We start from the raw sequence: 60,948 nt of genomic DNA, 5'->3' as shown, positions 1-60,948 counted from the left end.
AAGTTATGAAGTAATTTGTAGTTTGGTGTGGTTTGGATTTGGTTTTGGTTATGGATTTCAAAGATTTGAGAAATTAGTGAACTTTGGTAAAAATAGATTTTTGGTGAACTTTGACGGATCATAACTTGAGCCTCAAAGCTTACAATTGAATGAAACTTATTTTAAATTAAAGATGGCTTTGAGAGCTTTAAATTGATATAAAGTTTGTAGAGAATGGATTTTTGTAGAGGAAGTTATGACCGTTTAAAGTTTGGTGTCAAAATCTGAATTCTGTGATATAACAGAATTTTATGATTTCTGGTTTGTGTGCGTACACACACTGCTGTGCGCGTGCTCTCATCAGTGGCTAATTTTGACTTGTGCGTCGCACAGCCTGGTGCGCACGTACACTCTGTGTATTTCTGAAAACGTGCGTATGCACACTCTTGTGCGCACACACACACAAGGAGGTGCCTACTGTTGGGAGCGCTAGCACACTCTGGTGCGCACACACACCCTGCAAAATTTTCAAGCTGTGTGTACGCACAGCCTCGTGTACACGCACATGCTGGAAGTTACATTCTGTTGAGGGCGTTCGCACGTATCTATACGTGTACGCAGAATGGAAATTTTTACTCCCTGTGCATACGCACACTTCTTGAAAATCTTTTTAGGCATGTATACGCACAATCCTATGCGTATACACACTGCCCTATTTTTCAATAAACATTGTTTTTAACTATTTTTCCTTCCCGGAAAGCTTGCAAACTTCTGTAACACTTATTTATGTCTCTTTAGCTTGCTTTTAGGTGTCAAAACATGGGAGATGCTTTTGGTAAGTTTAATTGGATACTTTTCTTGCAAAAAGGTTTAGAGAACGGAGGTTTAGGTTTCTGGTATACTGAGGATGGTTTTGGTTGAGTGAGAAGGCGAGGTATTGTATTGATGATTACTGACAGAAAATTGTGGAAGTGGTGAATTACTGAGCATTGAATGAAATGATTTTGAAAACCACTGATGTAATATTTTTAAACTGAGATTATTGAGATGATATGCACCTGGCAGGGTCGGCGGTTAATCCCGCCTGTCGAGATCACGGTGGCATCATAAGGGCGGTGGTTAGTCCCGCATACATTGAGATGTGAGGTCCGTGGCAAGAGTATCCCGCTCGCATCCATTCGAAATCACTATAGTGTGCAGGCACTGACATCCTGGACCGTGATCCGGGCACGATATCTCGGGGGTTCCCATTATGAGACCGAAGGGCGACATCTCCATGGAGGTGTGTCGGATTGGCAGTTGAATCAACAATGTGATATCACAGCCAATAAGACAGACATTCATCTTGTGCATCTTCTATCTGTTTGTTTGCTTTGCCGACTTGAAATTGATTACCTAATTGTATAACATGATTAATTGCTACTTGAATTTCTTGATATACATGCTATACTTGTGCTTTACTTGCATTGTTATTTGTTTGTGTATTCTACTAGGATTGAGGAGGTTCGGAAGGCGGTGGCGATGGGATTGCATGGCGGTTAGGCTGGCAAAGGCTGTGGGACAGCGGAAAATTGTTAGATTAGAAATCCACTAAGTTAGATTACCCTCTTTTCTTTATGGTTTTAAAATATGAATTTAAGTTTACTTATGGATTAAGCTTGAATCTTGTGATGGATATGAAGTTCTAAGATTGCTTCTGGCATCCTGGGGTCTTATATCTTACATCACTGGGCACTGTTATCATACTGAGAACCTCCAGTTCTCATTCCATACTCTGTTGTTATTTTTCAGATGCAGGTCGTAACCCATCTCGATGAGTTACTTTGATGGTGACAGAGCAGAGGATCTTCACTATGTTTTGAAGTCTTTTGATTATTTTGTTTAACTTCTCTCACCTTTGTATTTATATATGCCTTAGAGGCTTACTTTGAGAGAAAGTTTGTATAAGCTGTTTTATTTTTTAAACTCTGTATGTCTGTATATAACTAGCCGGCTTAACCTTCGCGAGCCGCGGCTAGACTCTTATGACTATTATACTTTGATATATCTATATATATGTCTTGATATCTGTAGGTATATCTTGTGCCTTACGTTGTAGCTTCGTGTGAACGTTTTGCGATTTTCAAACTCTGTTTTTGAGCTTAATCCTTAATTGGGCTTCTAGAATATATTATTTCCTTCTATATAACTATGTATAAGCTTTAAAGTTATCGTAACTTTTTATTAACCTTTACTTTACGACGCGAGGTAAGGCTTAGGATAATTAGGATGTTACAGCGTCTCCCGAAACTGTGCGCGACGGCAGCTGTTGTGGGTGGCGACACGGCAGCGTTGAGAGAAGATGAGACTAGGCAATAAGCAATTCCGTTCAAATGGGGGAGAGGGTCACAGTTTTGCGTTGTTCACTATTTCGAATCCTTATTTGGGTTGTATTTCAAATTAGAAATAAATAATAATAATTAATTTAATTATCATTTGATTTTAATTACAAAAATATCCCTATTGTATACATTGTACACTAATTAGATTGGCTCTCCATACTTTTTCTTATTAAATATATGAGAGTCGTCGTAATACTGTTGCTATCAGAATGACGCACCCAGAAGCGTGACATTCTGATAATAAGAGTGTTACATTTTTCTCTTTATTATCTACTTAATACATACTTATTATATGTAACACTGATAACGGTCCATCTCATATCTCTCTTAAATCACATTAAAATTCTTGAAATGAATTAATCTAATTTATTAACTAAATGTATAAAGGGTAATCAGTTAACCTGCACTTAAGTTGTTAATGATGGGTGCTAGTTATAACAAATTAGAAAGAATTTGTTAGTTCGTAATTTTAAAATGTCTGAACTTTAAAATTGAAACTCATAAACGAACAAAAAATAAACGGGCTAATAACCTGTATAACCTATAGACTTAAGCGGGCTGAATTGATTCACAGTTCTAGTTCTATCATACAGCTTAATACAATACAATTCAATTCTTCTGTCTATTCTGAGAAAGAAAATGAAAATGCAAATAATTTATTCTTAAGATGCAATACAAGGTGAAAAATATGGAGATGGTAAAAAATGCTCAACACTTTTTAGGTAGCATCATAAAATATAAAGGACTATACAACTTGAGTTGAGGTTAAGTGATATAAAACTGTCAAGAATTACTATTATGTATCCTAAAGGTATAAGTTAAACATATCTAAAAAAAATATTTTCCTCTAAAGATATTTTCATAGTTAGAAAATTCGAAAGGCACTTCTATCAGCAATTTGAAAATATTTTTGTTGATTTTATCTTTAATATACAAGGCACAATCTTAGTTTTCTTAACAAAATGTTATAATTGCTACTATATCATATACCATGCATATGGAGTTAATATTGTATTTACATCTGTATAACGAAGGTGACAATTCATGGTGACGATGATAGCAACCAAGAAAAAGAAAAGGAAGCATTTGCTCTCACAGCAGCATCAGAGCTGTTGATCAAAGGCACTGAAAACCCTTCTATATCTCCGGTGGTAGAGATGTTTCTCGATGATCCAACTCTTTCAAGTTCCATCCATCATCTAAACAAGTGGTTTTATGACGAAAATCGCCCTCTATACGAAATCACCTTGGGAAAACCTTTGTGGGAGTTTCTTGACAAGAACCCTACGAACTTGAGCTTGTTCAATGATGCTATGGCCAGTGATTCTCAGATGATAAAGTTGGCACTAAAGGATCATCACATGGCCTTTGAGGGGTTGGAAACAATTGTGGATGTTGGTGGTGGAACTGGAACCACGGCACAAATTTTCAGTGAGAAATTTCCAGAACTCAAATACATAGTATTTGATCTTCCACAGGTTGTGAAAATTTTGAAGGGATGCAACAATTTGAGCTTTGTTGGTGGAGACATGTTTGATTCCATTCCTAAGGATGATGCAATTCTACTTAAGGTAAGCATTTAATTAGTAGTGGATTAGTAGTGTGTTTGCCCTAATTAATTTAAATATTTTTTAGCTAATTTTATGGCTTAAAATTAGATCGAACCCTGGATTTAAAAATTAGATCGAACTAGTTGAATTAACTAAATTTATCGAGAATTCAGGTAAAAAATCAATCAGCAATAAACTGGTTATTGAAAAATTGAAAAATCAGTTAATTGAATTAAGCAGTACAATTTTTTAACAATTAATCGGTTTAAAATAATAAAAGACAAAAAATATTTTTCTAAAAAAAATATATATTTTTTTTCAAAGATAATAGGTTATATTTCGTTAATTATTAAAAAATGAAATACAAAGATGTCCAAAAGCAGAACAGCATAATAAAAGGTGGAGAATTCCCAAAAACACTACACTGAAGGTATTCATCCAACGGTGCGTGGTCGAAAAACGAAGAAAAATCTTAAAGAAGAAATAATGATAAATCAAATTGAATGCAACTAAGAGCTTGTCTCATGGAGATGACGACCTAAACTGGGAGTTCTTTGGATTTCACGGAGCAACTTGACAGAGCTTGCTAGAATGGCAGACGGCATAGAAGTAGAACCTTCAAAAATCAACTGGTTGCGAGCTTTCCAGCAGTTCCAGCAAATGATGGCAAGCAATTGAGGATTACGGTCAGCATTCTTCAACGGGTTAAGTATCTCTGTTGATGCAATCCACCATGTCCAAAAGTTGTTAGAACTCTGAGGGGGAAGACAGTCACGAAGATAATTCTGAGACCACACGTCTTTAATTCTAGAGCAATCGATCAAACAATGAGTGACTGTTTCCGTTGCTTCATGACAGCAAAGGCATATTGGTGATATAGATGGGATGCGGTGATGAATCTGAGCAAGCACCGGAAGTCGGCCATGGAGAGCTTTCCAGATAAATAGCTTAATTTTGTGAGGCAAGTTCAACTTCGATAGATCAATCCACAGCTTTTTCTGCTGCATATAAATAGGGCAAAGCTCCAGAGGCGGATGGTAAAATAAGTAGCCAATTCTGTAACCTGAAGCTGTATCATATTGCTTGGATTTGTTCAAATCCCATTGTAATTTGTCCCTACTCTGCTGAATTTTAACTGACAAAATCCTGTTTGCAATGTCTTGGGGAAATAATTCTTGAATGAGATTCTGATTCCAATTTCTATCTTCAGTAATTAGATCTTTAACTCTTGGAACCAACTCAGAAATAGCCTGTCTATTTGACATGTCAGAAATCATCAAAGGATACGGAGGAGGCAACCAAGGATCCTCAAAGGTTTAGATATTCTCACCAGTACCCACAGCCCAATTAAGACCTTTTTCAACAATCTTTCGACCTTCCAGTATGCTCCTCCATCCCCAAGAAGGTAAGACTCCAATTTCTGCCGTTATAGCATTACCATTGCTAAAGTATTTACCTCTTAAGATTTTGGATAATAAGGAAGTAGGCTGTGTTACAAGTCGCCAAAACTGTTTGCCTAAAAGCGCCAGATTTTGGATTCTGAGATCTTTAAATCCAAGGCCTCCTTCTTTTCGTGGGCGAGTCATAGTGTCCCAACTAATCCAAGCCATCCGCCTTTCAGAAGTTGCGGATTCGAATCTCATATCTTTGGTATATATATATATATATATATATATATATATATATATATATATATATATATATATATTTTATACATAAATATATTATTTTATTATATTCGATTCAGTGCTACTTGAATCACCGATTTAATTTTTAGAACTTTAATTATAAGTCACTTATCATGTTAACTAATTCTAATTTTATATATTACTTTTATATATATACATTTAATAAATAAAGAATGAAATAATATATATATATATATAATTTTATATTTCTTTTCTTCCTTTGCAGCTAGTCTTACATGATTGAAGTGATAACAATTGCATAAAAATATTGAGAAACTGCAAAAATGCTGTCAATGCTTTAAGTAAGGATAAAAATAAAGGTAAAATAATAATTTTAGAGACTGTGATAAATAAAGAATAAGATAAACCTGAAATTACTCGACTCAAATTTCTTATGAATATAAGCATGCATATTATTCTCCATGAAAAAGAGAGAACCAAAGAAGAATGGAAAAGTATCTTTTATAAAGCTGACCTCTATATATAATTACAAGATATCTCTATTTACTGGATATTTATTATTTATAGAGGTCTATCTTTAAAGATGACTTTATAACGGTTTTTACAACTCTATGAATAAAAATCACTTCAACAAAATCGCCATTTAGCGGCGGTTCCTGGAGCCGTTTAGCGGCGATTTTGAACCGCCGCAAAACATTTCGCGGCAGTTTAATGAAATGCCGGAAGATGTGGTGCGGCTAAACGGATAGCGGCGGTTTTATTCAACCGCTGGAATAACCGTCGCTAAACGTCTATCAATTTTGCGGCGAGTTGCAAACTGCCGCTAAATAGCTTCAGTATTTCCGTTCATAGTTATTAGAGTCAAACCGACTGGTGGTCCAATGGTCCAACCGACTCAATCATTAAATCCGCGCCCACCAATAGATCCACAACGTGTAGATCACTGTAGAATATCAACTCTATGTAAACCTTCCACAACTGAAGAAGGCAGGGCTCGAACTTGGAACCTGGAAGAAGGAAAAGCTTTAACAATGTCATGTTACCACCAAGCCAAATGACTCTTCGATGTATATAGCGCTAATAATTATATAGATGATTGATTAGTTTTCATATAAAAATATTTTTATTCTATTTAGTATTTAATTTTGATAAAACATTAATTAATTTTGAATTTAGTTATTATGAATTCTTATATCTAAGAATACAAGTTAAGATTGTTATTAAATAAATTTTAATTTTTTTATTTTAATAAATGCTCAACAAATCATTAAAATAAAAAATTTAAAATTTAAAATTATAATTTTGGTAAAATTATAAAGTTTTGAATTTTTAATGACTTGTGGAAAATATTTTTAATTATTAATTTTTTGCCAGGTCAATACGATGTTGGAGAGAAATTTTGATTTTTTATTATAAGTTACGTTGATTCACTTAATTTAATTATTTGTGTCGCAGGTTTACATGTTTATCTACTCTTAGAGTTTCCTGATTTATGTTTAGTACGGCATAACTTCAAAGAAGAGTAACTTTAATATATGCTCGTTACAACTTTATTTTAACTTTATAAAATCAGCCTATGACTATATTTTCTTATTTTACATTTATGTTTGAATGCAAATTTAAATGACAATAAGGTAAACGAGAAAATCTTATTGGTAAATTTGTTCACATGAGTTAACATATATAGCTTATTTAATTTGTGAAATTTTTTACGTAAAACGGATCTAAAAAAAGTGTTATGAAATTAAGTAACAATGATTAAACCATATGTAGGCTAAAATAGTAGTCTTAAATTAACTAGATTATATCCAGATGGTTGTTATTAAAGGAAGGGAGCCACTTAGATAAAGACGCTTAAAACGTCTTTTTTTAAAGATGTTTTTAAGTAATTAAAATTCAATACATATAATTGATTAAACTATGTTATTTTTATCAAAATTAGATCAGATAAATTGATTTGGCCAAAAAATCAATAAATTATACTTTAAACCGGTCTAAATTAATATTTTTTATAAAAAATAATTACAATATTCTATTATAAAAATTGACTAAAATATTCTTTTATATATAAATATATTTTAAGAATCCTAAATTCTAATAATTTTTTTTGTATCGTTATAGGGTTAGAATTTAAGATTTTTAAAATTAAAAAAATATATATAATAAAATTATTTTACTTATTTTTTATAATAAGATTATTATAGTCATTTTCTATAAAAAATATTAATTTAAATCAGTTCAAGGTTTGGTTTATCAATTTTTTGACCAAATCAATTTGTCTGATCTTTGACAAAAATAATATAGTTTAATTAATTATATGTATTAAATGTTAGTTAATAACAAACATCTTTAAAAAAAGACGTTTTAAGCATATTTATCGGAGTGTCTCCCTTAAAGGAAACCAATGAAATATGTCGTTATACGCATTTTGCGGCGGTTGGAATAAAAACCGCCGCAAAATGTAACATGATGAGTCACTTGACGTTACAGATAGCGGCGGTTTGCTGAAAAATCGCAGCTAAATACAATCCTGATTGAAGCATCGCCGCTAACCGCCGCGATATGCGCCGCAATATGTCATTTGGCGGCGGTTCAAGAAAAACCGCCGCTAAATACAATCCTGATTACAGCCTCGTCTCTAACCGCCGCGATATGCGCCGCAAACTTTTCGCCGCTATCTGCCGGATTTGTTGTAGTGATAAATATGATGTAAACAACTAAAAAAAATGTCTACTTTGAATGTAGCATTTAGAATGCACTTTTTTCTTATTTTAATGTAGAATTATGTCTGGGAGACAATAAAAAATCAATTTAAATTTATTTTATTTAATATTTATTAATTATCGATAAAATAATTGTGTAATTTTAGATGTAATAAATATATATTTACAAATATTATTATATGTATAAAATTATAGATAATATGTTATATAAGATAATTTTAAATAGTATTTCTTTAGTATTATTGTTTTATACAGTTGTGTATTATTGTTGTTTACATTGTATTTTTTATGAATAAAATTTTGTAACATGGTATTAATAGTGTGAATTTAAGGTTGATGTATGTTAAGAATTAAATATTTCGCTTTTAAAATTAAGGTGTTAATACTTAATAAAAAATATAAGAAACAACATTTTTTTTAAACAACGTAAACATTAGATAATTAAAAAAAAAATTAATAGTATTATTGTATAAATTTGTTGAACGTGAGATTCCTAGACAATCAATATCCCTCTACATAAGCATTTATCATGGAATTTACATGCACATTGAATTAGAATTCCAACATGTCCACCTAAACCTTATAGCCATTGAATTAGAATTCGATATTTTTTAAAAGAAAAATAATAGAAGACCAACACTTTTATTAATATTAACAAACCTCTTTATAAAGAGTAATCAAGATATTATTTAGTTAGTAGATACGAGTGTAATCAAGATTCTATCCAAGACTGGTTTGGTGATTATAAAGCTCTATTAGTTGTTAATAGTCCCTGGACTTTACTATATATCAGTGCCTTGTAACCAAAGATACACAGTTCAATACAAACTATCATTGATTCCTTCTCTGCTTTTCACTCTCTCAGTCTTTCTGTTCCTACTTGTGACTACTACTATACACACTACAGCATCTTGGGTATATGATCACGATTTTTTTTGTCAGGGTAAAAAATTTTATAGGAATTGAAGGAAAGAATTATTATCCTTCCATGGCCAAAAGCACTCATATCACTACTGAAGGAAAGAATGATAGTTTGTATTGGTTACAAGCCACTGATATAGGGACTTTTAACAACTAACAGAACCTTATAACAACCAAAATTTTGTTACTCTTACACTCTTATTTTTATATTATTAGAATTTAAAATTTAAAATTAAAGATTTAAAATTTAGTATTTATTATTTAGAATATTGACTAAGTATTAACTAAAAATAATAAATTTTAGAGTAAATTAATAGTTAGGTTTTTATATAACGATTTTGACTTTAAACTAATTAGTCTCTGAAAATACAAAAATATCAATTAGGTCTTTCATAATAATAAACCGTAAACATATTATGTTCTTTCACTAATTCATCAAATAAAATTTAATAATGATACTCATATATACCTTTAACTATAATGATATATTTGTTTACGGAAGATTATCACTTCGGAGGTAGCAATTTTTGGAACGAAATTTTATTTGTCTCGTTAGGATTCGTGGTACATAAAGAATAGTTAATGAGAGTTATATAAAAACTATTATAAATGATATTGTTCACATATTCAATTTATGTGGAGTAATAAAACATATCACTGTAAATAATAGTATACATAAGCACCACCATTAAATTTTACATAAAAAATTGATTAAGAATATAATATTTTCATTGTTTATTATTATAGATTAATTACCTGATTAGTATTTTTTAAAAAAGCTAATTATATTAGTTCGAAGTTAAAATCCTTAAAAATTTAATTATTATTTTATTTTAAATTTTGTTGGTCGTATAATATTGCTCTTTTTAAAATATAAATCATATTCCACATATTAAAATAATCGATTCGATCAGCACTACTAAAAAATTAGTCATTAGCCACAAAATTTTAGCTATGATCTTATTGAAGTTTTATGAAGACAAACCCAAATAGCAGTAGCACTCTACAAAATTTGACAGGAATTGCATTGTATTAGATATAGGAAAATACTCACATTCAATTCAAGTCTAAGATCAGAATATTTTATTCTTTTACTCTCTTCTTCTGCCTTATCATCTCTTCTATATTTTCACATAATTTTTTTAGCAAGTGAGAGAGAGAAAAAGAATAAAAATAGAATAAAATAATTAGATTATACGTATTTGTAAAATAATTAAACATTTATTTTTTTGTTTGAGTTTTTTTTTTCAAAAACAAAATAATTTAAATTTGTCACAAAAAATTACAGAAGAATTCATAAAAAATTCACATTAAGATTGCGTTTGTTTATAGGGATAGGACATTGAGACAGGAACACGAAGATAAAAAATTGTATTTGATATATGAGTAAGGTTACGAGAACCGGACCGGTCAATGAATAGGTAGAGTGACTAGTTCACTGGTTCAATGGTTCGACCGGAGTTCAACCGGTTTAATTAAATATTAAATAAAATTTTTAAAATTTAAATATATAATTTCAAATATTTAAAAAATATCATCAATCATCAATAAAATTATTTTAGAAAATTTAACATAACACCAACAACTATCATCAAAATTTATCAAAATTTAAGAGAGCAGTAAAACACCATAACAAAATTATGCCAGATTTTCTGAAATCAACCATCAACAATTATTCCAATTTTATAAAAATTATAAAAACTAAAAACTTAACACACTTAACAGTTAACACAGAGGCAGCAACAAGCCAACAACACTATTCTCCCCTAAGTTCTCGCAAGTAATCAGCAATCCTCATCAATCAGCAACAAAAGTATAAAACAAGAAAATATTTCAAAATAATTTTTTATAATTCAAAAATAGAAAAATCAGAGACAAAAATTACACCATTAGTCCAAACTCGGCCATCATACCACCATCAACACTAACTCAGAAGTAAAAGAAACAGCAACCAAGAATCAGATTTCAGTACCTCAATAAAACTAATAAAATAAGCAACCATAAATTGAAGCAAACATAAATTTGAATCATTAAAATAAAGAAACTAAAATTTATGGAAATTAACAAAAGAAAAAAATGAAGCAGAGTTACAGACGATAAAGGAATCAATCTGACATCGAAGGAAGAGCGAAACAGGCGGCGAGGAAAGAACAAAACTCAACTACCGGCAAGGGAGGAACGACGAGACAGAGACGAGGATCGAGCAAGTCCACAATGAAGATGACGAAGACGATGGAGGAATCCAACTGACCGCACTTCGATCTACAAGTCCACGACGAAGAAGACGAAGACGATTTAGTGAAGACGGCCATGAGGTTCGATCTGCAAGTGTAAAGGCCACGACGTGAAGGAGAAGAGAATGGACGGCCAAGAGCTTTGAGCTAACCCTCTGTTTGTCACTGCTGGCAGCGAGGCACCCTCTTGCTGACAAGAAGAGTTCGGCGACGGCAGAGGCAGTGGCTGCTGGCTGAGAGAGAAGAGGAGCTGCTGGCTGTGTGAGAGAGAGAGAGGGGGGAGAGGGTAGTGCCGCAATGGGTTAGGCCGTTAGGGTTTTTTCTGATGGAGGGGAACTGGGAAATTGGGTTTTTATATGATCCATTTTCTTTTTTTTTTTAATTATAATTTTGAAAACTGTTAAAAAACAACCAGTTTTATCGGTTCACCGGTTAACCGCCGGTTCGATCGGATTTTTCACCGGTTTATTGCCAGATGGTTTTTCACATCAACCGAACCGGCTAGAGAACCGGTTCTCGGTTAATCTAGTCGAACCGGCCGATTCGGTTTGATTTTCAGAACACTGTATATGAGACATGAACAGAGATATTATGTCCAAGAAAACTGAATTAGTGTATTTTATGCAAGATTCTGAAAATCGGACCGGACTGGCCGGTCCGACCAGTTGAACCGCGAACCGGGACTCATTACGGTTTGGTTTAACTTTTAAAACTGCTAATTTAAAAACTGCCTAAAAACCGTTGAACCAGCCGAGAACCGACCGATCAGACCGAACTGGGATCCGGCCGGTTTGGCTGAAACGGTGCCGCTTTGGGTTTCGGATAAAAACAACAAGGGAAAGCATTCGACGTTCAGTCTCCTCCTCCACTCAAACTCAATCTCAAACAAAAAACAAAACCCTAGCAGTAGCTGGAGTGTGTCTAATCCCTCACTGGCAATTGAGTGCCAGAGTTAGAAGCTGGAGTGACGTTAGACGCCAGCTCCTCATCTGTTCCTGGCGTTTGAACGCCAGAACTAAGCTTCTTTTGGGCGTTCAACGCCAGATCCTTGTTTGTTTCTGGCGTTGAACGCCAGTCCTGAGCATGGCCTGGGCGTTCAGCGCCAGCCTTCCACCCAACTTCTGGCGTTTTAGCGCCAGAATTATTTTTTCCTGGACTCTTACTGTCCTCAGATGGATTTTGGGTGGTTTGCTCATTTCTTGGTTTCCTGCTGCCTTGAAGTGGGGTATTTAGTGCTTTCCCACTTCTTAATTGAACTGCTTGGCATTCTTCTGTTATTTGTTTTGACAACTGCTGCTTTGTTTGCTTTAATTGTACTTCCATGTTTATATTAGCCATCCTTGTCTCTTGTAGTTTATCCTTGAATTCAGCTAACTGCTTTGTTAGAAAATCCAATTGCTGATTGAATTCAGCAGCTCGCTCTACAGAACTGAGTTCAGCAGTTACTGTTTTAGCCTCTTCTCTCATGGAAGGGTCACTGCTTAGGTACAAATGCTGATTTCTAGCAACTGTATCAATGAGCTCTTGAGCTTCTTCAATTGTCTTTCTCATGTGGATAGATCCACCACCTGAGTAATCTAGAGAGATCTGAGCTCTTTCTGTAAGTCCATAATAGAAGATGTCTAACTGAACCCACTCTGAAAATATTTCAGAGGGGCATTTTCGTAGCATCTCTCTGTATCTCTCCCAGGCATCATAAAGAGATTCATTATCTCCTTGTTTAAAGCCTTGGATGTCCAGCCTTAGCTGTGTCATCCGTTTTGGAGGAAAGTATTGATTCAGGAATTTTTCTGTCAGCTGTTTCCATGTCCTTATGCTAGCCTTAGGTTGGTTATTTAACCACCTATTCGCTTGGTCTTTTACAGCAAATGAAAACAGTAATAATCTGTAGACATCCTGATCTACTTCCTTATCATGTATTGTGTCAGCAATTTGTAAAAACTGTGCCAGAAACTCTGTAGGTTCTTCCTGTGGAAGACTGGAATAATGGCAGCTTTGCTGCACTATGATAATGAGCTGAGGATTCAACTCAAAGCTACTGACTCCAATGGAGGGTATGCAGATACTACTCCCATATGAAGCAGTAGAGGGGTTAGCATATGACCCCAGAGTCCTCCTGGACTGTTCATTTCCACTTAGATCCATGATGGAGAAAGGGAGATGATGTAAAATAAAAAATTTATTTTTATTTATTTATTTATTTATTTAATTATTTCGAAAATAAAATAAATTAAAATAAAATAAATAAAAATAGGTGAAGATTCTCGAAAAAATGAGGAGAGAGAAAGTGGTCAGGAAGTTTTGAAAAAGATATGATTTGAAAAAGATTTTAAATTTTGAAAAAAAAATCTGAATTTTAAAAATAAATTTCGAAAATTTTGTTTTAAAAATAGAGAGAAAAGATATTTTTGAATTTAAAGAGGAAAGAGAGAAACAATAAGATAGCCCAAGATTTAAAATTTTTAGATCTAATGCTCCTTGTTTTCGAAAATTTTGGAGGGAAAATACAAAGGAACACCAAACTTAAAAATTTTAAGATCAAGACACAAGAAAAACTCAAGAACACTTTGAAGACTCACAAGAACATAAGAACATGAAGAAAGAACACCAAACTTAAAATTTTTAGAAAACCAAAATAAAATTTTCGAAAAACAAAGGAAAATCAACAAGAAAACACCAAACTTAAAATTTGGCACGAGATTTAATAGAAAAATTATTTTTTTGAAAAATTTTTGAAAAGAAAATAAAAGACTCTGACCCAAAAGACAAAAATTTCCTAATCTAAGCAACAAGATTCACCGTCAGTTGTTCAAACTCAAACAATCCCCGGCAACGGCGCCAAAAACTTGGTGCACGAATTGTAAATCACACTTTTTACAACTCGTACCACTAACCAGCAAGTGCACTGGGTCGTCCAAGTAATACCTTACGTGAGTAAGGGTCGATCCCACGGAGATTGTTGGCTTGAAGCAATCTATGGTTATCTTGTAACTCTTAGTCAGGAAAACAATAAAATAATTCACTTATCAAATTTGATTTCAAGGAATAAAAGGGCAGAACACAAATTATACTTGTATGCAATGATGGAGAATATGTTGGAGTTTTGGAGATGCTTTGTCTTCTGAAATTCTGCTTTCCTCTGTTTTCTGATTCACGCATGCACGTCCTCCTATGGCAAGCTGTGTGTTGGTGGATCACCGTTGTCAATGGCTACCTTCCATCCTTCCAGTGAAAAGGGTCCAGATGCGCTGTCACCGCACGACTAATCATCTGCAGGTTCTCAATCGTACCGGAATAGGATTTACTATCCTTTTGCGTCTGTCACTACACCCAGCACTCACGAGTTTGAAGCTCGTCACAGTCATTCAATCCCTGAATCCTACTCGAAATACCACAGACAAGGTTTAGACTTTCCGGATTCTCTTGAATGCTACCATCAATCTAGCTTATACCACGAAGATTCTGATTAAGAGATCTAAGAGATATTCATTCATTCTACGGTGGAACGTAAGTGGTTGTCAGGCACGCGTTCGTGGAGGAATGATGATGATTGTCACGTTCATCACATTCATATTGAAGTGCGAATGGATATCTTAGATAGGAACACGCATGTTTGAATGGAAAACAGAAATACTTGCATTAATTCATCGAGACACAGCAGAGCTCCTCACCCCCAACAATGAAGTTTAGAGACTCATGCCGTCAAAAGGTACGAAGTTCAGATCTAAAATGTCATGAGATACAAAATAAATCTCTAAAAGTTGTTTAAATACTAGACTAGTAAACTAGGTTTACAGAAAATGAGTAAACTATGATAGATGGTGTAGAAATCCACTTCTGGGGCCCACTTGGTGTGTGCTGGGGCTGAGACTTAAGCTAATCACGTGCATAGGGCTGTTTTGGGCATTCAACGCCAGCTTTGGATCCTTTTCTGGCGTTGAACTCTAACTTGTAACTTGTTTCTGGCGCTGGACGCCAGACTGCAACATGGAACTGGCGTTGAATGCCAGTTTACGTCATCTATCCTTGAGCAAAGTATGGACTATTATATATTGCTGGAAAGCCCTGGATGTCTACTTTCCAACGCAATTAGAAGCGCGCCATTTGGAGTTCTGTAGCTCCAGAAAATCCATTCTGAGTGTAGGGAGGTCAGAATCCAACAGCATCTGCCGTCCTTTTTCAGCCCTGAATCAGATTTTTGCTCAGCTCCCTCAATTTCAGCCAGAAAATACCTGAAATTACAGAAAAACACACAAACTCATAGTAAAGTCCAGAAATGTGAATTTTGCCTAGAAACTACTGAAAATAAACTAAAAACTAACTAAAACACACTAGAAACTATATGAAATTAACCCCAAAAAGCGTATAAAATATCCGCTTATCACAACACCAAACTTAAACTGTTGCTTGTCCTCAAGCAACTAGATAAATAAAATAGAATACAAATAATTTAAGAAGCAATAATATCTCAGAGTTTTTGAGTGAAGCTCAGATTCTAATTAGATGAGCGGGACTAGTAGCTTTTTGCTTCTGAACAGTTTTGGCATCTCACTTTATCCATTGAAGCTCAGAGTGATTGGCATCTATAGGAACTCAGAATTCAGATAGTGATATTGATTCTCCTAGTTCAGTATGTTGATTCTTGAACACAGCTACTTTATGAGTCTTGGCCGTGGTCCTAAACACTTTGTTTTCCAGTATTACCACCGGATACATAAATGCCACAGACACATAATTAGGTGAACCTTTTCAGATTGTGACTCAGCTTTGCTAAAGTCCCCAATTAGAGGTGTCCAGGGTTCTTAAGCACACTCTTCTTTTTGCTTTGGACCTTGACTTTAACCGCTCAGTCTCAAGTTTTCACTTGACACCTTCACGCCACAAGCACATGGTTAGGGACAGCTTGGTTTAGCCGCTTAGGCCAGGATTTTATTCCTTTAGGCCCTCCTATCCACTGATGCTCAAAGCCTTGGGGTCCTTTTTATTACCCTTGCCTTTTGGTTTTAAGGGCTATTGGCTTTTTGCTCTTGCCTTTTGGTTTTAAGAGCTTTGGCTTTTTCTACTTGCTTTTTCTTTTTCTTTCTCTATATTTTTTTTCTGCAAGCTTTTGTATTCACTGCTATTTCTTGCTTCAAGAATCATTTTTATGATTTTTCAGATTATCAATAACATGTCTCATGTTCATCATTCTTTCAAGAGCCAACATATTTAACTGTCTTAAACATCAAATTCAAAAGACATATGCACTGTTCAAGCATTCATTCAAAAGACAGAAAGCATTGCCACCACATGTAAATAATTAGAATTTATCTTATTAAAAACTCAAAAAATATTGCCTCTTATTCTAAAGAAGTTCTTCTATTTTATTCATGTTTAATGATGATGATAAAATTAAATTATAGCTTAATTGGGGGATAAAATCAAAAATATAGATACTAATTACTACTATATGACTCCTAAGGTAAAACTAAAATAATAAAAACAGTTATCACAGAGTTAAGGCTAAGATTGGAATTTAACAACCTTTGTTCTGGGAAGTGGATGTTCCTCTAATCTGCGGGGTGCTTGGTCCTTCAAGAGATAATTTCTGGCGCTTCAATTCCCTTAAATCACGCCCTTGCTCCTCTTGTTCTTTAAGCAAATAACAAAGAATGCTACTTTGTTCCTTCTGTTATTTCTTTATTTGTTCCATAGCTTCTTGCATCTTGGTAATAGATGTTTCAAGATACTCCCAGTATTCAGATTGAGGGATTTCTGGGAGAAATTCCTGTGTTCTCTTCTTGATGGGGTCATCTTGTGCTTGTTGTTTTTCCATTGATGCTTTGGTGATTGGTCGCTCAACTGAGATATACTCAGTTATTCCCATCCTTACTCCAGCGTCCTTGCAGAGCATAGAAATCAAGCTTGGATAAGCCAACCTGGCATCTTTGGAATTTTTGTTTGCAATTTTGTAAAATTCAGTTGAAATCAGTTGATGAACTTCCACTTCTTTTCCCATCATTATGCAATGAATCATCACTGCTCTTCTAATAGTGACTTCAGAACGGTTGCTAGTGGGCAGCAGAGAATGCCCAATGAAGTCCAGCCATCCTCTGGCGATTGGTTTGAGATCTTCTCTTTTGAGTTGATTTGGGACACCCTTCGTGCTGGTGGTCCACCTGGCTCCAGGGATACATATATCCTCTAGAATCTTATCCAGGCCCTTGTCTGTTCTCATCATTCTCCTATTGAAGGAGTCTGGATCATCTTTCAGCTGAGGTCACTTTAAGATCTCCCTGATATTGTCAGGGTGGGTATGAATAATCTTTCCTCTGACCAAGGTCCGATAGTCATATAGAGCAGATCCAGATAGTCTTTGCTTGTCTGTTTGCCACATATTAGCATAGAATTCCTGGACCATATTCCTTCCCACTTTCGTTTCAGGATTAGCTAGGATCTCCCAGTTCCTGATTCGAATTTGCTCCTGGATCTCCGGATATTCGTCTTCTTTCAGATCGAATCTAACTTCCGAGATCACTGATCTTAGACCCATTATTTTGTAATAATGGTCTGAATGTTCTTTAGTTAAGAACTTCCCTTGATTCCAAAGTGGTTTTGGAACACTCTCTTTCTTGCCTCTTGGAGTGGGTTGTTTTCCTTTAGGAGCCATGATCTTAGTGGGTATGGTTTAGTGATCACGGATAAACACACCAAACTTAGAGGTTTGCTTGTCCTCAAGCAAAAGAAAAGAAAGGAGAGGGATAGAAGGAGAGCTAGTGTAGGATGGTGGATGAGAGGAAGGAGGCCGAATGGGTTTTTAAAAAGGGAGGGGGGTTTTCGAAAATAGGGAGAAAGATAAGATAAAAAATAAGTATGATAAGAAAAGATATAATTTAAAATTGAAAAGATATGGAAGATATTTGAAAAAGATAAAATTGGATTTTTGAAAAAGATAATATGGAGATTTGAAAAAGATATTAATTAGTTGAAAAGATTTTTGAATGAAAAGAGATAAATTTGTTTTGAAAATTTTGAAAAAGAATTGAATTGGATTGAAAAAAAGGATTTGTGCTTATGGATTAAGATACATTTAATATTTTTAAAGAAGGGTTTTTAGAAATTAGGGATTTTAGAAATCAGGGTTTGTAACATGTTTATGCAAGAAATCATGAATTGAAACATGAAAATTAAGATTAAAATGAAAAATATGAAGAAAAAACGAATTTACCTCCTCCCCACCATCCTGGCGTTTGAACGCCCAAACGCTGCATGTTTTGGGCGTTCAACGCCCAACTGCTGCTTCTCCTGGGCGTTCAACGCCCAGCTGTTGCTTCTTTCTGGCGTTGAACGCCAGGAACTCCTTTGTCACTGGGCGTTTTTTTGAACACCCAGGATGCTGTAAATCTGGCGTTAAACGCCCAGAAGGAGCTTCTTTCTGGCGTTTAACGCCCAGATGGCTATCCTTACTGGTGTGGATGCTTCTTTTGGGCGTTGAACGCCCAAAACAGACTATTACTGGCGTTTTCTTGCCAGCGAGCTCTTTTTCTCTGTTTTGTGTGCAGAATCCTTCTTTAACCCTGTGAACTTATACAATTAACTCTTTACCTTAGTATCAGTGAACTTTATATAAACAAATAAAATCAAGAATAGGGCAAAATGCTTAGAGGAAGTGATGCCCCATGGCTGGGTTGCCTCCCAGCAAGCGCTTCTTTATTGTCTTTAGCTGGACCTTGCTGAGCTTTTAATCTAGCTTCAGCCTTGAGCACTCTTGCTCAACATTGCCTTCAAGATAGTGCTTGATTCTCTGTCCATTAACAATGAACTTCTTGTCAGAATCAATATCTTGAAGCTCCACATAACCATATGGTGATACACTTGTAATTACATATGGTCCCCTCCACCGGGACTTCAGTTTCCCGGGGAATAGCCTGAGCCTAAAGTTAAACAACAGAACCTTTTGTCCTGGTTCAAAGATTCTAGATGACAGCTTTCTGTCATGCCACTTTTTTTTATTTTTCTTTATAAAGCTTGGCATTTTCGAAAGCAGTGAATCTGAATTCCTCTAGCTCATTTAGCTGGAGCAATCTTTTTTCTCCAGCTAATTTGGCATCAAAGTTTAGGAATCTGGTTGCCCAGTAGGCTTTATGTTCCAGTTCCACGGGTAGGTGGCATGCCTTACCATACACCAGTTAGTATGGAGAGGTCCCTATAGGAGTCTTGAATGCTGTTCTGTAAGCCCACAGAGCATCATCCAAGCTTCGTGCCCAATCCTTTCTACGGGTACTTACAGTCCGTTCCAGGATTCTTTTTAGTTCTCTGTTAGAGACTTCAGCTTGCCCATTTGTTGGTGGATGATATGGAGTCGCCACCTTGTGGCAAATCCCATACCGGACCATGGCAGAGTAAAGCTGTTTGTTGCAGAAGTGAGTGCCCCCATCACTGATTAGTACCCTGGGGACACCAAACCTGTTGAATATATGTTTCTGGAGGAATTTCAGCACTGTTTTAGTATCATTGGTGGGTGTGGCAATGGCCTCAACCCATTTTGATACATAGTCAACTGCCACCAGAATATAAGTGTTTGAGTATGATGGTGGGAAAGGCCCCATGAAATCAATACCCCATACATCAAACAACTCAATCTCCAAGATTCCTTGTTGAGGCATGGCGTAACTGTGAGGCAAATTACCAGCTCTTTGGCAACTGTCACAGTTACGTACAAACTCTCGAGAATCTATGTAGAGTGTAGGCCAGTAGAAGCCACATTGGAGGACCTTGGTGGCTGTTCGCTCACCTCCGAAATGACCTCCATATTGTGACCCATGGCAATGCCATAAGATCCTTTGTGCTTCTTCTTTAGGCACACACCTACAGATTATGCCATCTGCACATCTCTTAAAGAGATAGGGTTCATCCCACAAGTAGTACTTTGTATCAGTAATTAATTTTTTCTTTTGTTGCCTACTGTACTCCTTGGGAATGAACCTTGCAGCTTTGTAGTTTGCAATGTCTGCAAACCATGGTGTTTCCTGAATGGCAAACAAATGCTCATCAGGAAAGGTCTCAGAGATTTCAAGAGAGGGGAATGACGTCCCTTCTATTGGCTCTATCCGGGACAGATGGTCAGCCACTTGGTTCTCTGTCCCTTTTCTGTCCCTTATTTCTATATCAAACTCTTGCAGAAGCAACACCCATCTTATGAGTCTGGGTTTTGAATCCTGCTTTGTGAGTAGATATTTAAGAGCAGCATGATCTGTGTACACAATCACCTTTGATCCTACCAAGTATGATCTAAACTTGTCAATGGCATAAACCACTGTAAGCAATTCTTTTTCTGTAGTTGTGTAATTTTTCTGGACATCATTTAAAACGCGGCTAGCATAATAAATGACATGCAGAAGCTTGTCATGCCTCTGCCCCAGTACTGCACCAATGGCATGATCACTAGCATCACACATTAGCTCAAATGGTAATGTCCAGTCTTGTACAGAAATAACTGGTGCTGTGAACAGCTTGGCTTTCAGCATTTCAAACGCCTGCAGACACTCTGTGTCAAACACAAATGGCGTGTCAGCAGCTAGCAGATTGCTCAGAGGTTTTGCGATTTTTGAAAAATCCTTTATAAACCTCCTATAGAATCCTGCATGCCCCAAAAAGCTTCTGATTGCCTTAACATTGGCAGGTGGTGGTAATTTTTCAATTACCTCTATTTTTGCTTGATCCACCTCTATTCCCTTGTTTGAAATTTTATGCCCAAGGACAATCCCTTCAGTCACCATAAATTGACATTTTTCCCAGTTTAAAACTAGGTTGATCTCTTGGCATCTTTTCAGAACTAGTTTCAGGTGATCAGGACAGGAGCTGAATGAGTCTCCATATACTGAGAAGTCATCCATGAAGACTTCCAGAAATTTTTCCACCATATCAGAGAAAATAGAGAGCATGCATCTCTAGAAGGTTGCAGGCGCATTACACAGCCCAAATGGCATCCTTCTATAAGCAAACACTCCAAATGGACATGTGAATGCTGTTTTTTCTTGATCCTGGAGATCTACTGCAATCTGGTTATAGCCTGAGTAGCCATCCAAAAAGCAGTAATAATCATGACCTGCCAATCTTTCTAGCATCTGGTCTATGAATGGTAAAGGAAAATGATCCTTTCTGGTGGCTGTATTGAGCCTTCTGTAGTCAATACACATGCGCCACCCTGTAACTGTTCTTGTAGGAACCAGTTTATTCTTTTCATTATGAACCACTGTCATGCCTCCCTTTTTGGGGACAACTTGAACAGGGCTCACCCAGGGGCTATCAGAAATAGGATAAATAATCCCAGCCTCCAGTAATTTGGTGACCTCTTTCTGCACCACTTCCTTCATGGCTGGATTTAGCCGCCTCTGTGGTTGAACCACTGGTTTAGCATTATCCTCCAATAAGATTTTGTGCATGCATCTAGCTAGGCTTATGCCCTTAAGGTCACCTATGGACCACCCAAGAGTTGTCTTGTGTGTCCTTAGCACTTGAATAAGTGCTTCCTCTTCCTGTGGATTTAAAGCAGAGCTTATGATCACTGGAAAAGTGTCACCTTCTCCCAGAAATGCATATTTCAGGGATGGTAGTAATGGTTTGAGCTCGGGTTTAGGAGGTTTTTCCTCTTCCAGAGGAAATTTCAGAGGCTCTTTTATTTCCTCTGAATCCTCCAAATCAGGTTGAACATCTTTAAAGATGTCTTCCAACTCTGATTCGAGACTCACTGCCATGTTGATCTCTTCTACTAAAGAGTCAATAAGATCAACTTTCATGCAGTCTTTTGATGTGTCTGGATGCTGCATGGCTTTGACAGCATTCAACTTAAACTCATCATCATTGACTCTCAGGGTTATTTCCCCCTGTTGGACATCAATGAGAGTTTGTCCAGTTGCTAGGAAGGGTCTTCCTAGAATGAGAGTGGTACTCTTGTGCTCCTCCATTTCCAGCACTACAACGTCAGTGGGAAAGGCGAATGGCCCAACTCTAACAATCATGTCTTCAATCACGCCTGATGGGTATTTAATGGAGCCATCAACAAGTTGGAGACATATCCGGGTTGGTTTAACTTCTTCAGTTAAACCAAGCTTTCTGATAGTGGATGCAGGTATTAGGTTGATGCTTGCCCCAAGATCACATAAAGCTGTCTTGGTGCAATTACCTTCTAATGTGTATGGTATCAGAAAACTCCCAGGGTCTTTAAGCTTTTCAGGAAAGCTTTTTAGAATGACTACACTGCATTCTTCAGTGAGGAGAACTCTTTCAGTTTCTCTCCAATCCTTCTTATGACTCAAGATCTCTTTCATGAACTTGGCATAAGAAGGTATTTGGTCAAGTGCCTCTGCAAATGGAATCTTTATTTCAAGAGTCCTGAGATAATCTGCAAAGCGAGCAAATTGCTTATCCTGCTCCTCTTGGCGGAGTTTTTGAGGATAAGGTATCTTGGCTTTATATTCCTCAACCTTAGTTGCTGTAAGTTTATTTCCTACAGAAGTGGTTGAAGAGGCCTTTTTAGATGGGTTGTTATCAGCACTTATGTGTGTCTGATCCCTCACTGGCAATTGAGTGCCAGAGTTAGAAGCTGGAGTGACGTTAGACGCCAGCTCCTCATCTGTTCCTGGCGTTTGAACGCCAGAACTGAGCTTCTTTTGGGCGTTCAACGCCAGATCCTTGCTTGTTTCTGGCGTTGAACGCCAGTCCTGAGCATGGCCTGGGCGTTCAGCGCCAGCCTTCCACCCAACTTCTGGCGTTTTAGCACCAGAATTATTTTTTCCTGGACTCTTACTGTCCTCAGATGGATTTTGGGTGGTTTGCTCATTTCTTGGTTTCCTGCTGCCTTGAAGTGGGGTATTTAGTGCTTTCCCACTTCTTAATTGAACTGCTTGGCATTCTTCTGTTATTTGTTTTGACAACTGCTGCTTTGTTTGCTTTAATTGTACTTCCATGTTTATATTAGCCATCCTTGTCTCTTGTAGTTTATCCTTGAATTCAGCTAACTGCTTTGTTAGAAAATCCAATTACTGATTGAATTCAGCAGCTCGCTCTGCAGGACTGAGTTCAGCAGTTACTGTTTTAGCCTCTTCTCTCATGGAAGGGTCACTGCTTAGGTACAGATGCTGATTTCTAGCAACTGTATCAATGAGCTCTTGAGCTTCTTCAATTGTCTTTCTCATGTGGATAGATCCACCAGCTGAGTAATCTAGAGAGATATGAGCTCTTTCTGTAAGCCCATAATAGAAGATGTCTAACTGAACCCACTCTGAAAACATTTCAGAGGGGCATTTTCGTAGCATCTCTCTGTATCTCTCCCAGGCATCATAAAGAGATTCATTATCTCCTTGTTTAAAGCCTTGGATGTCCAGCCTTAGCTGTGTCATCCGTTTTAGAGGAAAGTATTGATTCAGAAATTTTTCTGTCAGCTGTTTCCATGTCCTTATGCTAGCCTTAGGTTGGTTATTTAACCACCTCTTGGCTTGGTCTTTTACAGCAAATGAAAATAGTAATAATCTGTAGACATCATGATCTACTTCCTTATCATGTACTGTGTCAGCAATTTGTAAAAACTGTGCCAGAAACTCTGTAGGTTCTTCCTGTGGAAGACCGGAATACTGGCAGCTTTGCTGCACCATGATAATGAGCTGAGGATTCAAATCAAAGCTACTGACTCCAATGGAGGGTATGCAGATACTACTCCCATATGAAGCAGTAGAGGGGTTAGCATATGACCCCAGAGTCCTCCTGGACTGTTCATTTCCACTTAGATCCATGATGGAGAAAGGGAGATGATGTAAAATAAAAAATTTATTTTTATTTATTTAATTATTTCGAAAATAAAATAAATTAAAATAAAATAAATAAAAATAGGTGAAGATTCTCGAAAAAATGATGGAGAATATGTTGGAGTTTTGGAGATGCTTTGTCTTCTGAAATTCTGCTTTCCTCTGTTTTCTGATTCACGCACGCACGTCCTCCTATGGCAAGCTGTGTGTTGGTGGATCACCGTTGTAAATGGCTACCATCCATCCTTCCAGTGAAAAGGGTCCAGATGCGCTGTCACCGCACGGCTAATCATCTGCAGGTTCTCAATCGTACCGGAATAGGATTTACTATCCTTTTGCGTCTGTCACTACACCCAGCACTCACGAGTTTGAAGCTCGTCACAGTCATTCAATCCCTGAATCCTACTCGAAATACCACAGACAAGGTTTAGACTTTCCGGATTCTCTTGAATGCTACCATCAATCTAGCTTATACCACGAAGATTCTGATTAAGAGATCTAAGAGATATTCATTCATTCTACGGTGGAACGTAAGTGGTTGTCAGGCATGCGTTCATGGAGGAATGATGATGATTGTCACGTTCATCACATTCATATTGAAGTGCGAATGGATATCTTAGATAGGAACACGCATGTTTGAATGGAAAACAGAAATACTTGCATTAATTCATCGAGACACAGCAGAGCTCCTCACCCCCAACAATGGAGTTTAGAGACTCATGCCGTCAAAAGGTACAAAGTTCAGATCTAAAATGTCATGAGATACAAAATAAATCTCTAAAAGTTGTTTAAATACTAGACTAGTAAACTAGGTTTACAGAAAATGAGTAAACTATGATAGATGGTGCAGAAATCTACTTCTGGGGCCCACTTGATGTGTGCTGGGGCTGAGACTTAAGCTAATCACGTGCATAGGGCTGTTTTGGGCGTTCAACGCCAGCTTTGGATCCTTTTCTGGCGTTGAACTCCAACTTGTAACTTGTTTCTGGCGCTGGACGCCAGACTGCAACATGGAACTGGCGTTGAATGCCAGTTTACGTCATCTATCCTTGAGCAAAGTATGGACTATTATATATTGCTGGAAAGCCCTGGATGTCTACTTTCCAACGCAATTAGAAGCGCGCCATTTGGAGTTCTGTAGCTCCAGAAAATCCATTCTGAGTGCAGGGAGGTCAGAATCCAACAGCATCTGCAGTCCTTTTTCAGCCCTGAATCAGATTTTTGCTCAGCTCCCTCAATTTCAGCCAGAAAATACCTGAAATTACAGAAAAACACACAAACTCATAGTAAAGTCCAGAAATGTGAATTTTGCCTAGAAACTACTGAAAATAAACTAAAAACTAACTAAAACACACTAGAAACTATATGAAATTAACCCCAAAAAGTATATAAAATATCCGCTCATCATATACTCTGCTGTATTTTGTACTCTGTTATGTTGTGATTCTGTGTTCAATTAAAATTTTGTTTGAGAACTTAGCTTTGCCATGCTTGATAAATTATGCATTTCTTGAAATCTGATTTTGACGATTTGAGTTGTTTATGAAGCATAGTTCACTGTTATTGAGGAGTGTATGAAGCAGATTACTTGCTGTGTTTGGAGCTGTGTATTAACTAAATTAGTTAATTTATACTTGACAAAGGGTACAAAAGATAGTGAAATCACTTAGTAAAATTAAGTTCTGTTAGTTATATATATATATATATATGGTATATCAATTGAGATTAGTTTTGTTAAAAAGGAGTTTTGGGATAAGTCTTGAACATATATGTGCAAACTCAATAACATTATTACTATATTGATTTTCTAAATAGCAATTACAGTGTTCTAGCATTTCAAGTTTTCCTTTCTTTTTGGTTTTTCATCCTGTTTTTTAGTAGCGTTTGTTCATGATCATCCGCTAAGATCACTTCAAGCCATGTTAAAATTGTGAAACTATTACTTGTTCATTATAATCAATCTTATGTTTATCTTTATTAATCTTTATTAATTTTTGTGCTAACAATTTTGTTATCAGAACTTTGCTTTGTCCCTGTTAATTAACATACTTACATACATGATGAAAGACCAAAAATAACTAATTGATTTTTGACTTTGTTATTAAAAAATCACTGCTAATTGGTAGACGAATTGAAACTTGAAGTGCTATTGGCTAAGCTCAATAAACAGTAGCGGGAAAGAGTGCAGTGTGTGATAATTAATGCTTCTAATACTCGGTCCAAAAAATAAAAAATAAACCCATGTATAGCATATATATACGAAATTTAATATCATCTGTAAAGATAAAAAAATAAATGTTATTAGTATGAAATCCATTAAATTTCTGATACTTTATCACAAAGTTAATCTGGTTAATCTGAAATCTTTTTTGGTTGATGATTTTTTGTGTAGTGTTTTAAATTTGAAAGATATTTTAGGATGTTTATTTATAATTTATATATTATTTTATTCTAAAACAATTTTCTGGTTAAACCACCAGTTGAACCGGTTGGACCAATAAACCAGTAAACCAATAACTAGAGCGGTTTGATAACCGGTCCGATTTTCAGAACCTTGATTTTATGTCCATTCTGACAGGAAAGACACAAGAACACTAACAAGAAATATAACTTATTTTTTATTTTTTCTTTCATTATTCTTATTAATTTTTTATAATTATATTTTTTAGTATTATATTTTTTTCTCAAATTTTTTAAATAAAAAATAAAAAATAATTAAATTTTTATAATTTATTTTAATTTATTATCAAATAAAATATAAAAATACAAAATTTTATATTTTTATTTTTTATACCTTATTTTTAATATCTTATCTTATTTTCTTTTCAGAAATAAACGCAGTCTGATCTAACAGACCATTCAATTTCTTGTAAGTGATGATGTTGGATAATGCTTGAAATATTGTTAGTGGGAGTTGCAATTATGTATTATTATATGCGGAGCCGTCATAATAGACTTAGAGACAATAAAGTGTTTATTTTTAACTTTTTCTAAACTGTAATATGTTTAATATATAGTTGATCTTTTATGTTCGTTGTTGAACTGTGTTTGTATTCTATTTATGTGGTGAAAAATCATAGTTATCGCCTATGAGATTAAGTTTTTTATGATCTTATGTTGCGACATATTTTATATTATATTCTAAACGGTTCTGACCATGTAGACCAACCCGTATGTGTAAGAGTATTGAGAGAGAACGAAAACTAAAATGAAAGAATGAAAATTGTATCTGCAGATTTTCTCATTAACTTGTTAATCAAGTAATACAAGAGAACTAACTATGTATAACACTAAATTAATGCCTAGTTTGAATAAATAGTTTAATTAAATTTTTAAAAAAAATAATTTAAATAATAAATATTTATATTAAAAATAATTTATAAATAATATTTTATATTTGATTTTTTAGTTTTAAAAATATTTATTTTAAAAAAAAAATATAATAAAAAATTTTTTATTATGAGAGAAGTTATTTTTTTATTTTTCTATAAGCATTTAAATAACTTCTTAAAATGCTATCATTCAATTTTAAAAATTGTACTAAACATTAATACTATATATTTTCATAAGTTACAAATAAAAAAAGTTACTTACAAAACCTATCTAAATGGGTCTAACTACCAAAATTAGTTAAGCTTCATTTACCAATTCAATAAAGAAAACAAGAACCTAACGGCTACTAGGAAGATACATGAATCACAACAGCTAATAAATTTTTGGTAACTCTATCATTTACAAAGTACAAGTCAAATTCAAAATGTTTGAATTGGATTATACGCTAATAAACTGTTGTTGATATATTGTTACAAAAAATAGTAAAAAATGTTGTGTCAGCAGGACAACAGAGTTTCTATTGACTATAATTTATTTATTGTGTTTTAGGCTATAAAATTGGCTTCATAGTAATTATAATAATATATTTTTTATTTTCAATTTTCTAAATTACTTATCTCTTCAGAATCTGAAAAGACAATAAATTTTACTTTAGATGATTTATGAAAAATTCAACTTTGAAATGTAGTAAAATATATCTAAGTACTCTCTTAATTGTTATCCAATATTGAGGAGTAACAAGTTGGCTTAATTTATTCATAGAAAAAGCAATGTCAACTCTAATGGTCAACACATATTGCAATTCCCCTATAATTGTAAGATACAAATTGGAAGTTATAAAAAAAATGTTTCAGATTGAGCTGAGTCTAAGAAAGCTGATCATATATAGGAATTTGCATTAGTTTTGACTTTTGAACCTTGCTCTTATTAGTAGTTCATTTATATACTTTTAGTTTGCAAAAATAATAGAACAGCTAATATTTCAATACAAAAATTAGAAATTAGAAATGCTATTTTTAGAAAAAAAAAATTGATATAAAATCAAACAAAATAAAATCACTACAAGAAAACACGTCTATTACCACGCTTTTAAAGCGTGGCGAAAAGCTGAAAAAAGCGTGGCGATAGCTTTTCGCATGCTTTTTGAGCTACCGCCACGCTTTTGAAAGGGTGACCTATGAAAGGGTGGCGGTTGCTCTATCGCCACGCTTTTTTCAGCCTATTGCCACGCTTTTTATTTGCCACGCTTTTTTACAAACTGCCACTTGTAAAAGCGTGGCTGTAGGTGGAAATATGGCCACACTTTTAAAGCGTGATCATATGTGGAAGGTAGGGCCACGCTTTACAAGCGTGGCAATAGAGCAGATATGGACACGCTTTTACAAGCGTAACAATAGACGAGATATTGCCACGCTTTTAAAGCGTGGCGATAGCAAAAGATAAGACCACGCTTTAAAAGCGTGGCAATAGCCTTATCAAGTTGTAAAAAAAATCACGCTTTAAAAGCGTGGCGATAGCCTTATCAAGTTGGAAAAAAAAAATCCTTTTTTGATTTTTACCTTAATCGCTGCAAAATATAAATTTTCAATCCTTTTTTATTACCAAACCTATAAATAAAGTATGCAATTTTTATTACAAGATAAATCAAACAATAACTAGTGACATATAGCTACAAAAGTGACATTAGCTGCCTTCACATCCAGTAATACATTAGCTGCCTTCACATCCCGATGAATAATCTTAGGATTGCATTGCTCATGAAGATATTCTAGGCCTCGGGCTGTTCCTAGAGCCACTTTTTTTCTCGTAGGCCAATCCAAAACAGCCTCCCCAGGTTTGAGTTCTTCATAAGAAAATGACCCAAGTTTTAGAAGCCATCATAAACAACAATATACAGTTCTATGTTATCAATATAAATTTAAATTTGGCGGAGCAGGATACAGAATTTTTTATGCTATCTAGTGGATATTTGAAATTGGGTAAGCTTACATTATGACAGTTCTATTGATTATATAGATCAGCTTCATCTTTCTCTTTCGTGTTTTATTTCCCTAAGACTCTGTTATGATGATGATAATTATACTCTGGAATGTTAAATAGCTATAGGAATGAAACAAAATAAAGATGCAAAAGGGAGGCGACTCTTGTAAAAATATTACTCTCGCAAAGCCAATTTTATTTATAACTAGCAGGACTACTAATGTGCCATATAAGTTGATGGTTAAATACCTCGAAGACGATAGGCAACCTCGAAAAGTTTTATGAGCTTGCGAATATATTCTACCTCCTCTGTAAAGCAAAAGTAGATAATAAAACTGATTAGTATAGAACAACTAAGTTTTTTTCCCTAATAATAACATAATATATTTATTTTCTAAATTTCCCTTAATTTCTTTATACAGTTTTTTTGCAGTTTCTTCGCTCTTCTCCTTTTGCTTTAGTAGTTGCACCTGGTTTTCTTGTTTCTTCTTGAGGTCTAAAATCTGATGTTCAAGATTTTAATATATAAATAACTCAGACACTATTTGACATTGGAAAAGGACAATTACCATGAAAATAATATCGAGATATTACCTGTGCTGTGCTTCCAGTGCTTTCAATTTTTGGCCATGAACATCTTGAGATTTCTGTAAACAGTATTTTGATTCCTTGTTTTCATTCTTATGTTTTCTGTTTTCATAATTGTGAAAAGAAAGACATAAACATAAGAAAATACTGTTTACTGTCTTCATTTCTTATTTTCACGACTTCCTTTTTACAAAATTTTGAAAACAAGTTACACAAAAAATGTAGACAAAAAATAAACCAAACCAGAAAAAACTTTTCGTTTGTGTGCTATCTAAAAAGTATTTAAACCTAACTATGTCCAAACCTGCACTTTTCTTTTTCCTCCTCAAGCTCCATAATTTTCTTCCCAAAGTGCTCTTTGAGTGCTTCAGTATCAATTCCAATGCGCTACATCTTAGACTGCAAGGAAGTAAAAATGTACGGCAATTAAAACACCATAAAATGGAACACTTACTGATTTACTGTTTGAGGCCCCAAGATATTAGCATAAGGACAAATTAAGAAAAACAATTAGCACATCCCAATATCACTTGTTTTTTTGTTTTTAGCCTTCCAATATTAATGTTATGGAAACCGATGTTGCAAAAATCCTTTATTTTAAAGTCAACATATTATAGTGTATATAGTAGGAGCAGAAAAGACAAGCTTTATTTAAAAATTTGAAAGAAAAAAAAAGGTAATGACCGAAGAAAAAGCTTTAATTTTGAACTCTGGAGTTCAGGTTTAAGAACGGCCAATACCGTATGGTGTACGAGATTCTCGTATATTCATTGTTCTTCAGTTACTAGATTTATTTCTAATCTATTATACATAAAGAGAATATTTAGTACACCCGGAGGAAGGCCCACTTCTTTGCATATGTCAGCCAACTCCAAACATGTCCTAAAATAAAGCAAAGCATAGCCTATAGTTCAGCAAAAATAACCAAGACTCGAAAAGAAGCAAAGATTTTGCAAGAGCTGCTGAGAAACATACACAGATGCCAATTCGGAAGGCTTCAATATCGCAGCACAACCAGCTGCCAGAACAGGGGCAACCTTCCATGTAGCCATTAACAGAGGATAGTTCCTAAAACATGATATCTAGTTAGCCATCAAGATAGAAATTTTGCTAACAGAGAGAGGTAACTAGTTTAGGGATTGTAAAAAAATATAACAGCTAAAATATCAAAATTCAAAAGCTAAGATCACACAAAACAACATTCAAAATTAGGTATCCATTATCAATTAACCAAGAAGGAACATGCGTGTTGAGCATGCGATTGACAGAGAGAACGAATCAGGGATTGAGATTCAATGGATCAAGACAGAGAGAAAGCGAACAATTATTGCAAAAACGAAACGAGAAACGAGCATTTGAAAGCTATTTAGAGGAAAATGAAAATCGAAAGGGAAAGCCTTAAAAGTAAAAACAATGGAAAAAATCGAGAAAATAAAAAAAATAGAAGCGTTGGAAGAAGAGATCAGACCTTTGGAATCAGAGGGCTTGGAGGAGAAGAGATCGTCGGGGAGATTGACCTTGCCGTCGCCCATGTTTGGTGGAGCTCGAAATTTAATTTGTGGAATTCGAAAGTGAACAGAGAGATCCAGAAAGAACGGACGAAGAACGAGAAAGAGAGGAAGAGTATGAAGACGAAGATGAAGATTAAGAAGATGAAGAAGATTGTGACACGATTAGGGTATGGAAGTGGTTTGGAAGGCGAAGGGCGAAGGGAATGGGAGGAGCTCTTCCAGGGGTAGCCAGGGTGAGAGCTCGATTAGGGTAGCTAGGGTGAAAGAGCGTCGTCAATGGGTTGGGGACCGGGTTGGGGGCCGGGTCATTAGTTTTTTTTTTTTTAAAACCTTTTGGCCACGTTTTGTAAGCATGGCCGTAATGAAACCCTCTCGCCATGCTTTTAAAACGTCCCTGTTTCTCTCTATGGCCACGCTTTTGAAGCGTGGCAGAAAAAACCTTTTGGCCACGTTTTTAAAGCGTGCCAAAAGAATACTAGGAAGCGTGGCCATAATGAAACCCTGTCGCCACGCTTTTAAAACATCCCTCTTTCACTCTATGACCACGCTTTTCAAGCGTGGCAAAAAAAACGTGGCCGTTTCTCTAATAAATTGCCACCCTTCCAAAAGCGTGGCCGTTGACCCTTTTCGCCACGTTTTTTAAGCGTGACAAGAAAAAACGTGGCCAAATCTCTATTCAATCGCCACCCTCACAAAATCTTGGCCATTGACCAATTGGCCACGCTTTTAAAACGTGGCAAAAAAAGCGTAGCCATAGGCCATTTTTCTTGTAGTGAATTATACTTTATCTATAGGGAAAAAAAAAGAATTTACTTATTACCTTTTAGATCAACAAGCGCGTCATAATGGAGCTGTAAATATTTACCTAAACATTAAAAATAATATAAATAGAAATATTAAAAAACTATTAAAATTTATTATTTTTTGTCATCATTTAATTATTAATTTAATTTTTTTAATCTAATAATTTAATAGTATATTTTATTCCATACTTTTAAATATGATAACTGATAAATGACTAAAAACAATAAGTTTGATGTTCTTCAAATATTCCTTTATATATAAATTAGCGATTTTAAAATAACTATATCAACCTCAACATCAATAACGTGGTACACATGAAAAAATTATTAAATTAATCACCTCTTGCATGCAAGATGAAACCTTATACTATAAATTAAACCAATATGAGTTCAAGATGAGCATCCAGCACAAAGATAAAAAAGACCAGCAGAATCAAAAGTGTTCACAAAAGAGTTATGACTTCAAACAATGGGCGCAGCGCAAGTGAGAGCTTCAAAGCTCAAGCACTTGTTTATAGGCACATGTTTAGCATCCTAGACTCTATGTGTCTCAAGTGGATCATTGACTCTCGCATACCAAACATAATCCACGACCATGGAAAACCTATTACTCTTTTAGAATTGGTCTCCGTTCTCAAAATTCCATCAACTAAAGTTGAACGCATTCATGTTTTCATGTGCTACATGGCGTATATTGGATACTTTGATATAGTAAGATTCTATAATTTAGATCACTTTACCTCTCTTCTCTTTAATATATTAAAAAGAAGTTTTATCTTAAATTATTTAGGATTATATATTAGTGTAATTCTCTCATTCATATTTTAACATATATATATATATATATATATATATATATATGTCATGTTTTTATTTTCTATTATTCAAATAATTATATCTACATTTATATATTTATTTTCATATTTAAGAAATCATAATTTAAATAATTAACACAATAATTTTAAATTTAATAATAAATTAAAAGTTATAAATTTCAATTTTACCGAATCCCGTTCATGGAACAAGGTATTAAACTTGTATACTTCAAAATTTATCTTTCTTAAAAAATTTTAGATTTTATTATATATATAATTTGTTCCTAAAAATGAAAAAGTATATCTTAGACATAATTGGTATGTCTTTGTAGAGAGAATAATAATCGAAACTCCGGTCTAAATGTTAATATATATATATATATATATATATATATATATATATATATATATATATATATATAGTGTAATAAATAATTTCATAACATAATAAAAAAATATGTATGACCGAAAATCTTGAAATTTTATCTTTGTTCCTTCATTCTTTTTAGTGACAAAAAATATCAATTATAAAACAAAAATAAATATATGAATAATTTACGTTTAAAAAAAAAACAATAATACAAAAAAAAATTCTTGTGTAAAGGCATGTTAATTCTTACAGTCAAGCAATTCAATTTTTTTTTCATTTATATGCATATTTGTAATATCAGTCTTATTTCTTATAAACTAATTATTTGCATATTATAGTCCGGTAAGGTTTATAATGTCTATGATTATGATCGCTATAGTAATTATACATTTATACAAAGAATTTAATTTTAATACATTTTCAGACTAAAGTAGTTTTACATATGCATTTAATTATATAACGTTACATCAGTAAAAATAACTACCTTTTACATTGGCTATGTGTATAATTATCCAAAAAAATGGATATAATTACACGACTGTGTAAAACGTTTTACATTATTAATGTATCAAAATTAAACTCTTATATAAATACCTTAAACATTAAGGTCATACTTCTTTTACATTTTGATATTATTTTTCTTTTAATTTTTAAAGTAAAATATAGTTATTAAATAATAATAATAAAATATTACTTTAATTTTAAAATTTTTTAAAACAACAGAGTTACCATATAGCATAAGCACCAGTGCACCATATATCAACCTATATGTAGTTATATTATTAATATTAATATGTCTACATCTGTAAGACAAAGGTTAGAATCCATGGCGACAATGATGGCAGTAATCAAGAAGAAGAAAAGGAAGCATTTGCTCTCACAGCAGCATCAGAACTCTTGATCAAAGGCACTGAAAACCCTTGTATAGCTCCATTGGTTGAGTTCGTTATGGATCCACTTATTTCAGATTCCTTCAATTATCTGAGCAAGTGGTTTTCCGACGAAAATCGCCGTCTATACGAAATCATCTCGGGGACACCTTGGTGGGAGTTTCTTGATAAGAATCCAAGACTCTTGGGTTTGTTCAATGATGCTATGGCCAGTGATTCTCAGATGATAAAGCTGGCACTAAAGGATCATAACATTGCCTTTGAGGGGGTGGAAACAATCGTGGATGTTGGTGGTGGAACTGGAACCACTGCTCAAATTTTCAGTGAGAAATTTCCGGAACTCAAATACATAGTATTTGATCTTCCACAGGTTGTGAAAAATCTGAAGGGATGCAACAATTTGAGCTTTGTCGGTGGAGACATGTTTGAATCCATTCCTAAGGCTGATGCAATTCTACTTAAGGTAAGCATTTAATAGTGGATTATTAGTGTGTTTGTCTTAATTAATTTCAAAATTAGATTATTGAAGCTAATCTTTTTTGTTGCAAACTATACGTGCCTTCCCTTTACGTTTTTATTTTTAGTGTTTTTGTATTTTTAAGATTTTATAAAAAATAATAAAAATAATAATAAAATATAATTTTATTTTTATCTTTTTTCATAAATTTTTAAAAATGAAAAATATTAAAAATAAAAATAAAAATAAAAATACAAACAAAATAGACCTTATATATTCTTAAGAGTTTCAAAAACATATTGTTTTAGATATAATTACCTTTAATAAATTAAAAAATTAGAATATATATAATCATTTGTAATTTATTAAAATTAATCTCAAAGTAATTAAATTAAATTTTTTTTAAGATTTAAATTTTTTGAATGTTACAACAATTAATAATTTTTAATCATCTTAGATATACACTAAAATTAATTATTAAAATCAATCATTAATATAAAATATAAATTAAAATATAAAATTTATTTTAAAAATAAATTAAATAATATATATATATATATATATACTCAAATACACAATGACTAATTTTATTATCCAGATAGTAATTTTGAATAACTTTTACCCTCTATATATACCAAGGTGAAAGGATGCATGCCATTAATTAATTGAATTTACATATTTAGTTGAAAACTTTTGAAAGCTCCCTACATTTTCTTCTTACACCATGTAAACAATGCTTTGCCACTTCATTTGGTGACATTTGAATAGCTTCAAATGGTTAAATAACTATTCAGAATAGATGGTTATTCTTAAAAAGTTTATATAAATGTAATTTTTATTTTTATTTTTTTACTTTTTATCTAAAAACAATAATTTGTCAAAAAAAATCACACAATTGAAGTCAACTTTTTTCTTTTACCAAAAAAGCCAGTTGAATAATAAGACACTCAATTTCATTTGTAAACTTAGCCAACGGGATTGACGACATTACATTATAAAATGGTTGTGATATATATCTTTGCCTTTTTTTTGCAGTCAGTCTTACATAATTGGAGTGACGACAATTGCATACAAATATTGAAAAATTGTAAAGATGCTGTTAAGATTTTAAGGAAGGATAAAAAAGGTAAAATAATAATTTTAGAGACCGTGATAAACGAAGAACAAGATGAACCTGAAATTACTCGACTCAAATTTCTTATGAACATAAATATGCAAATTATTCACGGAAAAGAGAGAAGAGAAGAAGAATGGAAAAATATCTTTCATGAAGCCGGCCTCTATGATTATAAGATATTTTCATTTACTGGATATTTATCACTTATAGAGATCTATCCTTAAAAATAATTTCGTAATAGTTTATAATTTTATGAATAAAAATAAATATTATGTAAAAAAATAAAATACGCATTTTATGTAATCGTGTGTATTGTTGTTTAGATAGTATTTTTTATAAATAAAATGTTGTAATATAACATGGTAATAAGACTGTGAATTTATTAGTGTTGATGTATGTTATGAATTAATAAATGTTTCGTTTTTTAAATTAATTAAGGTGTTAATAGTATTGTTTTATAAATCCCTTGAATGAGAGTTTCCTAGATAATCAATATCTCCCTCTCAACCTTTAGCATCAGATTTACATGCACATGCATGCATGTAAGAAGAAATGTCCAGTAAAGGAGTGAACTATCCTTGTCGACACGCTTTAAAGAATTAAGTGGTTTTCGTCTTTTAATCACGAACAAAGCCTTAAAATCGAAATGTCAAAGATAACAATAATATTTTAAGTGGGTGTGCTGAGTTGCTATAGATGGTATTAAAATTAGCAACTATGCTATTACGTGCACTACAAGAAAATAGAATATTTGTAACAAAAATTTTATAATAAATTTAAAATTATTATAAAAAATTATTTTTTGTAACAAAAATTAGTAGTTGTTATTTTTTGATATTTTGTAATAACTTGATTTTTTTTTTTTACAAATTATATTGGCTTTTGTAACGAACCAGTATTTTGTTGCAAAATTTTAAAATATTTTGTAAGAAAAGATAAAATTATTGTAAAAGTTTAAAATATTTTATAACAAAAAATTAATTTGTCACAAAATTTAATATTGTTTGTAACAAGTTATTTGTTTGTCACAAAATACAAGAATTTTTGTAATTAAAAAAATTATTTTAAAATGTTAAAATCTTTAAGATAATTTTCTTTTATTTTAAAAATTTTATTTTTTAAAATATTATTTGTGTTAATTAATTATTTTTTATAAAAAAAATTAAAGATTAAATGATTTATTTTAAAAATGGTATATATGATTTTATATTTTTTATAAAATTAATATATAATTTTACTAATAATTAAGTCTTAAATGTTGTTAAAAATTAAATTTTAAATTAAAAAATTAATTATTAAACATAAATAAAAATAGTTAAAATTTAAAAATATAAACAAATATAAAAAGTAAAAATCCTAATTCTAACTCTCACCTTTATTTTTCATTTTGCTGTTTGCCGTCCTCGTCCATTTAAATAAAATTTTGAAAAACTCCCTTAAGTATAAAATATAAATCTCTGATTTTTTTTTCTCTCTACTAGTCCTAAACCAACCATAACCTAATACTCATCATTAAGCCGGTAAAATTTGCAATTGTTAGAAAATAAATAATAAATTATTTGTATTGTGATTTATTATAGTTATTCATGGTTTTATTTTCAAAAAATTATTTACCAAAAAGTAATTAAAACAAAGTTACGAGATTTTGAGTTTAAAATTAATTATAACTCATATAAATTTCACAAATATTTGGATATTTTCTTATTTAGAATTTAAAATTTTAGTAATTTGATTACTCCTAATTTTATTAAAAATACTTACTCTATACCCTAATTTTATTAAAATTCTCAGATAAAAACCTAATTTACACACACTTTTCAAAATAATTTAAAATAAAAATAAATTTTTTTTTTGAAAAACCCAAAACGACCTCGTTTCAGGTAGGGGTGTACACGGTCCGGTCCGACCCGAAAACTCGGCCCGAGCTTGAAGGATTTTGGGGTATATTGGCTCGGATCCGAAGTGGCCCGAGACCGACCCGAAAAAAAGTAATGAAACCAAAAGGAGGTATGAAACCGGGAACCGGGCCATAGCTCGGGTCGCCCTGGCCCGTTGAGCATCATTATGTGAACTTTTCATGCTAGTTTAGGGCACGCATTCAGTTCACGCAATACACAAGCCTCAGTGCCTCACTGCCTCTGACCCTTTGTGTCTCACAAGCCTTCTCCCTGACTCTGCCACAGTCCCACCCTCAGAGCTCAGTCTCCTCTCATCCCTTCCCCGCAGGCCCTGACGACGGCGCCGCCAGTGTTTCTGGCGTATCCCTTTCTGTGCCTCTCACCAACCGTCGCTCTCTTTCCCTCTCAGTCCTCTCTCTGTCTCTCAACAGCACCATGACGGCGCCAGTCACCGCTCCCTATCCTTGGAGTCACGATGGTGGTGCATTGCTTCTCGGCTCCCAGTGATGACGTCTCTCTCGACGATGACAATTGCAAACAGCGATGGAGCTTCTCTGACCCTCAAGGCCTGAATGACGACGGCGACAACAATTGCTTCTGCCGCTGGTCTTCTTCTCTTCTCTAGCCTCTGCTCAAGTTCAGTTCAAGTAAATTATATGTTTTGAATTTTTTATTAGGGATTTGGTTATTAGAATTTCTGATTAGGGATTTGAATATTGGAATTTATGATTAGGGATTTAGGGTTCTGATTATTAGAAATTTGGAATTTCTGATTAAGATTTCTTCTCTTCTGAAATTTGGGATTTGGTTATCAGAAGTTCTGATTAGGTAAATTTAAAATTTGCTTCTCTTTTCTTTCTGTTAGTGAATGGTTCTGATTTTGTTCTTCTTGAGTTCCTGTTAGTATTTTGATTAAGGCTTTATAATATTGATTTATTTTGTTCCTCCTGAGTTTCTGTTAGTGTCAATCATCCAAACCCCTTTCATGTATATAAAAAAATGTTAAGTCATGTCCTAGACCAGACTTAGATGATGGTTAATCTGATGGATGGAATGATATATTGATTTATTATATATATGAAATTAAAATGGATGAGATGCTGTGTAAATACTAATATTTAAAGCCATTTGCATCAAAGATATGTAGTTGAATTGATAGCAAGAAGAAGATACATGTAAAAAAAAGTGAATATTCTTGTAAAGAGATTTTCAAAGAAAAAATACTATGAATTGTTAAACTGTACTGATTATAAATTTTGATTATTGAAATTTATGAATTTTGATTAGAATTTCTTATTAAGAATGGGTGTATAGTTTATGTAATGAGGATATTGATGCTTTGATAAGCATGTGCTTATGCCTTTGGTTGGTAATGCAATAGGGTTTTGAATTTTAGCAGATTGTTGATATTGGCAAAACTCTACCATTGACAAACCTTAGGTGACAGGACGTGAAGAACCATGCTCTGCAAAGTGTCTTGTTTTCAATGTTACAAGTCTCATTTAATTTGTGCTAACTGAACAATTTGAAACTATAGGTAACAGAGAAAGTAAAGCTCAAATTTTCTAGAAAAAATTGTTTAGAATTGCAGATCTTGGTTTCTATCTCAGAAACTGCTCCCATCATATACATTAGAGATGTTGAGAGGCTTGTTCTACAATCACCAAGGTTATACAACTTGATACATAATGCTTCACTGTTTTTGAAAATTGGTAGGCATTTATCCTTTTCCGTGCTCTTATTAACAAAGAATCTAAGTTATAATTAGTGTTATATCTTGTTTCTAATTTTTGTTTTGATTTTTTATATCTTGTTTCTTATGTTAAACAGAGACAAGAGATTCGTACAAAAATATTCTATCATAATCTGAAAACAGTTAGTATAAATGATCATAATTATTATGATTATTTAAGTTAATAGTGTGAGATTATGCAGATTTTTTTAATAAATTATTTTGTCAAGGTCTAAACTCTACTCTTCAATTGTTACATCGATAGGTGAAAGCCATCAAAAGAATTGATGAGTATGTTGCTCAACTGAAAAAGAGTTGGAAAAGGACATGGTAAGAATTTTAGAGTTTGTATTCATTGTTGAATAATACGAGTATAGTTTTTAGTTTTTTCCGTGCATTTTTAAAGGAAAAACAAATCTTACTTCTTAAACTAGTGTTTTTTGGTTGGTGGCCTTTTCAGGTGTGTGACACTTATTAAAAATTTCTCCATGAGAAAGGAGCTGTATGAACATGATGGAGTTTGTAATTTGTAGTTTATATTTTGGAGATTTATAATTCCTTATTTTTTTATCCTATATGTATCTATCTAGTTCATTAGGGTTCTTCAATGTGTCTTGTTAGTTTGTACTTTAAAGTTTATATGTTGAAGATTTATAAAACAATCTTAGTTAAATGAAAGATATTTGAACTATCTATGTTATTATATATTATATAAATGTTGATTTGCTGAGTAAGTTAGTTAATATATTAATTAATTAAAAAATAATATAATTTGGCAAATTATGCGTGTAATTTGTATTAAAAAAATATTACAAAATAAATAGTATTTTGTAACTAAAGAAAAAAAATATTACAAAATCAAGTTACATTTTGTAACAAAATTTTATGATAGAAAAAATATATTGTCACAAAAAATATTTTGAAGATCAAAATTTGTTATTACTTTTGTAACGACTTTTGGTTTTTTGTATCAGAAAAATTTGTTACAAAATATTACTTTGAATTGTAACAGTTTCATTTTTTGTTACAAAAACTTTTTGTAACGAAACATACTGCAACAGTCCTTTTTTATTACAAAATTCTTTTGTTTCAAAATTTTGATTTTTCGTAACAATTTTTTTTGTTATAAATATTGCTTTTTCTTGTAGTGGTGTACACTAAAATTAGTCATTAAAATCAATCAATAATATAAAATATATGTTAGAATATATATACACATTAAAAATAAATTAAACTATACATATATTTATACACAAATATATTAATAACTGATTTTAATAATTAATTTTAATATACAAATAATATTTTTATAAAACTAGAATTTAAATTGATGTATCAACAAGGCCTCAATTTGTAGAGTGGAATAAAATATGCCTTATAAAAGTGTAGATAATTATTTTTTAATTTAAAGACGTGTCTTGACAGGTTAGGGGATTTAATTTCCATCCTTAAAAGAAAACAAACTTTAAGATTTAAAATAATATTCTCAAACGAGTAGTAAGGATAGCAAAACTGGTTATCCACCCCGTCCAAATCCATCTCAAAATAGGATGGATTTAAGAGTGGTAATGAGTAGGGTAGGATAGGATTTGAATCCAACCCTAACCTTACGCATAAATTGAGATTTTTATATAAACTCAATCCTACTCTATCCTATCCACAAGTTGAGAATATCTCAATCCTAATCCTACTCATTCTTAACCTATAGATACTCGATTCTACTCACATGTTATAAAAAAGATGCAATATTATTATATAACTTAATGATAATTTAAAATAAAATTGACATTTATATAAAAAAAATAAATTAAATTATCAATTAATAATATCCTTTAGTGGTTAAAGATCTTTTGCATTTAGTGAGAAGTCTTTGGTTCAACATCCACTTGAAACATATTTTTATATAAGTATATAATATATACATATATAGGATGCGAATTGATCGGATATGATTAAGGCTCAACTCGCATCCTACCCAACCTGCACGAAAATCCTATCCACATCCTATCCTATTTGCTGCAGATTAAATTGATAATCCTATTTGATCGAATTGAATCGGATTAAATACTTGTGGATAGATTGTATGTTGCCGCCCTTAAACGAATTGGCTCATTCTGCCAAAGTTAAATGGATTAAAATATCTAATTTATCCCTATTAATGGCTGGTCGACAAGTCTAACTTGTTTTTTTCTTTTTAAAAAGCTAAATGAACATAAAAATATAAATTTCACCTACTTGCCATTGAGCTAAGTTAATAGTTGTGTTTTGATGCTTTAATAACTATATTGTATAAATTTTGACGTGACGGAAATATAACACTAAATAGTAAGTACATTAACTGTTTCAAGTAATAAAAATGATGAATAAAGTATTTTTTATGAGAAATTATCAAGTATTGAAGTTCTGTTTTTAACTATTATTTGAATTGGTGAAATTTAATTTTGTTGCTGATTTGATTGTTGCTATAAAATGTAATAAAAATATAAATAATTTTATTAAGTAACCAATTCAATATCTGTCAATTATCAACCAACTCTAATGAATTTAATAACAAAAAATCTAAACAACTAAAGAAACGCCCCAAAAACTCACTTATTAGTTATCTTAACCTCACCGTTTATCATATTCAGTAAAACTCAAAAATTCACCGCACAATCCTTCTTCTTCCTTCTTCACTCGCCATCCCTGCTATGTTGCCGTCATCTGCTGGTGAAGTCACTGCCAAAGTGGAACAGCCACCGGTGCCAAGCCTTCCACTGCTAACGCTGCCAGTCGCGAGTTCCGTTCCGTTCAACATCATTGTTGCCATGTCGTTCGACTTCTGCGTCCTCGCCAACAACGCGCTGACCAACCCACCGACTCCACCCAGTTCCAGGCGTCATCTTTGCCAGCGCCTCCACGCGAGTTCTGAGTGACATCCGTGCCCACCGTCGTCGCCAACCTTCCTCCTTGCGGCGCTACCCGGCACTGCACCACCCCTTCTCACCGTGAGTCCCCTATCCCTGTTTTTACCGCATTTGAATATGTATCTGTTTCTTTTTTCAAGCTCTATATTGGAGGGAAGAAGTAAATGAGGTTTTTTCTTTGATTTGTGTTTAATAATGCTGAATTGGATGCGATTATAAATTGGATGTTATTGTTATTATAGATTATATAACTTCTTTTAAAAAGAAAATTTTGTTCTTTCTAATTCAAAAAGTGGATGATTTAATTTGTTTCTTGTATTGTTGTTTGTTCCATGAATTGGTGGATTCTGCATGCACACTTTGCACAGACTTTTTGTTTTGTAAAGGTGGTTTGGGCATTCAATGCCAAAATTAGATTAAATTTAGATTAATTTTAGTTTAATTTAAGTTTGGTCTTAAATATAGTGCAAGAGTCTATTTATTTTCAGCATTGTTGGTTTTTAATTATCAAGAACATGGATATTGAAGTTAAATATGCATGCGGATGGTTTTAAAATTTATTGGAAATAGCTGTAATTTAGTTGACTCTACCTCTACATGCTCAACTGGGTTGCATGTTGTATGTAGGGTGTAAGACCCGGTCAAACTGTAATTAATTAAATAATAAATTAAATATGAGCGAATATGGTTAGAAAACTTAGCAATAAGAATTTGAAGATTTAAATATGATATTTGGACTTAATGGATGTTTCTAAGTTGGAAAAACATAGTTTTATACGTAAAAACATGCACTGGAAATTTGACCGACAGTATCAGCTGAGATCTGTCCGGTACTGCAGCTGAGAAAATTAATTATGAGTGAGAAATGTTAAAAGTTAAATATTTGTTGTTGAGGTGGTAAAAATAATTAAAGCGCACATTAAAACGCTAATCTTAAAGATTTTGGCCCAAAATTGGACCAACGAGCTAAAACAAGTGGACCGAGTCCAAGTGGGCCCAAGCCCCATATATATACCTATATTTAATGAGTTTTCAGCCACCATTTCCCCCATTTTATGAGAGAAACATGGAATTGAGAGAAGAGAAAATCCTAGCCACCCTCATCTTCAAACCACCATAACTTTTACTACAGAACTCCGATTGACGAGCCGTTTGTGGCCACGCATCGCTCTTCTCTCTCTCTTCGATTTCATTTAGGTATTGTGTTGAGTAATTCTCTGTAATCTTCCCAGTTTTGATTTTTTCTCTGAAAATGTGTTTTGGCTTTGGGTTTTGAGAAATTTTGTGATTTTGGTTGTTTACGAGTGTTCTAGCATGAGTCATTGGTGAGTTCTACCAACTAATTTCGTCGGTTAAGGTAAGGAACCCTCTAAGCCTTGTAAATTATGAGTTTGTGAGCCCTAAGTTGATGTATGTATCTAATATGTGTATTACAGTATTGGGTACACTTTTAGAACTTAAATCTTGCTTGTGAAAGTGTTTGGTGGAGCTTGGAGCTGAGTTTTGGTGGAAACTCTCAATTGAGGGCTTGAATTTGACTTCTAATAGGTACAGTTTAAATTTCATTTAAGTACCGTGTGGTGTGATGAGAATTCTTAGGTTAAATGCCCCTAGAATTATGTTTGAATTATGAAATTGGATGAATTCGATATGCATAGATATTATGTTGTGGTATTTGAGGGTTTGGATGAGATTAGTGTAATAGTGCATAATTGATGTGTTATTAGAATTATTATTGGATAATGAATTTTTTGATTTGTGAGTTATATATATATATATATATATATATATATTGATTTGATGAATTTTGGGCCGGAGGCCAAAAAAGGTAAAAAAGGTGAGTTGATGTGTGTATTGTGTGATGATATATGAGATTGAATGGATTTTAGATATTAAATGTGTGAATAATTGGTATGATTGTTGAGTAATGATAATTAAGGAATTGAGGTGTGAAATTTGATGATTTTGGGTGGAAATTGTGTAGATGAGGTATGTTTGAATTTGGTTGAGTGTAAATTAGTGAATTTGGTTGGTTTGAGGTCAATTTGATAGATGAAAATGAATTTGTCTTGTGAACTTTGGAAAAATTGTTGATTTCTGTTTAGGTAAAAACTGATTTTTGACCAACTTTGGTGGTCTGTAATTCGGTCATCGGAGTTGAGAATTCTTCAAAACTAGATTTTTATGAAAGTTCATTCAACAATATTTCTAACGGTTCAAAAATGGTTGAAAACGGAATTTTGTGGAAAAAGTTATGAAGTTCTGAAAATTGGACTGAAAAACTGATTTCTGCAGCATATCAAATTTTCTGGTTTCTGATATGGATGCGTACGCGGACATTGGCCTCTACCAAGTACCTCTGCGTATGCGGATATCGCATGCATAGGCATCATGGTCCAAAATTGGGATCATGCGTACGCGACATCATGCATGCGTACACGACTTACTAAATTTTCATATCATGCGTACGCGGACCATTACATGCGTACACGGATTCTAAGTTTTTTGCCTGTGCATACACACACCACATGTATGCGTGTGCACACTTCCCAGAATATGGAAAAATGTATTTTTATGGCTTTTAACCATTCTTTTGGTCTTCTAAACCTTTATAAACTTCGATATGTGTCTAGAGCCAGTAGAATTGAGGATAGAAGAGTTAGGGATAAAGCCAAAGAGTTGAGTTAGTAAGAATTGAGAGAAATGAACAAGATGTTAAGTGAGAATGATTATGCTTATGAGATCGAAAATGAGAATGATGACGATTATGATATTGATCATGAGAATGATGATGATTATGATATTAATAATGAGAATGATGATGATTATGAGATTGACGATGAGAATGATAATGATTATGAGATTGATCTTGAATATGATCCAAATTGTGATGCACCTGCTTGGGTAGATGTAGTGGCATTGATCTACTTGCTCTGGGATGTGGTGAGATATACCTGCCTGGGTAGATGTAGTGGCATTGATCCACTTGCTCCGAGATATGGTGAGATATATTTGCCTGAGTAGATGCAATAGAGTGATTCCACTTGCTCCGGGATGTGGTGAGATATACCTGCCTGGGTAGATGCAGTGGAGTGATTCCGCTTGCTCCGGGTTTGGTTTGAGACTCCTGGGGTAGATGCAGTGGTTAGCCCCACTTGCTCCGAGTCGAGGATGATTTGAGATTTGTGAAATTATCTGAGTTTTGAATTTTCTTGCGTAGATGAAGTGGGTCGGCTCCGCTTGCTCCAGGTTGAGATCCGAGATTCTGTTGACCCTGCGTCGTAAGTGTGACTGGACACTTAGACCTTTCTGGATGAGCTCTCTCCCATGGATATTTTTATTTTGAATGATTATGATTTTGAGCTTGGGGATGCGTGCTCGCAAAGATTGTCCAATGGTTAGATACCAGGACATGTCGGGTTGGCTATATACCAACAGATGATATCATCGGCCATAGGGCAAGCATTCATCATTTGCGTATGTTTGACTTGTTTGGGTTTGCCTAATTGTTTTGGATTGGTAAATCATATATGCTATGTTACTTGATTATATGCTACTTATTCTACGTGTACCTTAATTGTGTTACTTGTCTGTATTGCTTGTGTTTGTACAACTGAGAGGTCCCTCACGCTAGTGTCGGTTGACGCTGAGGGCTGTTCTTGTTGAAAATAAATAATGACATGATTAATTTAAAATAATGATTATTGAATGAGATAACTTGAGCTCCGTGGATAGACACAGTGAAGTGATTTCACTTGCTCCGGGTAGAGAATGAGATAATCGATATTTAAGCACTAAGTTCAAAGTTACTGGCTATGGTTTTGTTAGGAATTGAGTGTTACGAGGTTTGGAAAGAAGAGAAGGATGAGGAGTTGACTAGACTTAGTATCCCCTAGAACAGTTGTCTAATTCATGGATTAGTGAGAACCTAAGATGAATAAATGAGTAAAGAAAGTTTAGGATGTTTAGTGAGTTTTTATTATAGTGCATTGTATTTATTTGGCACTTTTACCGTACTGGGAACCCATGGGTCGGGGGTTCTCATTTTGTATATTTCTCTTGTTTTTCAGATGCATGTCTAGGTGCTTAGTAGTGAGCTGTGGTTCATCTGAGAGATGGCGAAGACCTTTGTATTCTTTGCTTTATATTTTGCTTAGATTCTCTCTGCTTTTGTTTTGAAAAACTTATGCTATGTATTTAATCCTTTGGAACTTGCCTATAGAGGCCCTTATGTATCTTTTGGGAGAGATTAGGAGATATTGTTGTCAACTACTTTTATATTGTACCCTAGATGGCCTAAACTTCGCGGGTCGTATCTAGTGGCTATTTACTTATGTTATATATCTATACTTTGTCTTATTCTTATTCTTCTTTATGCCTTTATCTGTATATTGCTTTCGATTTCATGCTTTATCTTCTGTTTTATCGATATGTGAGTGTTACGACTTGCAATTTTATTTTCACTTTTTTCAGGCTTCTCGATTAATATTTCCTTTTAATTATATATTTATGTATGTATTATAATCCACCCGAGAATCGTACCACCTTATTATCATAGACTTATAATCCGAGCATAAGGATTTGAATGTTAAGGTGTTACATAGGGTTTGAAATCTAACTACACAATCATAATTAATTAGTTATCCAAAGATGGTAAATCGAGAACCTTTTTTCTCTCCGATTTTTAGATGTTTCTGTTCACATCAAAAATATGTTTCTTTTGCTATGTATGTGGGTAATTCTTTACTGAGTTTGGGAATGTTGTATTTTACGGCAAAATAGTTAAAATTTATTTTACTATTTTTGTACATGTTCATCTAGGGTGTGTTCCATAGGTGATTTAATATTTTTAAATTGTTGAATGTTGTAATATTAATTAAATTTAGAAGTTTAAGTGTATGATCTGAATATGCACATTTAAAATTGTAGCATGAACATGGGTTGCATGTAACTAGATATTGGATATTGCTGTCATTAGATAATGGATGGTTTTGTCTAAAAAAATTAAAACTCTATCCTATTCAAAATGTGTATGTCACTTATTTTTAATACTATTGTTCCTTACCTCAATCGATGGATTCTAGTAAATTCTTTATGGCGACAATGTATGATTATAATATATATTTATGTTGGAATGACATTGAAAGTTATGCTTGTGTGAAGCCTTAACCAAAGATCTTTACAAATTACAAAATCACCTTATTTGTGTTGCTGAAAAGCCTCGCTGCCGACCGTCGGCACCACCATCATGACACACACGTGGATTCAGCTATGAAATTTATCCTTCTCTTTCCTTTTCCTTTCTTCACCATCCATTGCAGAAGACATGGAGTTTTTAAGGTCATACCACAGAAGAAAAAGGATACCTAGAAAATTCATGATAATGTATACATGAGATGCCATCACGTTTGAGACATTTTTGATACATTTTATTATTTTTTTAATGCTATTGGCATGTTTTTCTGTATAGATACCTGATTATTTTTGCAAAGATCTAAGTGGATGTTACTTCTATTAAGCATCAGGATATTTCTTTTGCATACTAAATGGATGTTACTTTTTACATTTTTTGAGTTTTTTTGTGTTGCAGTTGTAGATGTCTGTATTTCTTTAAGAATTGCATGGCCTTTTTTTTTAATCCTACTCGGCATGTTTCTCCGTGTAGGTACCTAGCTGTTCTAAGTGGATGTTACTTCTGTTAAACATCAGGATGTTCCTTTTTCATACTAAATGGATGTTACTTTATAAGTTTTTCGAGTTTTCTATTGTTGTAGTTGTGGATGACTGTATTTCTTTAAGAATTGCATATACTTTTTTTTAAATCCTACTCGGTATGTTTCTCCGTGTAGGTACCTGATTATTTTTACAAAGATATAAGCGGATGTTACTTCCATCAAGCGTCAGAATTTTCCTTTTTCATACTAAATGGATGTTACTTTATATATTTTCTGAGTTTTCTTGTGTTGTAGTTGTGGATGTCTCTAGATTCCTTCACTACCTTCCCAAGCAACATGCCATGTTGGTTTCACTTTTGAAGCTATCACACTAACAGTGTAGTATACTCAATATTGTGTTCTACCATGAAATTTTTTTTATTAATCTTGTATTTTAAAGTTCGCATATATAAATGTCCAATAGTTGAAAATACACCATCCGAAATTATTTCTATAATCTATTTGTATTTGCTTCTTAAATGTCCAATGATTTTGAAGAAGAAAACTTCTATTATTTATGTACTTGTGTTCATATAAGTAATAGCCATCATTATTTGTATGATAGCTTGGTAACTTTCAAAGACAGTGAAAAAAAAAAAACTCTCCAAATTACTTTAATAACAACAACATAAGAAGAAAAAATTGACATAAGTAACAATATGAAAAGATTAATTCCATATAAGAATACAAGCTTCATTCGTTTTACTTTTGAAATTTAAAATACCAACTTCCGAATATAATATAACAAACATAATAAAATTGTCAATAGAATTGACATTGAGGCTATGACAAATTTAATGGGATCAAGGCCATTATTTAGTTAAAAATTCATGTTGTCATCCCTCTAGCAAGATTTTCATTTTTCACACTCTCTAATGCACTAAATATTTTTTATGCTAATGGATCTATCTGGTTCTTCATTAGCTTGATAGTCCTTTGAAATTTTTTTCTTGTACATCGTCTCTTTTCAGAATCTTCACTGCAAATCCCTCCCATCTTGTAAGCCTCCTTTGTAAACAAGAATAAAGCCACCTTCTCCTAATAATAACCATTCTTTTGCCATTCCCTTTTTTTTCTTCTTATTAAAGACATCAACTCCTAAAAATTTCAATAAACTCTCATCATTATCAACTACATCAAAAGGACTTGAAGGTGGAGAAGGTGGAGAAGGTAGAAGACATGCATCATCATGTGCTATCCAAAAGTAGGAATGAAACTAAATATACAATATAGAGTATTTTATAGCCACAAAAAAAATACTAATTATCTCAAAAGGAAATATCCAACACCATAAGAATTTAATTCTCATACCAATATCAATTTAAAACATCCAAAACAAACATTCATAATAAAAAACACAAGTTAAACTAAAGTTCTAAGATGAGAAGGAAAAAAAACCTAGGTCGCTGGGAAAGAGATGTGGTTGATCGGCCGGGGTACACGTTTAAGCGGAGGTTGCTACGTCGTCGATGGTTGCTGCAACGATAGAGGAAACCATGATGGCGGCAGTGGTGTGCAGAGGTAGCTGCGATGCGAGAGGACGATGCCCACGCTGTTGGACGGTGGTTGCTGGTGGCGCTACTTCCGGAGCTGTTTTTGATTTCCTTCACGGCAGAGGAGAGATGGTTGTGGGGTGTCGCCTAACGGTGCGGTATTGGGTGTTGCGGTAGTTGCGCCAACTGGACAGGAGTATGGATGGCGTGGCTGTGGGAGTGGGAGAAGGAGAGAAGGGGAAGGGTTTCTGTGTGCAGCTATAGGAGTGAGAGAGAAAGAGAAGGGTTCCACAGTTTTATTGGTGACCATAAACAGTCCGAATTTTAAAATTGAGATTCATAAACAAACAAAAAATAAACAGGTGAATCCACATAACTCACAAAATTAAGTAGGTTGGACTGGTCCGTTTCAAAACCCTAATTCTATCATACAGCTTAATACAACACAATTCAACTCTTCTTTCTACTCTGATTTATTTTCTATTAGCTTCAAGAACCTTTTAAAATGGAATAGGATACCCACTTCATTCACAAACTTACATGCATGCATGGTTATTACTTTCGTATATATTCTATGCATATGTGTCTAAGATATTCTGAAATTTTTAACATTGATGAGTAAGTTTGACAGAATAATAATGACAATGGAAACCGCTATGGATTCAACTACTTCTGTCATTGCTCAGTTGATTGGTAATGCGTTGGTTGGACAGTATTATACAGTTCTTCATCAATCTCCAGGTTCAGCAATTCGGTTTTACATTGATTCAAGTGTATTAAGCCAACCTAATTAATGCCAATGTTATGTATCATCACAACTGTATGAAAATGGTGTTTCATTATTTTTTCTGTGTATAAGTTTTCCCTGCTGTCTTACTGAAATAGGAGAAACAACACAATTTGTATGATGTAAAAGTAATTACTTTTTTTATCTTGAGAAAATTATTATAAAACAAAAAGAGTATCAATTTCGAACTATATAAATATTGAGACTTTGATCATTTATTTCTCCTAAAAAAAGAGAATAGAATTCACAACATACTTATGCATTAGAGTATCACATGGTTCTTTTGTAATTAAAATTGCCAATGTGTCAATCTTCCATAAAATATTATTGATTCTGTGAACATTATTTCATTAAAGAACTGAGTAATGCTTTTGATCCTCCTGAAAATTCTACTGTCAATGATGAGGATCAATGAAGACATTTTATAGAATCTGATGTTGATGAGTCAAAAGGCAATGGTGATATATGATTTTATGGTCACACAACTGGTGAGGAATTATATTTTACTAAATAATTGAAAAAAATTGCAAAAATATTTTACCGATACTTGAAAGTTGAAACTGAACCAATATTTTGCTTAGACATATTTGTATTTCAAAATAAACATGTTCTGCCTCTAATAGGTGTGAAGCCGCATTCCATTTATGCAAGAAACCTGAAACCTGGCGTTGAATTTGAAGACTGCTCAAATAATAGAGGAATTTAAGAATAGTAAACTGTCATTTTTATTCACGAAAGTTGAAAATATTAACATATCTATTTATAAAAAACAGAACTTATAATTTGTACCCATAAAAAATAGATTTTAACTGGTAAAATTATCCAAACTTTAAAAAATTAAATAAAATTTTCAAACTACCCTTCTTTTCACCTTTACTGCCATTATCTCTCTTTTCTCTCTCTCTCTCTCTAAATGTTCTTAGGGACTCCAATCCCAAACTCTACCACTATTCTCCTCCCCAACTACCACTATCACTACCTCTATTACCATCACCACCACCGCCATCGCCACCCTTCCTCCTCCCTCCATCTCTTCGACCTTGATCTCAACCTCAATCGCAGGCTCCGCTTCTCCCTTACCTTCTTCCCCTTTCGAAGATCCAATCCCGTCACCTCCTCCTCTATTGTTTTTCTCTGTATACAAAGAAACAACACAATAAACTACACAAAAAGATTCAAATACACCCTTACACTCAAAACAACACAACAAATTTTAAAATTTTCTTTTCTTTCTTAAAAAATAAGAAACTTTATCCGCGTGTCTAAATCACTAATGTTCCAACTAATCTGATGCTACGTTCATCTAATGCTAATTTGATTCAAATAAATCTATGAAGATGATAACATAGTAATGAAAAGAGGGATCTTTACTTGAGGAGGCAATGATTAGAGAGGGTGTGTGGGAGTTTGATGCGGTCGAACTCAGAGGCGGACATGGTGAGGTAGATGTAGAAAAAGTCGGTGGCAAAGAGGAAGAATACGGTGACGGTGGCAGCGAATTCGCAGCTATTGAGAGGAAACTTCTCCGATTTGGGCTACTTGGTGGCGGGAGAGTTGTCATCGCCATTGTTCTTGAGGTCCCTGAGGAGCAACCTACTGGTATCAACCGCCGTGATGCTCCGTGGCATCCTTAGATTCCAACGAATCACTTACACTACTCGTAGCATCCTCAGATCTAGGGTTTCTTTTCGGCATAGACAGAGGCTGAGCTTGCGTTAGATGATTATACTAGTGATGGTGGTGCTGGTATTGTTGAGTCGCGACCGACACCGATAAGGGATTGTGTGGCAAAGGGGTTACGGTGACGGTTGAGGAGGAGGACAAGGTGGCGGTACTGAGCGGCGATGTAAGCGATGTTGAGATTGGAGTCACTAAGAATATTGAGAGAGAGAGAAGAGGGAGAGATGATAGCAGTAGTAGTGGAGAGAAGGGTAGTTTGAGAATCTTATTTAATTTTTAGGTTTTGGATAATTTTTCTTGCAAAAATCTATTTTTTATGGGTACAAATGGTAATTTTTGTCTTCTATGGATACATATGTCAGCGTTTTTAACTTTCGTTGATAGAAATGGTAGTTTAATCATTTAAGAATAATAAGTAGTATGAACAGGGTAAGTTATTATTATAAGTTCATGAAGCATTATTACAATTTCCCTTTATTTTACTCTATCTTCAATCCCAATGTAATTCTTGTTTGAAACTGTTTCTCTCATTTTTCGTTGACTTCGACAGATAGTGTCAAAACGAGCTAGTATCACAGTCTCATTCGAGGAGCGGATACGATTCCTCCCTCAAAGGATGAGCTCGACCCAGAATTTACTTATCTAGTGTCTCAATTGAATCGATGTATTACAAAATAGTATTGCAAAGTGAATTGCAAAATGGTAATCGAAGAACTTATGCAAAAGATGAAAATAAAGAATAAAGAAAATAAAGAGAAAATGATGAAAATAAATATAATAAAAGATACAAATATATAATGAACTTAAAAAGAATGGAAATAACGAAAGAGACGATGAAATAATGGAAAGGAAAATATAAAAGAAAATAACACTTAAAGGAAAATAGGAAAATGAAAAGGAATCAAGAAAAATTCAACACTCACATGCACAAGTTTTCTCCATTTCTCGATGCATCAGTGTAATTGAAAATTTCTGCAGAATTTTGATGTTGCTTTGGAGTAGGTTGTTATAGATGCTTATTTTGACTTGAATCTTCCTAGAGGAAGGATTTGGCAGTTGTTCTCTGCACGTTCACTCTGTAGCTTGTTCCTTACTTTTCGCCCCATGTTCTCCATTTCAACTTGAGGATCGTAAAGTAATAGTCAACTCAACTTGAGAGTCAAGTAAAAGCCTTAATATTCAAGAAAAAACAGTAACTGTTTTTCAACTTGTTTTTCACGTGCTGAAATCCTCAATTTCGACTCTGCTTATGCTGAAATCTTTGACTTTGACTCTCCTGCTAGCTTTGACAATCTTCAACCTTGACGCTCTTGCACCATCTTTCTTCAACTTCTACTTGCTTGCATATTCATCTGTTACTAGCTCCGACTCTTCAGATCAATACAATATGTATTCGAAACTCTATAGTCGAAACTCATCTAAGTCGAGGAAACTATCTAGCACCAACAAATGTTGGCAATCTTCAACTTCGACTCTTCTTGCTCAAGTCTACACCTTTGACTGACTCTTCGACTTAATTTTCAGCTTAATACAAACTACTGTCGAGATGTATCTCAGTGTCGGAAACTCATTCCGAAGGTCAAACTACTTCTCTTACTAGTTTCACCTACTTATTCAAATTGGCACAATCGTTATGTTGACCTTCAAAGAGTCGACATTTACTTGAGTCAAAATATCAATTTTGAGTGCCAACAAATACCCCCTTAAAACTTGTTATTTTGTTAAAAAAATACAGGTTTTATATATTTATGATGGGAACTAGACCACCAAAAGTTGAGAAAGTTTGACCTACCACCTCCTCTAAGGTATTGCTTTGTCATTTAATTTTTTTTATCATCTTTTATGCATGCAATTTCACCTACATTACAATCGAAGCCATCTCAGTCGAAGCAATCCCAGAAAGGGACTTTTTCTCAAGTTGCTGATGTTGACACTCCCTCTGATAAGGAAGTGGATCAGCCCATTCATGCTGAAACAAAAATTCTTCAGCCTATTGTTAGTTTTTCTGCCCCTGTTTCGACTCTGACTCAGAATCCACCATCAACAATAGCATCTTATACTTCAACAACTTCTCCTCTGTTATATTCTTAAGTTAGCATCATCTGTTAAATAAACGTTCACTTGCTATCTAAGTATTATACCCTTCCTTTTCCAGGTTTGCTACACTCCTCTTCTTAGTGGTGCTAAAATTCACCAAGAATCTGGTCCTGGATATGGGTCAGGATCAACTACTGCAGCTATAGCTTCTACTACTGAATTATCGATACAGAAATTCATTGACCAAGACATGGAGTCGACATAGAAATTTGTCAACCAGGAAAAAGGGTCGACACAGAAATTCGTCGACCAAGACATAGAGTCGAGACAAAAATTCGTCAACCAGAACATAGGACTACTTTTTAATGTTCTTTTTCCAGAAACTAGAGATTTGAAGTTTGATGACTCCGACTTCAACCTGGAAAATATCATATCTGAAGCTCGACAAGTTTATTTGTGCAAATATTCAGAAAATAAATCAGACTTCTCGAATTCTAAGGGATCAAGAACATATATACAATCCAGTGGGCACTCCTGTGTGCACTCCTTCCTCTCAGCCATGTAGGCTAAGAGTCCAGCCTAGTGGCTCTACACTTTCATTAGATGGTTTCTTTGGCGGCCAAGTCCTCCTTGGCCTTAGGGAGCAATCTAATACCATGGGTCCCCACATAGCACCCTTTAATGAGGATGGGTCACATGTGCTCATATCGATGTCTAGTGGTCGAATACTAAATCCATATTCCTTGAAGCTAACATTCATCTGTTTGACATAGCAAGGTCCATCGTCAGTTTCGATCTCTCCAATCCTTCCATCTTCATCCCTTTGTCTCAGCAAGAAATCTAGCACATCTTTCCCAGCCTATGAATAAATTGGTCTTTCAGCTTCAAACATGTTAATCTCGACTTGACTTTTTTCATCGACTATGTCGACAGCAGCCATATTAGTCGAGCAATTCATTTCCTCGATTTCAGCAAAGTTTGAAAGGACTTGGTAGGGATCTGTAATTCTGTATCCACCTTCATTTTTGGTTTCTTAGCAAACTTGAGTCGACCATCCTTAATTGCCTTCTAAATCAAATACCTAAAACGTACACAATTATTAGTATGAAGGCTATGAGCTTGATGAAATTTATAAAACTTCTGATTCTTGATTTCTATTACAGAAGGAATTCATTTTTCCTCAAGGAGAACGAGTTTCTTGTCTTTTAATAACATGTCGAATATTTGATGTGCTTTAGTCAGGTCGAAAGAATAACTTCTTTCTCCTAATAAAGGAGATTTGTCTTTTGCTAGATTAAGCGATCGACACACATAGAAAGGTCTATCTTTTAATTCAGCTACAAAAGCAGTTTCGTTAGTCAACTCTTCTTCAGTGATGCATTCTAAAAAAGCAACTTCTTTATTGAGAGAGAATTTTTTTTCTTGCTTGACTCGAATTCCTCTTTTTCTTTATTCAGTTTCTCAATTTGCTAAACCTTGTCAGTTAATTGAGCTAAGTCGAGGAACTGCTGATTCACCAGCTTCTTTCGAATAGAAAAGTCGAGACCATTGATAGCCATTTTGACTGCTTCCAGTTTCGGAATAGGAGTAAAATATTGTTCCTCATATTCTTGAAACGTATTAAATAGTCATCGATCGACTCAAAGTTTTCTCTCTTGACTGTAAACAGATCAGTCAAAGTCACTTCCATTTCTCTTCTAAAACCAAGTTTGAAAACCAAGTAAAAGTATTCTTTGTCAAAGAGGAGGGGAAGTATTTCATTTTCAAATATTCATTGCTTGCCAACTCCCCTATTTCGACTATATAACGAGCAATATGCTCGATTATCGACTTTTCACTTTCTCCTGAAAATTTAGTGAGAGATTTTGGAGCTTTTATGTCCCTTGGCAATTCAGCTTGCAAGACATAGTTAGGGAAATGAGAAATAAAATAGGGTTGATTAGTTATTCCTATATTGAGGCCAGCTCAATTCAATATTTGTTCGACAGCCTGAGTAATATTTTGCATATAAGCCTGAGTAGCATTGTTAGCTCTAGCTTCATGCAATACCCTATTAAGATCTTCTCCTCTATTCAATGTTATCGGAGGATTGTTTACATTGCCACTTAGAGGGATATTATAGGGTCGATTGATCATTCCTGCAATATCATCGACACGTCGAACTACTTACTCTATCCTAGTAGTATTGTTTCTAAGAATAGGGCTCAAGACTGTAGTCATCTACTGAGTCAGCATATTAACTAAGTCAGGATGACTACCTCTATTTGTTACCTGTTATCATGTCTGTACAGAGAATATATTATAATATTTTAATAACATAACAAACACTAACAAATAATAACATAAAAAAAACTCAAGAAATAACAAATAATTCAAAAAGTAATTTAGTTGAGTAAATAAAAAAGGAAATTACATAGTGTTTTAGTTTCAAAATAATTAAATTAGACTTTTAAAGCATTCTAATGTTATTCTATTTTATTTTCTATTTTATTTTCTTTTCAAAGTATTCTAACTTTCATAACATTCTAACAAAGCAGTTTAACTCTCAAAGCATTCTAACTTTGTTAACAATTTTTTAAAATATTCTAACTTTCAAAGAATTCTAACAATCCAAAAAATTTGAAATGCAAACTCAAGAAAGCACAAAATAATATGATAAAACATCACTAGCAATATATACGATAAAATACTGTAATTAATTAGCATAAACCAGCAGTTCCAGCAGCCATATAAATCAACAAAATAAGCATCAAAATACTAATTTTCTAACAAAGAAAAAACAACCATCGAATCATCAAAACAGTTAAGCATAGCTCAAACAAATTCAGCAAAAATTCTTCAGCCAAATTAACAGTAAAACGCATAATTAATGATTCAGACTAATTCAAATAATAATCCGAACAACCAGAACCGACAATCTCAGATAATAATTCCAAATACATTATGCAGAGATTAGAACCTATCAATCTAACTAAATTATCCTAACCTAACCACCTAAAATCAACTACAACAGAAATTAATCTATCTAAACTAATTACTAATTAAAAATCAATTAACTAAATGAAATTAAGATTAACTAAGCAAAAAATAAACAGCGTGAAAAAACAGATTCAATGAAAACCCATAACCACCTAAAATCAAGTAAAACAGAAATTAATCTAACTAAATTAATTATTAAAAATAAACTAACTAAATGAAATTAAGAAGATTAACAAAGCAGAAATTAAATATAGTGAAAAATAGATTCAATGAAAACTTGAAATGCAAAACAATTAGAAGAGAGAAGACAATGCAAAAATGGGCAGTTCGAGCAGTGGCGGCCTTTCTAGTGGCGACAGGACAGCAGCGAGGGAATTGAAATAGAGAACAGAAAAGGAGGCGTTTCGAGCAGTGGCAGCGGCAATTTTTTCAGCAGCGGCAGGACAGGACAACAGTGGCGACAGGGGCTAGAGAGTATTTTAATTAGCGAATAGTTTTTTAATTAGTCAATAGTCAATGTTACCTAGAGTATTTTTCTTTTAATATTATTCAATTAGTCAATACCTTTTTAAGGCAACTAAGCCATGTGGGAGTATACAAACATTGGGAAAAAAAAGTATAGGGTACCAATATATTATTTATCAACTTATTGCCAACGATAATTAATTATTATATTTTAATTACAATTAGCATTGACATGTATAAGGAGATACATTCACAAAGACATTTCTACTAGACACAGCTATAAAAAAGACATTTTTATTAGACACATCCACAAAGACACTTCTATTAAATACAGCCATAAACAAAAGTTGGCAGAAGTTGGTAGAATTCTTATTGGTTACGTAGCGAGATTGAAAAAATATAAAAATAAAAGGCATGTGATCTAGAGTATGTTTTCATCAGGACTATTTAATTTAATGTCTTAAAATAAGTTTGATATTGGATATTGAATTGATTCAAACAAAAAAAAAAAAGATTATGGATAAAATAATTTCATAATCAAATTATATACATATTAACAATATAATAGATATAAATTTGGATCCTATTGTTGTAACAAGAAAATTTTATAAAGAACAAAATTATGGTTAAAAAAATAGAGCGCGAACTATAGATAAAAGGGAAAATGTGTGCATATATAAAAACCAACACACAAAATGTGCAAAGTTTTTTACATATGATTGTTAACATCTATAAACAAAAAAATATACAATTAAGTAAGGCCTTACACTAGTCCTTATGATAGAAAGCTATTCAAAGAATGGGCAGCACACAAATTCATTTCCTTATTTATTATGATCTTCTAAACCCACTGCACGAGAGCAGACAACAGTAAAATCTGTTCCTGTTGTAAAACGGTTATCTATTATATTAATTAAGACAACGGTTTTAAATTTCCGTGACCATTTGAGCTTTGTTGCTGGAGACATGTTTGAATCCATTCCTAAGGCTGATGCAATTCTACTTAAGGTAAGCATTCAATTAGCAGTGGATTAGTAGTGTGTTTGCCCTAATGAATTTAAATATTTTTTAGATACTTTTAAGACTTAAAATTAAGATCTTTAGTTAAGTTATAAGCATGGATTGAAAATTAGATTGAACTAGTCGGTTTAATTAAATTTATAGAGAATGATAAAAAATGGTTGACAATAAACTGGTTAAAGAATTAAAAAAATTGGTTAATTGATCTAACCATTACAATTTTTTAATGATTAATCGATTTAAATAATAAAATACAAAAAAATTTTAAATAATATATTTTATACATAAATATTTCTATTATATTTGATTCAGTCTTGATTGAAGAATCTCAATTAACCTTTAAATTTTTAAATTTCTAATTTTATTAGTTTAATAATCGATTTGATTTTTACAACTTTGATTATAAGTCATCACTTATCATATTAACTAATTTTAATTTTATTACTTTTATATACATTTAATAAATAAATAATGAAATAATATTAGTATATAATGTTATATTTCTTTTTTTCTTTTGTAGCTAGTTTTACATAATTGGAGTGATGACAATTGCTTAAAAATATTAAGAAACTGCAAAGATGTTGTTAATGTTTTAAGTAAAGATAAAAACAAAAGTAAAATAATAATTTTAGAGGCTCTGATAAATAAAGAACAATATGAGATTAAAATTACTGGCTCAAATTTCTTATAAATATTAGCATGCATATATTATTCTCCATGAAAAAGAGAGAACCAAAAAAGAATAGAAAAATATCTTTTATAAAGCTGGCCTCTATAATTACAAGATATCTCCATTTACAGGATATTTATCACTTATAGAGGTCTATCCTTAAAGATGACTTCATAATAATTTTTACAACTCTATGAATAAAAATAAATATTAATATTATGTAAACAACTAAGAAAAAAAATGTCTACTTTGAATGTAGAATTTGAAAATGTAATTTTTTTTATTTAGTATTTATTAATTATTGTTAGAATAATTATGTAATTTTAGATGTAATAAATATATAATTACAAATGCTATATATATAAAATTATAGATATTATGTTATATAATATAAGATAACTTTAAATATTGTCTCTTTAGTATTACTGTTTTATGTAGTTGTATGTATATTATTGTTTACATGGTATTTTTTATGAATAAAATTTTGTTACATAGTATTATATGAATAAAGCTCTACATCCAAGCACGCACGTTTACTGTAGTCGCTTTTTCTTCTTCTTCTTCTTCTTTTAAATTCGCGCACACATGTTCTTCTTCTTCTTTCTTGATGCTGCGTCTTTTTCTTCTTCTTTTACTTTTTCGTTATCTTTCTCTTTCGTTATTATCATTACGTACCAACAACACCAATATTATGTGTTTTTGTTAATGATTGAGTTTGTTTACTACTTGTTCAAATTTGAACTAATTTCGCTTTATTTGTCACTTGATGTTATTGTTAAGTATTGACCAAATTTTTTACTCCTTAAGAAATTTCGGTTCATTTCTTAGTTTAATTTAGGTTTTTAGTTTTGTCTCGCTTGAATTTACTGAACTTGTTCATACGTGGTTGTTTAGTTAGTTTTTGGTCAAATCTGAACTAATTTCGGTTTCTTTGTGAATTAACTGAGGTTCACTTGATGCTGCTATTAAGTATTGATCAAATTTTTTTTTCTTTAAGAAATTTCAGTTCATTTCTTAGTTTAATTTAGGTTCATTTAGTTTTGTTTCACTTGAATTTCTCCTGCTCATTTTCCGCTTCGTCTTTTTCTTCTTTTTCATATTTTCTTCATCTTCTCCTTCTTATGTCATTTTTCTCAAAATTCATCTTAATTTATTCTCTTGAGAGGAATAAAATAAAAAAGAAGGATCCCAAAGTAGAAAGATGAGGAACACGAAGAATAAAGAGAAATACGAAAAAAAAGAGGAGAAACACAAAATAAAAAAAAGAGAGAGAGAAAACATGAAAATATTTACGTAGCTAGAACATGTATTTACGTTTCACTAATGAAACTGATTTTTATTAAATTTGTGCCAATTTAATTAGACTTAATTATTAAAAAGATTTGAATGTATAACAACCTTCTTAATAATATTGTTGTATAAATTTGTGGAATGAGAGATTCCCAGTTCCTAAACAATCAATATCCCTCTCACATAAGCATTTA

The 60,948-nt window shown here is 33.2% G+C and overlaps 3 protein-coding genes across 6 annotated transcripts; 2 read left to right on the top strand and 1 right to left on the bottom strand.

Moving 5' to 3' along the window:
• Positions 1-798: 798 nt before the first annotated feature.
• LOC112743369 (isoflavone 7-O-methyltransferase-like) lies at positions 799-3,943 on the top strand. Its single transcript, XM_025792581.3, has 3 exons — positions 799-814; positions 1,045-1,097; positions 3,395-3,943. Exons 1-3 carry the CDS (start codon positions 799-801, stop codon positions 3,941-3,943), a joined length of 618 nt encoding a protein of 205 aa, XP_025648366.3.
• A 25,186-nt stretch (positions 3,944-29,129) lies between these two features.
• On the bottom strand, positions 29,130-31,985 carry LOC112744578 (uncharacterized). 4 transcript variants are annotated; one of them, XR_003172842.3, is made up of 8 exons: positions 31,589-31,909; positions 31,096-31,188; positions 30,861-31,002; positions 30,425-30,519; positions 30,127-30,222; positions 29,953-30,035; positions 29,782-29,841; positions 29,130-29,395 (listed from the first exon to the last, which is right to left on the bottom strand). XR_003172842.3 is itself a non-coding variant. In XM_072215207.1 (8 exons), exons 3-8 carry the CDS (start codon positions 30,976-30,978, stop codon positions 29,308-29,310), a joined length of 405 nt encoding a protein of 134 aa, XP_072071308.1. In that variant the 5' UTR covers positions 30,979-31,002; positions 31,096-31,188; positions 31,589-31,909; the 3' UTR covers positions 29,130-29,307. The 4 variants fall into 4 exon arrangements, 2 of the variants coding, with proteins under 2 accessions (XP_072071308.1, XP_025650033.1); XR_003172843.3 differs by having other exon boundaries at positions 30,951-31,002; XM_072215207.1 differs by having other exon boundaries at positions 30,127-30,179; positions 30,953-31,002.
• Positions 31,986-32,824: 839 nt separating this feature from the next.
• LOC112740688 (isoflavone 7-O-methyltransferase) lies at positions 32,825-36,516 on the top strand. The gene is made up of 3 exons (XM_029292563.2): positions 32,825-33,145; positions 34,430-34,972; positions 36,002-36,516. The coding sequence occupies exons 1-3, from the start codon at positions 32,891-32,893 to the stop codon at positions 36,305-36,307; spliced, it is 1,104 nt and encodes a 367-aa protein (XP_029148396.2). The 5' UTR covers positions 32,825-32,890; the 3' UTR covers positions 36,308-36,516.
• The last annotated feature ends 24,432 nt before the right edge of the window (positions 36,517-60,948 follow it).

The sequence above is a fragment of the Arachis hypogaea genome, chromosome 14 (genome assembly GCF_003086295.3).
Source record: "Arachis hypogaea cultivar Tifrunner chromosome 14, arahy.Tifrunner.gnm2.J5K5, whole genome shotgun sequence".
Lineage (NCBI taxonomy): Eukaryota > Viridiplantae > Streptophyta > Magnoliopsida > Fabales > Fabaceae > Arachis > Arachis hypogaea.
The sequence above is the reverse complement of the archived record's forward strand: the minus strand, read 5'-3'. Positions and strand labels throughout refer to the sequence as shown.

What these genes read in the sequence shown, in the direction of transcription:
- LOC112743369 (XM_025792581.3), top strand. An exon ending in GTGGCATCATAAGGGCGGTG is followed by an intron (nt 1,098 to 3,394) that starts GTTAGTCCCGCA and finishes TGTATAACGAAG; the next exon opens with GTGACAATTCATGGTGACGA.
- LOC112744578 (XM_025794248.3), bottom strand. Translation starts at nt 31,172, where the DNA reads ATGGCTACATGGAAGGTTGCCCCTGTTCTGGCAGCTGGTTGTGCTGCG. An exon ending in GCACTGGAAGCACAGCACAG is followed by an intron (nt 30,036 to 30,126) that starts GTAATATCTCGA and finishes CTTGAACATCAG; the next exon opens with ATTTTAGACCTCAAGAAGAA. An exon ending in GGTTGCCTATCGTCTTCGAG is followed by an intron (nt 29,396 to 29,781) that starts GTATTTAACCAT and finishes TTTCTTATGAAG; the next exon opens with AACTCAAACCTGGGGAGGCT.
- LOC112740688 (XM_029292563.2), top strand. Translation starts at nt 32,891, where the DNA reads ATGACTTCAAACAATGGGCGCAGCGCAAGTGAGAGCTTCAAAGCTCAA. An exon ending in ATATTGGATACTTTGATATA is followed by an intron (nt 33,146 to 34,429) that starts GTAAGATTCTAT and finishes TACATCTGTAAG; the next exon opens with ACAAAGGTTAGAATCCATGG. An exon ending in CTGATGCAATTCTACTTAAG is followed by an intron (nt 34,973 to 36,001) that starts GTAAGCATTTAA and finishes TTTTTTTTGCAG; the next exon opens with TCAGTCTTACATAATTGGAG.